At 35.9% G+C, this 72,089-nt stretch overlaps 1 protein-coding gene and 1 pseudogene across 1 annotated transcript; one reads left to right on the top strand and one right to left on the bottom strand.

Moving 5' to 3' along the window:
- Positions 1-10,524: 10,524 nt before the first annotated feature.
- On the bottom strand, positions 10,525-11,241 carry LOC124896685. The gene is made up of 2 exons (XM_047408361.1): positions 11,062-11,241; positions 10,525-10,818 (listed from the first exon to the last, which is right to left on the bottom strand). The coding sequence occupies exons 1-2, from the start codon at positions 11,239-11,241 to the stop codon at positions 10,525-10,527; spliced, it is 474 nt and encodes a 157-aa protein (XP_047264317.1).
- Positions 11,242-48,214: 36,973 nt separating this feature from the next.
- Positions 48,215-66,793, top strand: LOC107865318 (annotated as a pseudogene).
- Positions 66,794-72,089: the final 5,296 nt, after the last annotated feature.

The following is a 72,089-nucleotide window of genomic DNA, read 5'->3' as shown; positions in this document are numbered from 1 at the left end:
TCGTATGTTCATAAGTTTGTGCTATCCTTGCAACATCCAATCTTACGAGTCACCAAACTAACTCATACCATCACCATACGAGTCGTATGGTTGACTCGTGATGACTGGCGATCAATTTCTATAAAGTTTAGTTAAAGGGCCTTTTGGTTTTTTCTCCTCTTATAACTCCCAACCCACGACCTATACCTAAGACAGGCATTATTTTTCTCATACTTCCAGTCAATTAACAATATCTTTTCTCCTTCTTCTTTATGAACAATAAGATTAGGGTTTTCTTACCCAGTCATCACTCAAGTCTCAAAGTTTAAGTCATCTTCACAAGTCAAGCAATTCCTGGTATGTGGGGTTTTCAAAAAAAGGTTAATCTTCCATCCTTGTGCCTAAAAAGTATGATTCTAACATTGAATTTACTTGTTTTATATTTGGGTTCATCCCTTAAATTCTCATTATAAAAGCATACCATTATCTTGTGATTTTAAGGCTAAAGAGGCACACATGTTACATCTATTCATATTTTAAACTTTAAGTGCTATTGTATTTGAATTTCATTACTTTGATTTGGATTCTGATGAAAGATTTCAATATGGGTATTGATCCTGATATTTTGTCATACGTATTATTAAAGAAAGTAAGAGTTTCAAGATTCAAGAAGAAGCATTAAGTTTATAAGAAAGTTTAAGCCTTTTAAAGTTCCATTCATATGCAATATAGCATAATTCAATAAAGCTTGATCCTTTGATCTAAACATAAGACATGAAATCCATAAGTTTTCATCTTGATTATGATTTAAAATAAAGAAAAGCATTACTACTTTTCACCTGAGTTTCATGGGTCAAAGGTGGATGAGGATTCTTAAATCTTTATTGATGAGGTGATAAAAATTACTCAGATCATGCATGTTGTTAAAGAAGAGAGTGTAGAGATGGTATCCTATAGGCAGAAGGATGTTGCTTATGATTGGGTCACTATATGAAAGGATGTTAGGTGTAAGAATGCAACTCCTATGAGTTGGCAGGTATTTCAGAGTGCTTTTCTTAAAAGGTTCTTTCCTCATGAGATAAGGGAGGCTAAAGTTGAGGAGTTCATGAACCTAAGGCAAGGCTCTATGATAATAAAAGAGTACTTCCTTAAGTTCACTCAGTTGACCAAATATGCCCCAGAGTTGTTATCTGACTCTAGATCTCATATAAGTAAGTTTATTACTGGGTGTCTGATTTGGTTATGAAGGAGTATACAACTACCATGATTATTAGGGATATGGATATTTCTCGGTTAATGACTCATGCTCAACTGATCAAGGCTAAAAATTTTAAGGAAAGAGGAAAGAGAAACAAGAGATCTAGGAACGTATAGTTTGAGTATAGTCAGCCAAGGTCTGGAGGGGAAAACTATTCGTAGTTTTAGAGTCATTCATCAATGCCTGTGCCATCTTAATCTAGGTCCCCTGAACCAAAGGCTAGGTAGGAATAGTAGGGCAGGACTCTGAATTCTAGGTCTCAAAATAGTGTAGTTAGGAGGCCCAGTTACCCAGCATGTGCAAAGTGTGGCAGGACCCATCCTGGTAAGTGTTTAATGGGAAAAGGGGGTTGCTAAGATTGTGCCAAGTTGGGCCACAACATACAGGAATGTCTATATTCTAAGAAATAAAGTAGAGATGCTCATCCTCAGAATCAGGCTACAAATCCAACAGCCAGCTAGTTCGCCCAGTTCCTCCATAGGGTGCATCATTCAATGCCGATGGCGAACAACACCATAATTATTTTTGTACTTTACCATCCCATCAGGAGTAGAAGAGTTCATAAAATGTTGTCACTGGTATTCTTCATTCATTTCACCTTGATGTATATATGTTGTTAGACCTGAGAACAAATCTCTCTTATGTAACTCTATTAGATGCTATAAATTTTGGGGTTGGTACTAAAAATATCCCTAAACCCTTCTTAGATTCTACCTCAGTAGGTGAGTCAATTATTTTTAGGAAGTCTATAGTGAGTTTCCTATTACCGTCCTCTATAAAATCACACTAGAGAACCTAATAAAGTCAGAGAGATTAGCTTTTGATAATATTCTAGGCATGGATTAGCTCTATTCATGCTATGCACCAATAGATTGTCGCTCCCTTATGGTGAAGTTTCAGTTTCCTGGTAAGGCAGTTTTCGAATGGACGGGTAGTTTTGTGTCTCCCAAAGGTCATTTTATATTTCATCTTAAGGCCAAAAAGTTAATATCAAAAGAGTGTATCTACCTTTAGTTTAAATCAAAGATAATCAGTCAGAAGTCTCAACAGTTCAATCAGACTGGGTAGTAAATGACTTTCAAAAGTTTTCCCCATAGATATGCCAGGGGTACCTCTAGATAAAGAAATAGAATTTGATATTGATCTTCTTTCTGATACTCAGACCATCCCCATCCCTCTATATTACATTTCTCCAACTGAACTTAAAGAGTAAAAGAGAAGCTTAAGAAGCTCTTAGATAAAGGTTTCATCAGACCCAGTGCTTCTCTGTGGGATGCTCCAATCCTTTTCAGATGTAAAAAAGATGGAACTCTCAGAATATGTATAGCTTATAAATAGTTGAACAATGTTACCATCAAGAACAAGTATCCTATTCCTAGAATTGACAATATGTTCGATCAGTTTTAGGGTGCCCGATGGTTTTTAAATATTGACATTAGGTTGAGACACCCTCAGTTGAAAGTCAAGGAGAAAGACATTCCAAGAACTACTTTATGAATAAGGTACGACTATTTTGAGTTTGTGGTTATGTCATTTGGACTAATAAATGCTCCTACAACCCTTATGGATTTGATGAACAGGGTCTTCAAGAAAAACTTGGACATGTTTTTCATTGTCTTTATAGATGACATATTAGTGTATTCTAGGAGTGAGGAGTAATATGCAGACCATTTGAGAATAGTACTATAGACCCTCAAGGAACGTCAATTATATACGAAGATTGGTAAATGTAAATTTTGGTTAGAATCTGTTACCTTCTTGAGGCATGTCATTTCAGGGGTTGCAATTCACATAGATCCTTTGAAGACTAATACAGTAAAACACTGGCCTAAACCCATCACACTATTTGATATTAGGAGTTTTTTGGGTTTGGCTGGGTATTATAGAAGATTTGTTGAAAGGTTCTCCTCTATATCTGTGTTGTTGACTAAAATGACCTAAAAGAAAGTGAAGTTTATATAGTCGGATAAGTGTGAGAAGAGTTTCCAAGAGTTCAAGGATAGACTGACTTCGACTCTAGTATTAGATTTACTGGAGGGGTTAGACAAATTTGTGGTGTATTATGATTCTTCTAGAGTTGGGTTAGGTTGTGTATTAAAGCAAAATAGGAGAGTGATAGCTTATGCCTCCAGGAAACTTAAGGATAACGAAATGAACTACCCAACCCATGACTTGGAGTTAGCTATTGTGGTATTTTCCTTGAAAATTTGGAGACACTACCTTTATCGTGTGCATGTTGATGTTTTTACTAACCACAAGAGTCTTCAGTATGTATTTTCTCAACGGGAGCTGAATCTTTATCAGAGGAGGTGGTAGAAGTTATTGAAAGATTATGACATGACTGTTCTATATTATTCCACTAAGGCCAACGTGGTGGCTGATGCACTAAGTAGGTTATCCATGGGTAATGTGGCTCATGTGAATGAGGAAGAACATGAATTGTTCAAGGAGGTGCATAGATTATCCCATTTGGAGTATGTTTGCTTGACACTAATAATGGGGGATTAGTAGTTAAGAACAGTTAAAAATCATCTTTGGTAGTGTAAGTGAACGAGAAATAGCGAAATGATACCATACTTAGCCAAATATTGGAAGAAGTCCAACAACAAAAGGTTGAGGTTTTCTCCCACAGGGGAGATGGTGTACTTCTCTATCAAGGTAGGCGTTATGCTCCTAATATAGATGGGTTGAAAGAAAGGATACAATACTCGGATCATGGGTTTGAGGTCTTCCATTTATTTGGGTGCTTTTAATATGTACCATGACTTATGAAAAATATATTGGTGGAATAGTTAAGAGAGACATAGCAGAGTTTAAGGTTAAACACCAGAGATTGGGTGGTACGCTATAGGAGATCAGATCCCAACTTGGAAGTAGGAAATGGTGAATAAGGATTTCATCATAGGGTTGCCTCATTTAAGATGTCAGCATGATTTAATTTGGTTTATAGTAGATTGAATGACCAAATCAACCCATTTCATACCTATCAAGACTTTAGATACAACGAAAGATTATGCCAAAATGTAAATTTGCGAGTTAGTAAGACTTCATAGGATACCTTTATCCATCATCTCAGATAGAGGAACACAGTTAACTTTATAGTTTTGGCTGTCTTTTTAGAAAGGCCTTGGCATAAAAGTTAAGCTTAGCACTGCTTTTTATCTACAAACTGATGGTCAAGATGAACGGACCATTCAGACATTAGATGACATGCTGAGGACGTGTGCTTTAAACTTTATAGGAATTTGGGATGATCGTACACCTTTTATTGAGTTTGATTATAATAATAGTTATCAAGCTAGCATTCAGATGCCTTCATTCGAAGCATTGTATGGGCGTAGGTGTAGATCACTGATAGGATGGTTTGAGGTTGGTAAAAAGGTATTGATTGGCCTGAATTCTATTCTTGAAGCTATGGAAAATTTTTAGTTGATTTGTAAAAGATTGAAGACCGCTCAAAGTCGTCAGAAGTCATATGTAGATGCAAGGAGGAGAGAGTTCAAGTTTGAAGTGGGGGATTAGGTATTCTTAAAAATGTTGCCAATAAAAGGACTATTAAGATTTAGAACGAAAGGGAAGATGAATCCCCGATTTATTGGTCTATATGAGATGGTAAAGTGTATAGGAGAGGTTGCTTATGAATTGGACCTTCCATCAAAGTTAGCTATGGCTCACCAACTATTCCATATTTCGATTCTTAAGAAATGCATTAGTGATCCGTTCTTATTAGTTCCCCTAAAGAGTATTGGGGTCAAAGATAACTTTTCGTATGAGGAGATCCCTATGGAGATACTTGATAGACAGGTCTGAAGGCTAAGGAATAAAGATGCAATGTCAGTAAAGGTTCTTTGGAGAAAGCAATTAGTTGAAGGGGCCACCTAGGAAGCTAAAGCAGACATGATGACCAAGTATCCTTATCTTCTTTCTTCCCACTCAGTTCCTACCGAATGTAAATAGTTATTTTCAACTAAAATCCTTTCTCTTTAAGTCTGTTTAAGTATTCTTAAGTCATATCTTTTGTTATGAGTAATCAAATCTTTGTGATAGATATAAGCTAGGTTATAAGTTTGGTGTAGGTATGTTAATTCTTTTCTAAATCCTAAATGAATCACATTTGAGGACAAATGTTTCCAAGGAGGAGATATTATAATACCCCATGTCTGAAAGCCTCTGTGCAATATGTGACTCATTTTCTTGAGTCGTACATACAATAGATGAGTCATATATAGTAAGTCATACCTACGGTACTGTGGAATAGTTTAAGTCTATTGTAGATATGATTTGACTCTAGAAATTGTCAAGGAATAGTAGGAGTCATATATAGTGAAGTCATGAGTTCAACAATATAGGTTCCCTAAGATTCTGTCCAAAATACGAGTGGTTTTCGAAAGTCTTATAGATAAGTAACAATTCATAGGTTACTACTCTTATGTTGACAAGTGTGTATTATTCTTGCTACTACTAAGCTTACGAGTCACTAGACCAACTCGTATCATCACCATACGAGTCTTATGATTGACTTGTGATGACTGACAATCAATTTCTGTAAAGTTTAGTTAAAGGGACTTTTGGTCTTTTCCCCTCTTATATCTCCCAAACTATGACCTATACCCAAGAGAGGTGCTATTTTTGTCACACTTCTAGTAAATTAACAATATATTTTCTCCTCCTATATTCAAGAACAACAAGATTAGTGTTTTCTCACTAAGTCATCTCTCATGTCTCAAAGTTCAAGTCCTCTTCATAAGTCAAGCAATACCAGGGATGTGAGGTTTTTGAACAAGGATAATCTTCTATATTTGTGCCAAAAAAACATGATTTTAAGATTGAATTTACTAGTTTTATATTAGAGTTCATCCCTTGAATTCTCATATATAAAAGCATACCATTATCTTGTGATTTTAAGGATAAAGATGCATAAAGGTTATATCTATTCATGTTTTGAACTTTAAGATTGCTATTATGCTTTGAATTTCTTGATTAGGATTCTGATGAAAGATTTATATATGGGTATTGAGCCTGATATTTTGCCATAAATGTTAATAATAAAGTAAGAGTTTCAATATTCAAGAAGAAACATTAAGTTCATAAGGAAGTTTAAACCTTTTAAACTAGCAATGTAGCTTGATCCTTTGATCTAAAGATAAGACATGATATCCAGAAGTGTTCATCTTGATTATGATTTAAAGTAAAGAGAAGTAAACTGGTTTTTAATCTATAAACCCTTATGCCATTTTAAGGTGGATTTGTTAAGTATGAGCATATATTTATTATGGGAGTAGTATTTAGCATTGAGAAGGGAATAAAGATGAGCGTATCCTAAATTTCATGAAACTACGAGCCACCAAAGGTTAACATTTTTCCCAATATGGATGAAGCATAGTGATCAATTAAGTTAAGGTTCTATACCAATGGCAAGGGTAGAATGGCTCTCCCAAATATGGGTAAGACGTTGGACTCCGTGGTAGCTTACATAGTTTTTGTTGGTTAGCAGAATCTCCCATAAGAAAGAATAAAAGTAATGATTTTAGAAACCTAGTGTTGTGGCTCACTAAGATTATTCATATGCTTTATTAGCTATGTTTTATGCTCTTGTAGTCTTTATTTTTACCTAAGTTCAAGGTGAGTCACTTACGCTTAGCATGCATCATTTGAAAATGTACATATATACTCATTTATTGTTTTACATACGCATTCACCCTCACATGCTCAGTACATTGCAAAAGTACTGACCTATATATACGTCTATGTGCTTCATTGTTTTATAATGTAGGTTTTGGTGCTTATTTCCAGTAGCACGATTGACTTCAGGAATGATCACCTATATCCTGACTATTGGTGAGTCCTCATATTCCGAGGACTAAGGTTATTAGACTCTTGTTCATTTATGAAAGTACTTTAATTATTTGATTTTCGTTTAAGTTCGGGCCAGCTGAGATCTGTCCAAGTGGCTCTCTGGTTAGTAGTAGAGGCTTGTCATACTGTGTATGTTTGAATTCCAAGGAGTTTGTTTAAGGTTTCCAAAGTTGAAGATTATATTAAGCCATGGAATTGCTTACCTTCAAATTTCTATATATGATAGTTCACTTTTCAGGTGAGTTTTAAGCTGAATAGATATCATTTGTTGGCTTAGGGCTACTCATAGTCTTAAGCACCGTGTGATATCTATGGGGTAATTCCGGGGTGTTACATCTCCAATATTTAACATAAGAGTAAATAAATGAAAAATTTGTTAACAATAAGCCTAAATCATAACATCATATTTGATCATAGTAAGAGACAGTCAACCTAGAAAGAAATCTAATTGTCAAGCGGTTTGATAGAGGGATACATAACACAAATATTTACAATAATGTATACCCAAATGAAGACATAATTGTCTATAAACTATACAGTTATCTATGATCTATCTATCAAAATAGTTCACCAATAATGAAAGAACCTAGGGTTTACAACATGGAGGCCAATTGTCATAGATTTCACTAGTGATAAGGACATGAAAATACATCTTCTACACCTGCATAATTTTGTGTTAGTTCAAAAACAAGTAGATCATGTGAAAGACATTAGTGATGATGAAGGAGATGGACACTTGATATTATCTAGATAAATACCTATTCCTTTTTTGATCACTTAAGGATGAACCCCAACCACATGCAAATTTGATATCAACAAAGAAACTTTAAGGAAAAGGAATAAAGTTCGGAAGAATCATACCTTAGTGATGTGAAGTAGAGATTATAGAATTCACCAGTTCCAAGATGAGAATAAGAATGATGCACACCCAAAGCATCATTATCTATAGTTGGTGTTTCTTGTGGCACTAGTTAGGCAATATTCTTTGATGGTGGATGAGACAAAGAGTTAAGGGGAAGTGTATCACATAAGATTACTTTGTCCAATGCCTGATATTTGTTGTTGTTTTTATAATATTGGGATGGGTTAATACTAAATACATTTTTTGTTTTTTTCTATTTTGGAGTTATAGCCATGTTTTATAAATTGCATTTTGATTATTTAATATAATCTGGCCTCTTAGGGCCTAAAATATAACAATTTTTTTGAATTCTCTATATTTTTTAAAACAAATATAATTTATTCTAATTACATATATCTATATATATATGTGTGTGTATGTGTAGGGTTATTAAATTGGAAGTTATGACATATGGAAGACTCTATACAAGTAGCTCAAATATGTGAATACCACTAACAGTTCAACCACGAAAGGCACACTCAAAGGAACAACAACAAGAAAGTGCTCCATAAGGATTAGAAAGTTCCATTCCACCATCATTGGTGACATTTCACAAAATGAAAATCGTGGTATAAAAGTGGCTGAACCTTCAAAGACACAGACGAGCTCCTACAATGCATAACTATGAGTGAGGACAAATGTCTTTCTTACAAAGATGGAAATCCTTTGTAATATTGATTCTAAAATTCAATTGGCCAAGGCATTATTTTTACCCTATAAATAGCCATTCCTTATTTACCTGTAAAGGGATCTAGCTCATCTCTCACACCCTGAATCAATAAAATGCTAGTTACTTGGTCTCTAAGTTGTAATTTTTATTTTTACATAGTTCAATATCTTTGATATTTTACTTACGCTTTATTTGTAGGACGATCCCAACTATCGGTCACTCTAGGGGACATCCTTAGCTTATCCCGATACATTTACTTTACTTGTTATCATAGTTTTATTGATATTTACTTTCTCCTAATTGTTTATTGCACTAATTGCTAATAAATAAAACCTTGAGCAAGATCAAATCATAATGCATGCTCTTGACTCACTTAAAAATTTAACTATAAAAAATCTATGTAAATAGTTTAGCATCCATCATGGGGCTAGAGCAATTGTGTGTGCTTAATCTTCACCATTATCTATTAGCTTGTTAACTTTGTTTTCTTACAGGTTTGTAGCGAGATAATTGCCAATGATGGAGAGCAAACTGATGGGTTATTTGTACCTCAAGCTACTATAAAAACTCACCCCTGACTAGATTGACTCTAATGGACAAATGACCCTTCATGATAAGGACAACCCGCTCATCAAAGTGGATATCAAGAATGTGAACACTCGAACAAAGGGGATACAACATCCTTGATGAAGAAGCAGAAACTAACGGAGGAGCGGTTAATGCAGATAGCCTCCAATAAATCTTAAAGAGTTTTGATAAAGGACAAAGAATGTTAATAGAAAAGATTGTAGTCTATGATTGAAAAATGGATGAGTTGCAATGGGATACCATCCAAGAAAATCAAAACTCCTCTAGGGATAATGAAGAAGATGATGATGAAGAAGAATTTGAATACAAATCTAGAGGGACATGAAGTGAGAAAATTAGAAAAAGAGCCTGAAGCCTTAATCTAAACACTAGCATCCATGGTAAAGATGTTGAGAGAAGAGATGAAGAAAAAGCTCCACACCCGTATGAACTACATTACATTAGTACCTCCCATAACAAAAGATAAGATCTAAAAAAATATGTGAAAGTTCCGTACAAGGCTAGTGTAGTAAATAGACCCACCCCCAAGAGATTCAAGATGCCAAACATCATAAAATATGGTGGGACAATCGACCCTCAAGATCATTTATTATTATTCACAAAAATTATGAGCAAGAATGACCTAAAAATGGAGGTAGAGTCAATGATGGTCAAGAATCTTGGTGACACCCTCTTAGATAAAGCTCTATTTTAGTAATCTCTCCTACCTAAAAGCTCCATTAAATATTTTAAGATATTGAGAGATGCCTTCTTAATGGAAAATACTAGAGCTATGAAAGTATAACCCTACAAAGGAAATATCTTTAAGATAGAATAAAGTGAGACAAAGATGTATTGGGAGTTTATTGACAGGTTCCAAAAGAAGTGCAACAACTGGATGGCTATAGTTCTAGAAGAATAAGTTATGGAAGCCTTCAAGAAGGGATTAAATCAAAAGAGCTTGGTTGCATCATTCAAACTGTTATGAACTGAAGTAGTCAGATCATTGTAATTGAAAGAGCTATTTTATTTAGCTTCAAGCAATCAGAATAAATAGAGTAGTAGTACAACTAAAATAGAAAAATAACTGCTGAAAAAACTGCATAATGCCTAGAAAATAGGAACAACTAAACTAGGATAATGACTAAAAACAAACTGCTATCCTAAAAGTCTATTGAGGTCTTTTGACCCATTCCTAACAGCTACTGAAACACAGTAACATCTTCTCCTAGATCAGGAGCTATAAATTCCCAGCTTTTCTCTAAGAAACTCGAACCTGCTAACCTGAAATGACTAGGTAAAAATGTCCGCTACTTGATTATCTGATTTGCAATAGAGTGAAACCACTTCATCGTTCTTCTGTACTTCCCTCAAAAAATAAAACTTGATGTTGAAGTTCTTGGTCCTTCCATGAAACATGGGGTCTTTGGATATGGCTACGACATCTTGATTATCCACAAACATCGCAGTGCTTTCTTCTTGCTCCAGCTGCAAATCAATCAAAATTTTCCTGAGCCGTATTGCTTGATTAACAGTAGCTGTTGCTGCTATGAATTCTGCTTCAACTGTTGACTGTGCTACTATTTCCTATTTATTTGAGCACCATGAGAAACACCCTGATCCAAAAGTAAAGCAATAATCGGAAGTACTTTTCATATCACCAGTTGAGCCGCCCCAATCACTATCAAAATATCCACAGAGTTTGAAGTTCTGACTTTTGCCAAATTTTATACCATAGGCTAGAGTTCCTTTAAGATACCTAACCACTCTTTTGGCAGCTATCATGTGCAACTCACTTGCATAATTTAAAAATTTGGATAAAACACTCACAGGAAACAAAATGTCAGGCCTTGTTGTCGTAAGATACATCAAACATCCAATTAAGATTTGATATGATCCTTCATCAACTAGCTCAGCTCCATCATCCTTTTTTAGCTTTTCTTTTTGATTCATCAGAGTACTCACACTCTTGTATTCTTCTATCCTAAATCCTTTAAGAATCTCCTTCATGTATTTCTTTTGGCAAATAAAGACTTTATTTTAAGTTTGCTTGATCTCCATTCCCAGAAAATAAGTTATCTCGCCAAGATCAGTCATCTCAAAGACTTTCATCATCTCCTCCTTGAATTTTTCAATCAAAGTTATATTATTTCCTGTAACAAGTAAATCAAATGATGTTAGAGCCAACTTTATTGACATAAAGAGTTGATTCACTTAAGCTTTTTTCAAAGCCTAGGTCTAGAAAATGGTTATCCATTCGGCTATACCAAGCTCTAGGAGCTTACTTTAGCCCGTATAAAGCTTTCTTTAATAGATAAACCATATCTTCATGTCCTAGTACACTAAACCCTTCTGGCTGCTCAACATAAATTTTTTCCTGTAGCACGCCATTCAAAAAGGCAGACTTCACATCCATTTGAAAAATCTTCTAACTTTTTTATGTTGCTATATCCAAAAGTATTCAAATTGTATCCAATCTAGCTACTGGAGCAAACGTATCAGAAAAATCTACTCCCCAAACTTGTGCGTAGCCTTCCAATCTATCTTTGTGCTTGTTTATCGAGCTATCAGGATTGAACTTGGTTTGGAAAATCCATTCAACTCCAATCACTTTTCTATCTTGCAGTCTTTCCACTAGCTTCTAAGTTTGGTTCTTTTCTATCACGGCCAACTCCTTCTTCATTGCATCTATCCATTTTTGATCAATTTTTGCTTCCTCATATCCTATAGGTTCAAAAATAGCAACATTACATCTTTGATAAATATCAGAGAGTGACTTTGTTCCCCTAATAGGTTGATCATTAACCAATTCATCATAATCAAGCTTTGAATCATCATGTTTAACTTGAAACTCCTCATTTCAGTACCATTGCTCATATTTAAGGAATTGAACGTCTCTACTTAGCACAATCTTTCTTGATTGAGGTTGAAAGATCCTATAAGCTTTAGAAATCGAACTGTAGCCGATGAAAACCCCCGGTTCATTCTTCTCATCAAGCTTATCTATTTTGACCTATGGAACATAAGAAAAACACATACATCTAAATATTTGAAGATTTTTTATAGTAGGTTTAACACCATACCAAGCCTCGAAAGAAGTCTTCTTTTCTACTGCCCTTGTCGGTAGTCTATTCAGCAAGAAAATAATTGTGTTCGCTGCTTCTGCCCAGAATTTCTTTGGTAGGTTCTTTTCATGCAATAAGCACCTGGTCATCTCCATTATTGTTCTATTCTTTCTCTTACTCACTCCATTTTGCTATGGAGAATATGGGACAGTGAGATGGTGCTCTATTCCAGCTTCTTCACAAAAAAAATTGAACATATCTGATGTATATTCAATTCCATTATCTGATCTAATGACCTGAATGTTGTAGCCGCTCTGATTTTCTATCCAAGCTTTGAACTTTATGAAAATTCCAGTAACTTCATACTTGAACTTCATAAAATAAATCCAACACATTTTTGTTAGATCATCAATGAAAATAATATAATACCTGCTGCCATTGAGCGATGGAGTTCTTTGTGTACCACAGAGATCGGTATGAATGAGTTGCAACTTCTCTATATATCTCCATGTGGAACTTTTAAATGGAAGCCTAATCTTCTTGCCAAGCAAACAATCTTTATAGCTTGAGAGATGCTCCTCCATGTTTGGTAAACCACTTACCATTTTGCTTCTTTGCATAAAAAACAAAGCTTTGTGATGAAAATGCCCCAACTTTTTGTGCCACATTTCCGCAATGGAGGACTGACTTGTAAAAGCTATTTGTTCCTCCACTAATGGATTCAAGGAAAAACTTTTTCCTTGCATTTTGATTCTAAACATTTCCTGACCACTAGGATCGCTGATTTGACACGCCTTGTTTTCAAATAATAATTTGAATCCATTTTGCAGCAGTTGTCCAACACTTAATAAATTTTGATCAAGTTCAGGAACAAATAAAACTTCATAATTAAGTTTTGTACCTTTATAACTCTCAATTTCTACTGTCCCCTTTCCTACCGCTGGGAGGTATTATCCATTTCCAATCCTGACTCTTGATTTAACTAATTTGTCAAGTTCTCTAAAAAGTTTTTCATCACTAGTCATGTGGTTTGTAAAACTACTATTAATAAGCCATCTTTCACTTGAACTTTTGCTTGCGTAATAGGTAGCCACAAATAATTGCTCTTCTCGCTCTTGATCTGCAATTTGTGCTTCATTTTGTTGTTGTAAATGCTTCTCTTTGCAGATAATCTCGGCATGACCAAGTTTTTGACACTTTAGGTATTTCATATCAGGCTTTCTCCAACACTTGAAGTGTGGATAATTTCTCCTCCCACAATGTTGACAAGGAGGATATTTGCCTTCTTTGTTCTTAGTGGTGGCAGTAGCATCTTTGCCAGATGTAGCTTCATAGTTCACATAATTTACTTTCTTTACTTTTCCTTTAATACCCTTAATAGCATCTGAACTAAGCTAAAACTTTGCTTGCAGGGCTCCCTCGATGGATCCCTCTTGCCTCATCATTCTTCGTTGTTCTTGTTCCTGTAGAGCACTCAATAACTCTGCCAAGCTAAACCTTGACAGATCTTTAGTATCTTCTAATGAAGCAATAGTTGCCTCATATCTTTCAGGTAGGGTTACAAAAATCTTTTGAACTATTCTATTGTCATTAAGTTCAGTTTTAAGTATCCTTACCTTATTTGCAATTAGAAGCAACTTGTTAGAATAATCCTTAATGGTTTCAAATTTGTTCATTCTCTGCATCTCGAATTCTTTGACCAAGGTCAGTACTTTAATTCTTCTGATTCTTTCATCTCCCTCGTACTCTTTCTTGAGGAAATCCCAAATTTCTTTGGCTGATTTACATATCATTACTCTACTGAAAATGGTGGTAGAAACTGCAGCAAAGAGACATGATTTAGCTTTGGAGTTTGTTGTTCTCCTCTTTTTGTAAGGTCTAATATAAGCCATGGTTGGATTCTCTAGCAAAGAAAGCACTTCATAGTCTTCCTTGACAGCTACCCACAAATCGCAGGACTCCAAATAAGCCTGCATTTTTACTGCCCATGCTTAATAATTTTCTCTGTCGAAAACTGGCAGAGCCATAGCAGAAAAAGACCCTGCATTCTATATTGTATGAATGGTGTTTAGCAGCCACAAATTTGGATAAACACTCAAAAAGAAAACACTCACAAGTCTCTCACAAGTCCCTTAAGAAGTAAGGCTCTGATACCAATGTTATGAGCTGAAGCAGTCAGATGATTATAATTGAAAGAGCTATTTTATTTAGCTTTAAGCAATCATAATAAATAGAGTAGCAGTACAACTAAAACAGAAAAATGACTGCTGAAAAAACTGCATAATGCCTAGAAAATAAGAACAACTAAACTAGGATAATGACTGAAAATAAAATGCTATCCTAAAAATCTGTTGAGGTCTTTTGACCCATTCCTAATAGTTACTGAAACACAGTAACACAAACAGAAGAAAAGCCTATAAGAGTTTGAGTACATGACATAGGTGAAACTGTATAGCCACTACATATTTATGATTCAAATTGAGGGTAACTATAGATGAATCAAAAGAAATACCCCTCAAGCGTGGAATAAGACAAAGGATGAAAGAAGCCCTTGGCATCAAATGGATAAATCATCTTGAAATACCATGTATTGGGGTAATCTAAAGTGCCTATCCCACAGGAGATATGCACTCTACAAGATGGATTCAAAAGTGTATTAAAGACAATACACTAGTCCTTAATCCACAACCTCACCTTATTTTGAGCAAAGGACTTTTAGCAAAGAGGCCTCCATGATTGGAACGTTCATAAGCCCGTAGTGCACGCCATCGATAATGCTCCTCCTCTTTTAGAGTACTGTTTCACCAACAGTTCGAGAGTGCTAGTATAACCCATATGAGAGATCAAGATCTCTAAACCTATCTGTACTAGCCTAGACCATCATACATATAGTGCATGGGTAAATTTCATGGGACGTATGGGCACAACACTGGGATTGCCTCAATATGAAGGAAGTTTTGGATGAGTTACTCAAGATGGATACCTTATGGAATTCCTGAGCAATTGTGCCATGATAAACCATGAGAAAGAGACTTAAGAAAATAAGCAGCCACTCAATTTGAGTGTCATCACAAGTTATTAATTTAAATAACCTTATGCAAAATAATAGATATGATTTTTTCCTTCTCATTTGCTTTTAACTATTATTTTTCCTCTTTCATGGTTTGATAGGCTTTTGAAAACAACTCTCACTCTTGAATAGAGAGCAATCCCCTAAAGAAAGTCTAATCTTAATGCTAACAAACCCTATAAAGGCATAAAAAAGAAATCCCATAAATTATGGAATTTAGAACAAAGACCCAGAAAGACGAGCAACACAAAATAAGGAAAGATAGTACTAGGGACTGTTCCAATGGTAATAGTTTATAAATTATCAGACTCAAGGTGCATTTGGTCAGAGACGAAGTAGTATTTTGCCCACTAAAAAGTCTTCATTAATTTTTAATGTGCTAACTGATCATACAAAATTGATAATTTAAAGATACATACAACATGACTTCGAGGAATATTCAAACATGATCAACCCTCAAATTATTTATAAAAATACAAATCATCCCCATGAATGAGTCCTAATCAATAGTGACTAAATAAGAGAACTACTCTCTTAATGCTACTCTATACAACTCTCGAAGTACTCTAAAGTTAGCAGCACAACCAAATAAGTAAAAATAGATACTTCATTCACCATGATGTCTTAAATAAGTAGACTTAAAATAGTCTTATGTTAGATAAGAGCTAGCCATGCCCCGACCTCAAAGATGATTTTACAAGAGACGTAAAACCAATTAACATATGTATTATATCATTGACTATAAATGATTTGAAACTTACTTGCTCAACCTCAAAATTCTTTTTTAAAAGACCTGGCAATAGAACATGCTAAGGGTGTGACCCTTTAGGACACTCACAAAAAAAACAATTGATGCCACAATGATTGGAAGCTGTCTCTCAAAAAGTACTAACATAGGCCATAGAGTTAACAAGTTCTTATTGATCATAAAATAAATACAATACAATGCTTTGTAAAAAAATATAAGGTAGCCATATCTACCTAAATAAAAACATATATATAAAAGGTGACAAGTTCGTACAATAAAGAATTACACATACTTTTTTTATAGATGTCACGCTAAAGATAATACAAAGGTGGACACTTACCAACACATCATCAGGATAATTATGAGGGTAAGAGTCAGCCTCTAACAAGCACTCTAGCAAGAACTAGAGTTGCAAATAGGGGTGTCTTAGAAACCCTTAAAAAATAAGCTATAGGATGACCATTGGGTTCTATGGATGCCTCCTTCTACTTGATTCAATATTCATACCTCTTGAATTAGGAAAACCTCCTCAACCAATTTAGATCACTAATTACACATTATGAGAGTCAGCTTACTCTAGGAATTTGCACCTAAGGTGATCACCGTGCTCAATAATGGGATGCAAAGGTCTTAAGGGACCAAGTCTCCCCCTCAAAGAGGTTAAGAAAGGGAGAGGTATGGAGAATCCTTTAGACCTATCCTGTCCTCAGTGTCGTATATTATTTTTACCTTACACTTATTAAAGACATCAATAGAATGAACCAAAGTTGAACACAAGGATTAGTTAGAAGGATAAGAAAAAAACTATAGAATAAACTTAGTTCAAAGTCCAAACCTTGTAATAAACTAGGGACAAGTACCATAAGAAAGATTTTCTCCCTTTCTCTCAAAAACCTAAGGAAATACTCTAAATGGTGTAAAAGGATACTACATATAGTACATAGCCTAATTAATGCAAAAAATATAAAGGGTCTCAAATGACCACTCTGTGGATAGTTCAGATTAACCTTAACATATGTTAAAGATGTTATAAACAAAAATCAATGTGTCAAAGTTGATCCAACTACTAACATATTAGATAATTCTAGCCTTAAATTGAGAAATTTATTGGACTTTCTACGATAATTTGAAAAATAAAATTAGGAAACAAAGAGTTAAGAGATTTTATTATTGTGTTGAACATATAGTACAAAGTCTCACCCTTGAAGACTCAAATAAGTAATCCGAGATAAGAAAATAATTCATATAATGATATACCTGAAAGAATAATCCTATACTCTACTTGACCCCAATCCTTAGGTCTCAGGATAGACTATCCTCCTATACCTCACCTTTGAAAGAAGAAGAGAATGTGACTTTGTCATTTATGGCTAGTTGGTTTGCACAGTCAACCATGGCCTGAGACTAAACAATCTTTTTGTCTAAGTTAAAATACTTTAGCTTGGATTTCTTCAAAGATCCAAAGATGGGTGATTTGAGAAGCTCAAACCTTTATCACATCATAATGTTCATATTGGATCTTGGTTTTCTCAGATAAAACTCTTATTTTCTCTTACAAATGCTATTACTTAACCTTGAAATAACTCCTGAGAGGATATGGATGGAGGTAACTATAACACCCCTAATTTTTGGTCCTTGAAAATTTCTTGACCTTTGAGTTCACTACTCAGACTTTGACTCTACCTATGAGTCGTAGGGTGTCATCACGGTTAGTATAGTCCCTAATCGTAGCCTGACCAGTATTTTTAGCATAGTATTTGTGTTGGTCATGACTATACTCAAAGAATTATAAGGACTCTATACGAGTCATAAGGTACCAATTGTAGGGTGACCAATGTGTTACCCAAAGAATTTTATCTTGACATTGATAAGACCCTATGAGTCATATGGTCACTTGATGAGGCATTTAACTCAGTCATAACAGGACTAGTATGGGTAAACATGTGTATTTTCCATCCTATGACCATGCGTTATAAGTCGTAGGGTGACCCTATAACTTGTAAGTTACCCATAGCAACTGGGCAACAATTTTAAGTTTTTTAAGGGCCATTTGGTCATTTATCTTATTTCTCCCTTAGACCCCACATCCATAAAACACTAAGAAAGGGTTATTTCAATACTTTAACATATCAAGTACTCTCTCAAATCCCCTATTCAAGTCAAGGCAAGGGTTTCAAGAAAAGTGGTCATCTAGAGTTCTAAGGGTGGTTTCTTCCTTAATTTTCTTGGTGATTAAGACATGTATCTCTCTCCTTACACTTGTATTTTCTTAATGACATGAAATTGGTTTATTATTCATATGGCTTCGAAGTTGGGTTTTGAATTATGAGTTGAGGGGTTTTTTATATAAATTATTTGAATGTTTTTACCATGATTACTATTGATTTCTTATACATTGAATTATTGGATTGTACACTTATTGGGTGCATAAGAATCGTGAATGAATTTAGGTATACGGGGATTCCCCAAACTTGTGAAAAATGTAACTAGGGGTACAAGGATTTCCTAAATTATTAGATGTTAGTGTTGAAATTGGTAAGAACCTCAACCCATTTGCATAATTGGTTTTAAAATATGATATATCAATTGGCTTGATTTAGTTCCTTAAAACTAATGCATTGTATAAATGAAAAAATGGTTAAGGATGGTTTTATAAACCTTGTGAGGTACAAGGATTCCCCCAAGTGGATAGTAATTGTCTTAAAAATCTTTTAGGGTACCAGGAATCCCCCAAGTTGATTTTAATAAAGGAGTCTGGGGTACAAAGATTTCTTAAAGTTTTTACTTAATGAAATTTCTTGTAAGATATAGTCGGTATGATGATACCACTAATGATTCCTTAATGATTAACCCCTTACTATAATGGTTGGGTTATGTGCTAAATATTTTTAATTGGGTTTAATGAGAGTTGTGTTAGCTGGCCGTGATGGTGTGAGTCCCAAAGTCTAATACTAAAAACTTATGTTTGCCAGCATGAAGGTTGTCTTTGAAACATATTGGTTTATTGACCTTAGAAAATTTCCAAGAATTCTGGTCTTTGGACCTAATATGACTCGAGGGTATGAGGCATATATTAGGGTACAGATGGTATGTCAGTCGTATGCTAACCAGTGTTGGTTGGAGGGATGGACTGTGGTTACTAGATGGATACGACTTGGGGGGTACGAGTCATATTGGTGAGTACAGATCATTTGGTTCCTTAACTTAATCTTATACTTGGTTACATAGGTTGGATCTAAGTATCAGTGGCTCACCATGAGCCGTAAGCCAAGGTAGGAGTCATACCTAAGACTCGTATGGTGGATATTATCTAAATCTTCCTTAGATTTAAATCTACCGGGGGTACGGGTAAAAGGTATGAATTATATGCTTTGGATACCACTTGGTTGGATGAGTTTTCTGGATAGTATTGGATCCAAAGCTTGAGGATAGGATACGAGTAGAGGGTATGATTTGTGTGAGTCAATCGTACCCCTGTGATAGGATTTTGGTATAACTTAAGTGGGGGTATTCTGGATATTTCCTCATATATCCTAATAAGTTCCTACAACTTCTAAAGAATTTGTAAGGTTATTTAACTTATTATTCCATTCATTAATACTTAGAAACTCTTCTAAACACTCTATAATTCTGTCAAAAGCTATTTGGCAAGGGAAAGCTAGGGTTTCAACTAGAGGTTTTATTTGGGGCTTGTCTTGGTGATTTTTTCCCATTATTATCTTGTTTTAAGGCATGTTCTCTTCCCTCATTGTTAATTCTATCTAAAGGTATGGTTTTTATAAATGTTTTCTTAACTTTATTGGTTGAATAATTTGGTTTTCTAATTTGAATTGGGGGTTTTAATGTTAAATGGTTGGTTATGGTTTTGCATGGTTTTAATTATGCTTTTTGTGCATTAATGGTGGCTTTGGATTATTAGATTACATAGGAATGGTTTAATTATAATTTTAATTGGTTTTGGTCATATTATGCCCCTCATGTGTTTGACAAAATTCCTATAAAGATATGTTCATTGAATTGACTACTTTTAATGGGACTCTTGCTTAATTTAAAACTTGGTTAAGGAATTATGCATGGTTTAAATAGCTTGGAATGGTAAATTACTAATGGTTATTCTTGTGGGGTACATGGAATTCCTCAAGTGGTTTAACATGGTAAATGGAAGGGCACTTGAAAGTCCCTTAAACCTATACATAGTTGGCTATGGATAATACTTGCAAGTAAGGATTGTTATGGCGATACTAATATTAATAGCCTTGGTTAATAACTGGATAATGGGTTTGTTATTTGGAAAATGGTTTTTATTTGGGCATTACTGGCGAGATGTGTAGCATAGTTGTGGAAGTGGAGGTCCTGGGGGGCCAAAATTGGAAACTCATATTTGTTGTTGTAAGGTTGGTCTTTGTAATCGTGTGCATGATGTCATACTATATTTTGGGGGATGCACTAGTCATCTCTGATTTTCTTCCCAGGTCATGCGGCTTCATACACTGAGGCCTTTTACCAAGGGTGGTGAACCCATATAGCTCGTAGGTTGTTTAGGAAGGCAAAGCTATATACAACCTAGGTAAAGGTTTTAAAGACATGCTATACCCGATCCCTTTTTCCAGTATGGTTATATATATATGTATGGTGGTTTGTATATGGATGGTTTTACTTAGTTTTATAAATGACATTATTTTATCCTTATCTTAATATTATGCTAGCGTTCACCCGCTAACCCGTCTACAGGTAGCTGTATACCCATGCTATGCAGGAATTAGCCGTTCTACTCCTCCTACATAGTGATTGACTCGGGGATCAACATTTGGAATTAAGTAGTGAGATTTCATCCTTCTGGAAGGATCCATTTCATGTTATGGACACTTTTTAACATTTTGGTTTATTTCTAGATATTGGTTTTGGCTATAGTTAGGGGCATGTCCCAACTGGATTTTATTACTCTTTTGGTTAGTATATTTGTGGTACTTCTGTGAGTTAGAATTGGTGGGATCAATATTGGTGTTAGCCTTGACATTGGAATAAGCTGGAAGGATGGCACCACTGGACATAATTTCTCATTGTTCTATCATATTTCATTTTGGGATTAATTATATCATTTTTTGGAACATCTTTGGTTATGGCCTAGTTTATGGCCCTTTTTTGGTATGGTTTGATATGGTTTGATTATTCGTAGGGAATGGTTAGAGTCAGTTAGGTCGGTCATGAATTATGATGCTATCCTAGCATCTTCAAATGAGTTGTAACATTATCTTGTTACATGCTCAAAATTCAGCCAACTCAAGGCAGGCGGCTAAAGGTTGGGTTGGGTAATGGGGATGGTCTTCGGTCCCAGTCGAACTTAGGACGCCCATTCCGACAAGTCTCCCGATGGAGTTGTATCAAGTGGGTATCAGAGCCTAGGTTCATGGTCAATTAGTAGTTCACAAAGCTGTGTCGAGTATAGTCCCTTTTAGGGGTGTGTATCATGCCACACTCATAAGGAAGAGGCTATAAGGCATTTTGGAATAGTTTACTTTCTTGGTTTTCTATTCTCAAGCTTGGAGTATAAGTCTTGGTATCTTATTTAATCCTTATTTGTTTGTCTTTCAGATCAAGCCTCATAGATCTGGAACATAAGGAAATTCTTCTATCCTATCTGGGTGTAATTCTAAAGGGGTGTATCCTACTTACAGGGTTCATCTTTGATCTCACCGTCCTATCCCTGATAGTTATAGAGTTCTATCAATTGCTACTAGCCTTCCTCAAGGCGAGGTGACTAATGTGGAATTTCCTTAGTCTATTCATGTTATTACTCAAATAGTCGCTGCTCAGGGCAAGTGGGGTAGACTGGTGTTTTGTCTGTTGAGGCAACAAAGGTTAGCTAATTTATAAAGATGAGTCTTCCCACATTTTATAAAGTGAAAGCAGCGGAGGATGCACAAGGTTTCTTGGATGAAATGGTAAAAATTTTTAGGTGATGCAGGCTACTAATGTAGAATAGGTAAACTTTTGCTGCTTATTAGCTCAATGAGGTTGCATATCAGTGGTAGGAAGAGTGGGATAGGGATGGAGGAGATGTGGAGGAGTCATCCTTATGGGATGTCTTCTCTAGTGCTTTTTGGATTGTTTCTTTCCTTAAGAGGTAAGGGAAGCAAAGATGGAGGAGTTTGTGAACCTTAAGCAAAGGAGGATGTCTTTCAAGGAATATGCCTTAAAGTTTCACTAATTGTCAAGGTATGCTCTTAATTTAGTGGCTAATATGCGAGCAAGAATAAGTAAGTTCACATCTGGGTTGAATTAGGATTTGAATTTAGAGAGAAAAACTGCCTTACTGATTAAGGATATGGACAATCTAGGTTGACCATTCATATGCATCAAGTGGAGGATAAAAAGAGAAAATAGATGAAGTTTGGGGATAGACAGGGTAAGAGGAGTAGATTTTTTAATAGGGAAGGTGCTCAATCTTAGGGTAATCAGGATGGTTCAAAATGGAAGAAAAAAATGAGGGATTTCTGGTTCCTACTCTTCTGCTTGTGCTCCTTGTTAATCAGGCGACAGGAGTCATCATAGTGGTGACAATTTTTAGGCCCAGGGTGCCCAATCTCAAGTAGGCGGGGGTAGGTTGTTTTCCTAATTATCAGTTCTGTGGTGGTCCTCATCAAGGTTATTTCAATGAAGAAAGGGACAAATGCTTCAACTGTGGCCATGCAAGCCATCGACTTATAGATTTTTTGATTAATAAGGTTGCTACGGGGGTAAATAAGATTTTTGTGGCTTCATCTTCTACTCGTACACTTGGTTGTATTGCATCTATTTCTATTACTGCTCCTAGTTCTAGTGTTGGTTGGAACAAGTTTTATGCTATGGTGTCCTGATAGAAATCTGAGGCATCAACTGATATCGTTGCTGGTACATTATAACTTTTCTCTCATGACATATATTATTTTCCTGACCTGAGGTCCACACTCTTCTATATGACTCCTTATGTGGATATATATTTTAGTCTCGATCTGGATATTATTTCAGACCCTTTTTCATTTTCTACCCTAGTAGGTGACTCAGTTATTGTTAAGAGAGTATAGAGGGGGTGTGTGGTTTTTATTGGTGGAAAGCATACCTTAGTGGATCTTTTTGAGTTAGGTATGGTGGATTTTGATATTATTCTAGGGATGGATTGGTTATGTTCTTGTAACGCCCTGATTTGCTGAACCGAAATGCTACATGGTCCCCATGACCCCAAGGGACCATAAACTAACCCATGGCTGATATCTGTACCTGTAAACTGCATAATATAGAACATAAATACAGAATACGTAATATTGTAAGGCCATAAGGTTCAAAACAGAATAATCATAACATGAGAGTGGGGTATAGAATACCCAAAATGACTATAATACTATCTGAAGTTTGAACATACTAGTATGAAAAGCCTCTAACATGACTGTCTCAATAGAGAGTTGATGGGACATCTCCCCAACTAACTCCGACTAGCAAAACTGAACTAAAATAAATCATAACATAAGTAATGATCATGCCCTCAAGAGATAAGGACTCACTGCTGGAACTCTAACAGCTAAGATGCTACTGCTACTGCTGGTCTGTAAATCATGTATCTGAACCTCATAAAAGAAATCACCATAGCGCGAATGCATCAGTACAACTGAGAGTACTGAGTATACGAGTGAGGTAGGCTAAATACAAAGGGTTTGTATGCATGGATAATACTGACTGATATGAATGTGAGAACACATACATACATAAGTAATTGCTACTGAATTCGTGACAATACTGACTACTGAGTTTGAACACTAACGACATGAGTTTATCGATTTTGAGATACTAAATGATTGCATTTACTAATATTGATATATGAATCACTAATTAGTAAGGAACTGATACTGTATTACTGAATACTAGGAGACTGATACTTTATTACTGATAAAGGAATAATTGTTTCTAGTAGTCCTGATTATGAAGGACTAGTCTAATTGACTGTATCTGATAGTCCTAAAACTGAATACTGATAGCATGAGTTTACTGAAATCTAATATGACTGGCAAATGATTTTTGATACCTGATATAGCTGATAACATGAGTGACTATATCTGATAGTCTTGATACTGGATATTGATAACATGGGTGACTGTAGCTGATAACCCTAAATCTGATAGAACTATCTGAGTTGACTGTATCTGATAGTCCTGATATTTTGAAGAACTATCAGAGTTCTTTTACTGAGACTGAATGACTGAAACTGTGGGAGGTAATAGTTTAACCGACATTCCCCATGTATGCTAATGTAGCTGAACTGGGGTCCAATCTTTGCCTTGATTGGAAGGGTATCAATATTGTGCCACGGGTAGAGATAAGCTGTGAGTGACCCTCAAATCTGGCAGTTTCCCTAAAGGGAACGGTGGATGTCCGCCTCATCAACCCTCAAGCTGGTAGTGTTGATGTCTCAACATATGCTGGCTACATAGTTCTGGAACACAAGGATGACTACTAAGAATTACACCCTCATCTGACAGTGTGTGTTCCCATCCTTGGGTTCACTCGGTGCTAACTTCTACTCCCATCTGAATAGACACTGAGCATGACTGACTGGACTGATTAACTTGACTGATAGTGTTTCTTAGCTGAGCTAAGCTAAATTTAATTTGTTTCATTGACTGATGGAATACTACTGAGATCTGAGGACTGACTCAGAGAACTGAAGTTACTGAGTACTGAGTAGATCTAGAATGGTACTGAGTTTACTGAATTTCCATTGACTGACGGTATTACTACTGATGTTTGGTAACAGACTGAGTTCATGAGATTACTGAGATTTTCTGAGTCACATGACTGACTGAATTCTACTGAGCATGGCTTCATTGAGGATATCATGACAACATGACATGGCTCTAGGCACACATTTTATTCAAGTACAAGTACCTGCTAGACTCGATGGAAGGAAACTGGCACACATGACTGACTTGATCATAAGAATAGAGTCTACAATTCACAATATAATAAGTAGGGGATTTCATACTATACATGGCTATCATATTCTTGATCATGAAAAGGGAATGCATAGAACATGTAAATACTTGCCTAAATTCAATTTCATGAGCATTCCATATTACAACAACAATACGTAACAATTTGCATGGAAATCATGTTGAACATAAGCATAGAACATGGACTAGTCATTTAGGACCTATTATGTCATAAAAGCATGATTTCTAGTCTCCTAGGTATTTTCACAAACACCTTACATGTAAATCTTTAACATAGGTGGATTCATTAAGATTACAAGTATTCAACCACCAATTTCACATGTTTATACATCATATACCACCATAGTTTCATAAAAACATACTAAGATCCCATATTGGGCATCATCAAATTTCAACAACATGATCATCAACCATCAACATCATAATATCATAATACCTAATTTAGAATATGATTTTTTTAAGCTTTATGGATAAAAGGAATCCATAAATCAACACACGTATACCTTAGTTCGTGATTCTTGGAAGATTGATGAAAAGATTCTTGAAATTAAATCCCCAATTAAAAACCATCTTCTTGTTCTTGAGAGAAAATAGAAGAAAAAAGTGTATTTTGGTTGAAAATGGGGTTGATTTTGTGTTTATGGGAATATGTGGGGTAGGATATGACCAAATGCCCTTAAGAAAAGAGAAAAAGATCCAGCCGTCCCCCTATTGACTGTCTGACAGGCTAAAGTAAATTGATCATAACTTTTTATTCAGATGCCCAAATTGTATGAAACCAATTGCATTGGAAATAATACTCTCATAGCTTTCATTTGATATATAGAAGCTCTCACAGTTCATTATATACAGGGAGTTATGATCATTTAAAGTTGACCCTAAAATGCTAAAAAAAAATTGGGCAGGCACTGGAGTTAGCAGGCAGCGCAGGCTAATCGCTTAGGGCTTTTATTTTAGGCACCCAAACATGCCCTTATGCTACTATAAAAATTTTGAAACTCACCCGAGATATACTACGAGCTTTCCTGGTCGTAACATAACTTGAAAATTGAAAAATAAATGTTGGGAAGGTCGTCAAATAAATTACCAAAGTTTGGAGGTCTAAAATAAGACTAAGTGTTGAATCTTCAACACTTAGCAATTTTTTTCTAAGTCTTGGGATCTTGTATAGAGCTTTACGAGTTGAATTTGACACGCAATTTTGTGGGGTATTATAGTTCTTTTCACGCGTCCTTGACTTTTTGAACTTGTAGAGTTATGTTTAGGTGCCCTGGTAAGCTGATTACAGAATGAGAGGCTGGTTCTTTATCTCTAAGGGGGAGATTTATTTCTTATCTCAGCGATCAAAGGTTAATCTCCAAAGTCTATCTTTATAACTTGGTCTGGGTTAAAGATTCTAACTTGGAAGGTCCTTCTTTCTATTCAGTTCTAGTGGCTTATAAGTTTCTAGAGGTTTTTTTGGATGATTTTCCTAGCGTTCCTCCGGATAGGGAAATCAAGTTTGGTATTGATCTAGCATGGGACACTCATCCAATTTTTATTCCTCCATATAGAATAGCTTCGGCAGAATTGAGAGAACTCAAGGAAAAACTTAAGTATCTTCTGGATAAGGGGTTTATTCATCCTAGTGTATCCCTATGGGATGCACTGATGTTTTTTGTGCGCTAGAAGGATGGTTCCCTTAGGATATGCGTTGACTATAGGCAGCTGAACAAGGTGACAATCAAGAACAAATATCCTCTTCCAAGGATAGATGAACTATTTAACCAGTTGCAAGGTGCCAAGTTCTTTTCTAAGATAGACCTTTAGTTTGGGTACCATCAACTAAAGATTAGGGAGGTGGATATCCCTAAGATGAATTTTTGTACTCAGTGTGAGGACTTTGAGTTTATGGTAATGTCATTTAGGTTAAATAATGCTTTAGCGACATTTATGGATCTGGTAAATAGAGTATTTTGTTAGTTTTAAGATCTTATCATTGTTGTGTTTGTTGATGAAATTATGGTTTATTCGAAGAGTGAGGTGGATCATGCTAGTTACCTCTATGTGGTGTTGCAAACCTTAAAGGAACAATAGTTGTATACCAAGTTCTCCAAGTGTAAGTTTAGGTTGAACGCTCTAACTTTCTTGGGTCATATTATTTCTAGTGAAGGGATCATGGTGGATCCTTAAAAGGTTGTTATGGTGAAGAGGTAGCCTAGACCTACGATCCCATTCGATATTCGAAGCTTCTTAGGTTTAGTCGGGTATTATAGATGATTTGTGGAAATATTTTCATTGATAGTTGTTCCTTTGACTAAGTTAACTTATAAAAGGGTCAAGTTTTCTTAGTCAGATGCTTGTGAAGGGAGTTTTGAAAAGTTAAAGGATAAGTTAACTTTGGCTCCAATTCTGACTTTACCGAAAGACGATGATGGGTTCGTGGTTTATTGTGATACATCTCGGGTAGGGCTTGGTTATATTTTGATGCAGCATGGGAAGACAACTTCCTATGCTTCCAAGTAGTTAAAAGTGCATAAGGGGAATTATCCTACTCTTAATTTAGAGATGTTGGCAATTGTCTTTGCTTTGAAAATATGGCAACATTATTTGTATGGTGTTCACATGGATATCTTTTCTGATCATAAGAGTAAAAAATATGTATTCACTCAGAGGGGGCTTAATCTCAGGCAGAGGAGATAGCTTGAGCTTCTCAAGGCTACGATATGAGTCTTTATTACCACCTAGGTAAGGCTAATATGGTTGCAGATACTCATAGTAGGTTATCCATGGGGAGTTTGATTCATATGTAAGAAGGAAAGCATAAATTGGTGAAGGATATTAACTGCTTGGATAATCTTAGAGTTTACCTCTTAGACTTTAAGGATGGTGGTGTAGTGGTGAAAGAAGTGGGTTGATCATTTCTTGATGTGGAGATTAAGGAGAAGCAAGTGCTAGACCCTATCTTGATGAAAATCAAGATTGATGTTGGTAGGCAAAAAGTAGTGGTGTTTGAGATTGGTGGTGATGGTACTTTACGATACGAAGTGAGGCTGTTTGATCCTAATGTCGATGGTTTATGACAAAGGAGTTTGGCTGAAGTATATGTGTCGCACTATGTTGTTTATCCAGGCTAAACTTAGATGTATCATGATCTTAAAGAGATCTATTGAGGGAATGGCATGAAGAGGGATGTAGTTAATTTTGTGGTCAAGTACATGATGTGTCAATAGGTTAAGGTTGAGCACATGAGGCCAGAAGGATTGTATTGAGAAATTAATTTTCTCGAGTAGAAATGGGAAGTGATCAACATGGACTTTGTTACCAATCATTCTTCGTATCGAATTCAATATGATTTTATTTGGTTCATCATGGAGAATATGACTAAGTCTGCACACTTTTTGCCAGTGCAGACTACCTTCTCGATGAAGGATTATGCAAAGCTATATCTTTAGGAGATTGTGAAGCTGTATGGGGTGCCTGTTGTGATTATTTCTGATCATGGCATGCATTTTACATCTCACTTCTGGCGATCTCTCTTGAAAGGGTTAGGGACTAGTATTAGTTTGAGTACAGTTTTTCACCTGCAGACGGATGGGCAAACGGAGAGAATTATTCAAACATTAAAGGATATGCTTCAGGCTTGTATGATTGATTATGGTGGCAATTGGGTTGAGCATCTACCTTTGGTGGAGTTTGCTTACAACAATAGCTATCATTGTAGTATTGGTATGACCCCTTTTAAGGCATTGTATGGTAGGATGTGTAGGTACCTTATTAGTTGGTTTGAGCTTAGTAAGGTGGATATGTTTGGTCCCGACTAGGTTTATCAGGCTATGGATAAGGTGAAGGTGATTCGGGAAAGGCTTAGGGCTTCCCAAACTTATCAAAAGTCCTATGTGAATGTTAGGTGTAAAGACTTAGAGTTTGAGGTTGGGGATAAGGTTTTTCTCAAGGTATCTCCCATGAAGGAAGTAGTGCGGTTTGGTAAGAAGGGGAAGCTCAGTCCCCATTATGTTGGTCCTTATGAGGTTTTGCAGAGAATTAGTAATGTTGCTTATGAGTTTGAGTTTCCTTATAGCTTGAGCTTGGTTCAATTGGTCTTTCATGTTTCTCTGTTGAGGAAGTGCATTGGTGATCCTTCTTCATTTGTTTTTTTGGAATGATTGGGTATCTCAAATTCTTTTTCTTATGTAGAAGTACCAGTTGAGATCTTGGATAGGTAGGTTCGCTGGTTGTGGAACAAGGATGTGGCCTCGGTTAAGGTTCTTTGGCAGGACCATAAGGTGGAAGAAGCTACATAGGAAACAGAGGAGGACATGAAATCCAATTATTAACATTTGTTTTCTTCTTCTCGAATTCAAGCAGAAAGTATGTGTCTTGAACACATATTTATTTTGCGAGTTTGTTAAAGGAATGATTAATATCATTGCCTCTTTGCTTTAAAACTTTGTTAAAAACTGAAAATCTATTTTATCATGCAAATGACTCATGCGTGTGGTTACCCATACCTTGTCGACGAATGTTCCTAGTGGAGAAGACTGAAATACCTTGGCTTCTGGACCTTAGAAAATTTCCTAGAATTTTGGTCTTTTAATCCAATACAACTCGAGGGTATGAATCGTATGTTGGGGTATAGATGGTAAGGCCCAGTCATATGCTGGCCAGTATTGGTTGGTGGGATGGATTTGGGTTACTAGAATGGATACAACTTAGGGCTACAAGTTGTATTAGTGGATATGAATAGTTTGGTTCCTTAACTTAATCTTAGACTTGGTTACTTAGGTTGGATCTAAGTGCGAGTGGCTCACCATGAGCCGTAAGCTCAGGTACGAGTCATACCCAGGATTCATAGGGTAGACAACGTCTAAATCTGCCAAGGGTACGGGTGAAAGGTATGGAACGTATGCTTTGGATACAACTTGATTGGATGAGTCCTATGCTGGACACTGTTTGATCTAACGGTTGACGCTAGGAAATGAGTAGAGGGTACCACTTCTATTAGAGGGTACAACTGGTATGGGTCAGTCATACCCTTGTTATGGGATTTTGGTGCAACTTAAGTGGGGGTATTTGGATATTTCCCACTTATCCTAATAAGGTCCCACAACTTCTAACCTACTTGAAAGGTTATTTACCCTATTATTCCATTCATTAACACTTAGAAACTACTCTTAACACTATAATTCTCTCAAAAGTTTTTGGGCAAGGAGAAGCTAGGGTTTCTACTAGAGGATTGATTTGGTGCTTGACTTGGTGATTTCTTTCCATCATCATCTTGGTTTAAAGCATGTTATCTTCCCTCATTGTTAATTTTATCAAAAGGCATGGTTTTTTATGAATGTTTTCATAACTTCATTGATTGTACTATTTTGGTTTTCAAATATGAATTGGGGGTTCTAATGTTAAATGATTGGTTATGGTTTCCCATGGTTTTAGTAATGCTTTGTATGCATTAATGGTGGTTTTGGATAATTGGATTGCATAGGAATGGTTTAATGGTAATTGGAATTGGTTTTGGTCATATTATGCCCCCAATGTGTTTGACAAAATAGTTATAAAGATATGTTTATTGCATTGATTACTTTTAATGGAACTCTTGCTTGATTTAATGGAATTATGTATGGTTTAAATGGCTTGGAATAATAAATGGCTAATGGTTATGCTTATGGGGAAAATAGAATCCCCTAAGTGGTTTAATATGGTAAATGGAAGAGCACTTGAAAGTCCCCTTAAACCTATACATGATTGGCTAGGGATAGTACTTGCAAGTAAGGATTGGTATGACGATACCAATATTAATGGACTTGGTTTATAACTGGATAATGGGTTGGTTATTTGGAAAATGGTTTTTAATTGGGCAATAATGGTGGGATATGTAGCAAAGCCGTAGAAGGTTGAGGTCTCAGGGGGACCAAATTGGGAACTCATATTTACTGATATGAGGTTGGTCTTGGTGATTGTGTGCATGAGGTCATACTACATTTTGGGTGATGTACTAGTCATCCCAGGTTTCCTTCCCTGGTCGTGCGATTTCACGCACTGGGGCCTTTTCAGCAGGGAGAGCTGAACCCATATAGCCTGTGGGTGGTTTAGGACAGTAAAGCTACATAGCCCAGGTAAAGGTTTTAAAGTCATGCTAAACCAGTCCCTTTTCCGGGCATGGTGTTATATATATATATATATATAAATATATATGCATGTATGGTGGTATGTATATGGATGGTTTTACTTTGTTTTATAAACAACATTATTTTATCCTTATCTTGAGATCATGCTAGCATTCACCCACTAACCCTTTTATTGGTGGTTGTATGCCCATACTACGCATGAACCAATCGTTCTACTCCTCCTACATAGTGATTGATTCGGGTATCAGTATTTTGACAATATTGGTGAGCTTCTATCCTTTTGTAAGGATTCATTTCATGTTATGGACACTTTTATACATTTGGTTTTATTTCTATATATTAGATTTGGCTACGGTTGGGGGAATTTCCCAACTTGATTTTATTACTCATTTGGTTAGAGGCTTTGTGGTATTTCTAAGGGTTGGAATAGGGGGATCGGTATTGGTGTTAGCCTTGGCATTGGAATAAGATGGAAGGCTGGCGCCATTAGACATAATTGCTCACTATTCCATCAATTTTATTTTGTGATTAATTATATCATGTTTTGGAACATCTTTGGCTATGGCCTGGTTTATGGCCCTTGTTTGGGTATAGTTTAGTATGGTTGGATTGTTGGTATTTGATGTTTAGTCTCAGTTGGGTCGGTCATAGATTGTGATCTTATCCCAAAGTCTTTAGATGAGCTGTGACATCATCTTGTTACATGCTCAAAATTCAGCCAACTCATTGCAGGCGGATGAAGGTTAGGTTGGGTAACGGGGGTGGTCTTCAGTCCCGTTCAAACTTGTGATGGCCATTATGACAAGGCCCCCAGTTGGGTCGCATCAATCTTGATGATCGTGTGCTTTATGTCACACACACACACTATATATATATATATATTGGTATCATGGATGGCGAATGGTATGAGGATTCCACGACCTCTATAATATCCTTGGTTCGTGTGGCTAACCACCACAAAGGGGAGATACTGGACCCATATAGCCCATGGATACTTTTATGACGGTCATTCTACATAATCTAGGCAAAGATTTTAAAATTTCATGCTAAGCCTTGCTCCTTACACCGGTACATTTATATGTATATGCATATGCTTGTGTGCGTTTGGGGTTTTGGACTGATTTTGGATTATTGATCTTAGCATTACTTTTCCTTATCCATGAGTTATATGCTAGCGCACAACTTGTTAACCCTCTCCAGATAGTGTATCCCTAGCCCTACACGATGCAAGCATAAAAAATACTTCTACTTTTCCTGTGTAGTGATTAGGTAATCGTGAGATAACTCATGAGTCAGACTAAAGTGGTGAGCTTTCATACTTTGGAAGACCTCATTTTATGTTTTGGTTTCATATTGTCATAGACTATACTTTTGGCTTTTTTGGGCTATCATCATGGGTATTCCCGACTAATATTATCACTAATATTATCTTTTATTTTGATAGAGGCTTTATGGATATTACTGTGTACTTGGGTATTGTTTATTGGTTATTTTGACATCTCATAGATGTCTTTGAATTTACCTTTTCTATTTTGTTATATGTTCAAAATTCAGTCCACAGTGAACTTGATATACCCGTCATAGCCAGGCCTTAGTTTGGGTCATGACAAAGTTGGTATCAAATCCTAGATTCATGGTCAATTGGGTGTTCATAGAGCTGTGTCAATTAGAATCTCTTTTATGGGTGTATAGCGCACCGCATTTATAAGAAGGAGGCTACGAGACATTTAGGAATGTTTTCCTTTTTTGTTGTTCTATTTTCAGGCTATAAAGTTTAAGGTATTTAATCTTCTCTAATTTTCATTTGTTCGCCTTTAATATCATGCCCCCAGATAATCTAAAGCTCGTGGAAACTCTTCTATCCTGCTTAAGGATAATGTGGATGAAACTCATCCTAACTTTGGGGTATAGACCCGAGTAGAGTCACTGCTTATGATTGCCCCCATGGAGTTCCATCGATCTCTACTGATCATTCTCTGAAGGGTAATACCTATGCTCAATAACCCTAAGAAAATATTGCTAATGTAAAATTCCATCGATCTATTCATTTGTTAACCCATTTGGTGACCTCTCAGTCACATCAATCGAGTCCTGTTGGCATTGCTGTAATTTCTTCTGAGGCCACTTGAGTTGGCTAGTTTATGTGGTTGAATCCTCCTTTTTCCATTGGTACAAAGGTTGAGAAGTATCCTCAATGTTTCATAGATGAGATAGAGAAGATTTTTCGAGTCATGCATGCCACTGATATAGAGGGTGTGGATTTTGTTTCTTATCAGTTGAAGGATGTAGTATATCATTGGTATAAAGAGTAAAAGCAGCTTAGGGATGATGATATTGAGTCCACTTTATAGGATAACTTTTTGGGAGCTTTTATGGATTGCTTGTTTCCTCAAGAGTTGAAGAAGAAAGAAATTGAGGAGTTTGTGAATTGGAAGCGGGGCAAAATGATTGTGAAGGAATACGCCCTGAAGTTCCATTAGTTTTCACATTATGCTCCTAAGTTAGTGTCTAGCATGAGAGCTAGAATAAGGAAATTTTTTTCTAGGTTGTCTCATGATTTAATTTTGAAGAGGAAGGCTACTTTATTGAACAAAGACATAGACATCTCTAGACTTGTGGTGTATATGTAACTAGTTGAAGAGGAAAAGAAAAAGAAAGCCAAAATACTGGTGAGGTAGAGTAAGAAGTTTTGATACTCAGATCAGGATGGAGGTCAACATCAAAGTGGTAGAGATGATGGAAATTGGTGTAAGAAGAAGTGGGGCAATTATGATCCCTATTAGATGTCTAGTGCTCCTTATCCAAAGTAAACCGATGATCGTCATTTTTAGAGTGGTGATGGTCCTAGGGCATAAGGATCCTAATCTCAGGATAATAGGGCCTAGTCAGCTTCATTCTATCCTCTATGTTTGTTTTGTAGTCAATTGTATCGTGGTTTCTATGATGAAGTGACCGATGTTTCAATTCTGGTCAACCTGGACATATGCAGAGAAATAATCCTATGGTTAAGGTTACTTTGGGAGCTAATAAGGTTCCTATTATTACTTCTTCAGCTCCAGTACCAAAGGATGCAACTTCTAGTGGCTGCCTTAGCCGAAATCGTCCGCATACTTTTGTCACCCGTCAGGATTTTGAGGTATTTCCTGATGTTATTTCTCGTACATTAAAACTCTTTTCCCATGATGTGTATTACCTACTTGATCTAAGGTCGACTATTTTTATGTGACCCCATTAATGGGCATTTATTTTGGTTCGGGTCCTGAGTATATTTTGGACCCCTTTTTTATTTCCACCCTAGTGGGTGATTTTGTGGTTGTTAGAAGATTTTATAGGGGATATGTGGTATCTATCTATGGTAGGGAGACCTTGGTAGGCTTGATAGAGTTGGATATGGCTGATTTTGATGTCATCTTGGGGATGGATTGGCCCCATTTGTGTTATGCCTCTTTAGACTGTCGGACCCATAAGGTCATTTTCAAATTCCCTAATGAGCCAGTTATTGAGTGGGAAGAGAGTTTTCTAGTGCCTAAGGAAAGGTTCATATCTTATCTTAGAGCCCGAAAGTTAATTTCCAAGAGGTGTCTTTATCATTTGGTTTGGGTTAAAGATTTTAACTCAGAGGGTCCTTCCTTATATTCTATTCCTGTGATTAATGAATTTCCTGAGGTTTTCCCCAGTGATCTTCTTGGTGTCCCTTCCGATAGAGAAATTTATTTTTGAATCGATCTTTACCGGGACTCTTATCCTATCTCTATCCTCCTTATAAAATCACTCCAACTGAGTTGAAGAAACTTAAGGAGAAATTAAAAGATCTTCTAGATAAGGGTTTTATTGGTCGTAGTGTTCTCCGTGGGGTGCTTCTGTTCTCTTCGACCATAAGAAGGATGGTTCCCTTTGGATGTTTATAGAGTACCGCCAATTGAATAAGGTGATAGTGAAGAACAAGTATCCTTTCCATAGGATTGATGACCTATTTGACCAGCTTTATGGTACTAGGAACTTCTCAAAGATTGATCTTCGACTGGGTACTATCAATTGATGATTAGGATGGTGGATATCCCTAAGATTACTTTCTGAACTCAGTACGGTTATTTTGAGTTTTTGGTGATGTCCTTTGGTTTGAATAATGCCCCAGCGGTATTTATGGATTTTACGAACTAGGTATTCTATCAGTTCATAGATTAATTTGTGATAGTTTTTATTGATGATATTCTGGTGTATTCGAAATGTAAGGCAGATCATGCTAATTACTTCTGTATAGTGTTGCAGAACCTTAAGGATCAATATTTGTATACTAAATTTTCTAAGTGTGAGTTTTGGACTAATGTTGTTACTTTTCTAGGTCATATTTTTGCTAGTGAAGGGATCATGGTGGATCCACAGAAAGTTGTAGTGGTAAAAAAGTGGTGTAGACCCGCGACTCCAACTGATATTCAAAGCTTTGGGTTTGTTCTTGTATTATAGAAGGTTTATCGAGATCGTCTCTTCTATTGTTGCTCCGTTGATGAAGTTGACTTTGAAAAAGGTAAAGTTTTAGTTGTCTGATGCCTATAAGGGAAGTTTAGAGAAGTTGAAGGATAAGCTAACTTTTGCTCCTATTTTGAACCTACTTGAGGGTATTGATGGTTTTATTGTTTATTGTGATGTGTCCCGTGTGGGTTTGGGTTGTGTGTTGATGCAGCATGGAAGGGTTGTGGCCTGTGCTTCTAGGCAGTTAAAAGTCCATGAAAAGAATTATCAATGCATGACTTGGAGTTGTTGGTTGTGGTGTTTGCATTAAAGATTTAGCGACACTATTTGTTTGGAGTTCATGTTGATATCTTTTTTTATCATAAGAGCCTACAGTACGTGTTCACCCAGAAGGAGTTAAATCTCAGGGAGAGGAGATAGCTTGAGTTGCAAAGGACTATGACGTAAGACTTTCTTATTAGCCAGGTAAAGCTAATGTGGTTATTGATGCTCTTAGCAGGCTGTCCATAGGGAGCTTGCCTCATGTGGATGAGAAGAAATGAGAATTAGTAAAGGATATTCACAATTTGGCTAACCTTGGAGTTCATCTTTTGGATCCGAAGATAGTGGTGTGGTTTCTCATGAGGTGGTGAGGTTATCTGTTGGTGCTGAGGTCAAAGAGAAGTAGGTTTGGATTCTATTTTGATGCGGATTAAGGATGATATAGGCCAGCATAAAGTTATGGCTTTTGAGATTGGGGGTGATGGTATCTTGAGGTACTAAGGAAGATTGTGCTTCCCCGATGTTGATGGGTTGCGAGAAATAATTTTGGTCAAAGTCTATGAGTTGCGGTATGCGGTTCATCCTAGATCGATGAATATGTACCATGATTTAAAGGAAATTTATTGATGGAATAGCATGAAGCGGGATGTAGCCTATTTTGTGGCTAAGTTCTTGGTGTGTCAACAAGTGAAGGTGGAGAATTTGAGGCCCAGTGGGTAGTGTCAAGAGATCGAGTTTCCCATTTGGAAATAGGAAGTGATTAATATGGATTTTGCTATCTTTCTTCTATGGTCTCGCCATTATTTTGATTTAATTTGGGTCCTCGTGGAGAGAATAACTAAGTTTGCTCATTTCTTGCCAATGAGGAATACTTATTCTGCCGAGGACTATGCGAGGTAGTTTATCTAAGAGATCGTGAAGTTTCATGGTGCACCTTCTTCTATTATTTCTGATCATGGTACTTAGTTCTTATCTTACTTTTGGCATTCTTTTCATAGAGGTTTGGAGACTAAGGTGAACCTTAGTACCGCTTTCCTATAGATAGATGGACAAGTAGAAAGGACTATTCTAACATAGGAAGAAATGTTTTGGGCTTGTGTGATTGACTTTAGTAGTAGTTGGGTAGATCACTTGCCTCTCATAGAGTTCGCTTACAATAATATCCATCATTCCAGTACTCAGATGGATCTGTTTGAGGCATTTTATGGTAGGAGATATCATTCTCCTATTGGGTGGTTTAGAGTTAAAAAGATGAGGTTGTTTGGTCATGACTTGGTTTATCAAGCCATGGAAAAGGTGAAGGTACTTTGGGATAGGCTTCAGACCACCTAAAGTTGCCAAAAGTCCTATTCAGACATGAGGCGAACGAAGTTGGAATTTGATGTTGGAAATTGGGTGCCTTTAAAGGTGTCTCCCATGAATAGAGTGATGTGGTTTGGGAAGAAGGGGAAGCTTAGTACCCATTATATGGATTTGTACTTGGTTTTGAAGAGAGTGGGTAATATTGCTTATGAATTGGATTTGCCTCCTAGTTTAGGTTCCATTCACCTGGTCTTCCATGTTTCGATGCTAAATAAATGTTTATGTGATCTATCCTTGATTGTTCCTCTTGTGAATGCGAGTGGTTTAGATTCTTTGTCTTAAGAGGAACTCCCAATTGAGATTTTGGATCATCAAGTCCGTCGGTTGCGGACTAAAGATATGGCTTCATTGAAGGTTTTATGGAGGAACTATAAAGCTGAAAAGCTACTTAGAAGTCGAAGAGAACATGAAGTCCAAATATCCATTCTTGTTTCCAGCTTTGGATAATTGTGCTTGAGGTATGTGTATTCCCTAACCTCATTATTTTCTTTGTTAAAGGTAAGTGTGGATGTGATTCTGTGTTCAGTCATGCCAAAGGATGCCTTGACACATCATTTGAGGACGAATGATCCTAAGAGGGGAAAATGTAACACCCCAAATTTCTGGTACTTGAACCCTACAAGTCGTAGGGTGTCATCACTGGTAGTATAGCCCATAATCGTAGATTGACTAGTGTGTTTGACTAAGTCTTTGTGTTGGTCACAAATAGACTCAATGAATTGTATGGACTTTTTACGAGTCTTAAGGTACCAACTATAGGGTGACTAGTGTGTTACCCAAAGGATTCTGTCTTGAATACGACTAGAACCCTATGAGTCGTAGGGTCACTTGACGAATCATTTGGCTCAGTCATAACTGGACTAGTGTGAGTGACCATGGGTATTATCAAGCCTATGCCTATGCATCATGAGTCGTAGTGTGACCCTATGAGTCATAAGGTTAGCCGTAGCGACTGGATGATGTTTTTAATTTTTATTTAAAGGGCACTTTAGTCATTTTCCTCCTTACCTCCTTAGACCCCACGTGCATAAAACACCAAGGAGGGGTTATTTTCAACACTTTAATATATCAAATACTTACTTTACTCTCTTAAATTCCCCATTAAAGTTAAGGCTAGGGTTTCAAGGAAACTGGTCATCTAGGATTCTAAGGGTGGTTTCTTCCTTAATTTTCTTGGTGATTAAGGCACGTATCTCTCTCCTTACTCTTGTATTTTCTTAATGGCATGAAATTGGTTTATTATTCACATCGCTTCAATGTTGGGTTTTGAATTATAGGTTGAGGGTTTGTGATATAAATTGTTTGAATGTTTTTCCCATGATTACTATTGATTTATTATGCATTGAATTGTTGGTTTGTACACTCCTTGGGGTGCATAGGAATGGTGATAAATTTAGGGGTACGAGGATTACCCAAACATGTGAACAATGTAATTGGGGGCATAAGGATTCCCCCAATAATTGGATTTTGATGTTGAAATTGGTAAGAATCCTAAACTACTTGCATAATTGGTTTTGGAATGTGATTTACCAATTGTCTTGATTTATTTCTTTAAATCTAATGCATTGCATAAGTAACAAAATGGTTAAGGATGTCTTTGAAAACTTTGTGGTGTACAAGGATTCGTCCAAGTGGATAATAATGGTCTTGAAAACCTTGTCAGGTACATGGAATCCCTCAAGTTTATTTTAATAATGGAGTCTGGGGTACAAGGATTCCCCAAAGTGTTAGCGTAATGACATTTCTTGAAAGCAAAAGTTGGTATAACGATACCACTTAATAATACCTTGATGATTGACTCCTTACTGTAATGGTTGGGTTATGTGTTCAATATTTTAATTGGGCTTAATGGGGGTTGTGTTAGCTGGACGTGATCGTGTGAATCCCAAAGGACTAATACTGGAAACATATGTTTGCCGACATGATGGGTGGTCTTGATGGCTGTGTGCTTATGTTACACTATATATATGTTTGTATCATGGATGGCGAAGGTTATGAGGATTCCTTGGCCTTCTATGATATCCCTGGTTTGTGTGGCTAACTCGCATTGGGGCCCAACCAGGGGGATACACTGGACCCATATTGCCCATAGGTAGTTTTATGATGGTTAAACTACACAATCTAGGCGATGATTTTCAAATTTCATGCTAAGCCTTGTTCCCTACCCGACATGTTATATACATGCATATGCATATGCTTGTGTGCATATGGGATTTTGGACTAATTTTAGATTATTATTCTTGGCATTACTTTATCCTTTATCCCTAAGTTACATACAAGCGTTCAACCCGCTAACCGTCTCCAGACGCTGTATCCCCATGAGATGCAGGCACCGAAAATACTTCTACTTTTCCTGTACGGTGATTATGTGAATGTGGGATAGCTCATGAGTCAGATTGAAGTGGTGGCTTCCATATTTTGGAAGACCTCCTTTCATGTTTTGGTCTCATATTGTCATAGACTATACTTTTAGCTCTTTTTGTCGCTATCACTGGGGGCATGTCCCAACTTAGATTGCCTTTGGTTTTGATAGAGGCTTTGTGGATATTACTGTGAACTTGGGTATTGGTAATTGGTTCTTTTGGCATATCATAGATGTCTTTGAATTTACCTTTTCTATCTTGTTATATATTTGGAATTCAATCTTTGTTAGAATGTATGCTCTGTTGATTAGGTTAAGGGGGTGGTCTCTTATCCACAACGGACTTGAGATACCCGTCATGGCCAAGCCCTGGTTCAGGTTGTGAGAGTAATGAATCGACTTCATCTAGTAACCTCTCAATGTCCCTGCCCTGCTTATCTAGTAACCTCTCGATGTCCCCACCCTGCTTAATATTCTTATGCTATAGGTCTTAAATCCTCACCCCATAAGAAAATATCTTCTTTAGCTTTTAAGGCTTGCCAAAGACCTTTTGCTACCAAAGCACTAGCCTAAAGAAAAAAATGACAAAATCTCCATTAAAAACGGAAATAATGCCCGTAAATACATTGAGAGAGGTCAAATTACTTTCCACAGTAGAAACATGAATGTAATCATTAATCAGGAAATATATCTAGGTAATATCTCTTTTCTGATGATCTCTCACAAAGACCATAACATTAAAACTATAAATAACTCCCACGCGTATTTATATTAAGCCAACCTCCTTAATAATTTGCAATAGAGCTATTCGAAACTACATCAAACCTTGAGATAATTCAGGCGATATAGCATGGGGAGTGTCCAAAGCCATTGTCACGCCCGAGACTACCCCCTAGTCATTACACGGTGCTTAGAACCACAAGTGATCCCAAGCTAAATTATGAACTGACTTAATACTTGATCAACTGATTCAAAATAAATAAAATAGCTAAATTTGTTGTGCGGAAACATAATCGTGACATAATCTAGATAAATAAAATACTGATAAGGTTTACAACCTAATAAAACTGAGAGATCTGGAATTTACATTTCATGACTCTGACTGACTATCTATGAAGCCTATACTATACAAACTATAGATAGCTGGGACATGCCTCCAACTACCACTAATCAATACACATGAATAATCAAAATAAATTACAGGAACTACAACTGACTGGAGTCCTTAAAATAGGAGAACTCATCAGCAGCCGACTGGAAGCTGGAAATGCCTGATTTTGATGTGTAGGCTCCAATTGAAATCTACATTATGAGACAATGTAGAACATAGGCATATATGTGGATTAGTACATTGGAATGTACTGAGTAAGTGGGGGTGAATGCAATACGTAAAAATGAATAGGTATATAATCTTAAATACATGCATGCTAAGTGTTAATAGACTCACCAAGAGACTGAGATAAACTGAAATTTGAAGTATCTTAAAACATGCATTACAAATATAACCTGATAGGCTGTTGAATCATATAAAGTTAGTTTTTTAAAACTTTACTTTTTGTAGAATGAATGGAACTAAAGTTCGGAAGAGATAATTCATGATGCTATATATAAATCTCATGTAAATTTGAACATATTATAGAACTATACTACGGATCATGTATGAATTTTGGGTCTAAAATTATGGGATGGAAACTGATATAACTTGAGCATTTAAATATACCAACATACTGAGTATGAATGCATAAATATACAAAACCAACATAACATGTACTGAGTTAATTTTGATTGACTGAATACCTAAGGTATGTGTGACTGAATGTTTAAAATCTAAGTAAAGGGATAACTAATGTCTGTATACTGAGTAGCTGATATATGAATATGGAATAACTGATATCCAAACACTAAATAGCTAATGACTGAATGCTGAATAACTGGCATCTAAATACTAATTAGCAAGTATCTGTATACTGATTAATCTGTATACTGATTAACTGATATCTGAATACTGATTATGTAATACTGAATTGTACTTAGCCTGAGTAACTGGACTAAAACTGTGGGAGGTATCTTGTAACTGACATGCCTCAATTTGAGTTGGAAGGGTGTCAGTACCGTGCCATGGCTTTTAACACTTGCTGTGTGGATCCACTAAACTAGTGTCCCGAAGGAATAAGAAGTCACCTTCTACTGGAAGGTGCTGTTATGACATATATGTTAACCCTCTACTGGCAGGTAGAAATATCAAACCTATCCTGGCTACGTAGTTCTGTAACTCAGGGATTGCTACTAAAGGTCAGATCCTATATTGGCAGGTGAGCCACCATCCTTGGGTTTGCTCAGTGCTAATTCCTACTCCCAACTGAACTGACACTGGCACTGGACTGAACTAAACTCAACTGAACATTATTACATAACTAATATTCTTATCTCGATCATAAATATCTAAGTGAATAATAAGACTCAAAGTTTCACTGAATTAAAATTCTAAAGATCTGAAGCGTAAGTAAACACATAGGTATCGGGTGTTCATAACCCGCTAGCACTGAATGACCATAAATTACAATAACAAATCTTAAAACTATAGTGTGGGATCATGTTTAAAACCTAAAAGCATAGACATTTCATCAAACATGTGAAAATCATGAACTTGAACATGGGAATGTCTTAAACATAAGGAAAACAATAAGATACATGGCTAAATTCATAAATTAGGAGTTTAACATGAAATTTACTTGAACATGACATGTAAATTGCAACACTCAAAGCATGATATGACTCCTTCCACTTGGAGACACTTGAAAACATAACTTTCAATTGAATTGACAAGGGATTCATGGATTTATTTCTCCTTGACATGTATAAACTCTTGAATTAAACCAAAGAAGGGTTTTGGGCTCTATGGGTGAAAGAGACCTATGGATGAACATCCCACCTACCTTAATTGAATAAATTCTTGAAGAAACTTGAATATTCTTGAACTAGGAAGCTTGAAATTCTTAGATTTCTTGAGAGAAGATGCTTGGATTATTTTTCTTGGTCAAAGGGATGATATTTACATGAGTTGATTTGAAGAAGATGGGGAAATACTGCCCTTTTAGGTATTATAATTCGTGCCTTGGACATTTGGGGTTGAGGGAAAGGGACCAAAGTACCCCTTAGCCATTAAAAAGCTGAAATTGTGGGGGAATAAGCTCTGTATCACATCAAGTCCCTTATCCTAGTGGAGAGAGATCAACGTTGCGCCCCTTATTTCTTGGGAGAGACCGGTGCATCGTGGCCAAATCGCGGACCCTTACTGTCTCTCATGAAAAAGGCCATAACTTTTTGCTCGGGTATTAGATTAAGAAAAAATTTGTATCGCTGGAAAGATAACTCACTTATATATAATTTGGTGGGTCTTAAGCTGAAAATTCTGCATTTATAAAATGTTATACGCCTTTAAAGTATACCCTTGTAGAATCAAATACAAAGATTTGGTTGAATCAAAAGCTCTTAGCTCAACTTTGTTCTAAGTGATTCCTATTAACATTTTCACCTCAAAATCTCTTCAAACACTAAGATAATGATCATGACATATGTATTCACACACAAATCATAGGATTAAATTTTACACAGTAGGAATGACATCTAGCCCAAAAATGTAGAATGACACAACCATCAACAAGAAAACTCCTCACATTAGTAAATAATGAGATTTTGTAACACAAAAAATACATAGGGACTCTAAAGAAAGATAGGTAAGAAGTGACCTGCTTTACTTTTAGGGCCATAAAAAATCTCTTAGCTTAAGATGCCCCGAGGCCATAAGATCCATTACCTACTTCCATTATGAAATTGATCTCTTAAAATATGTGACTTGCCTTAGAGTGAAGTGTAATAGTAGTGAATGATCCTTCAGCCGATGACAAACCCTTCATCCCATTAGCATCACTACATAGAGTGGCATCCCGAAAGTTAGAACCATCACAAATGGCCTTAACCTTTTGATCTTTATTCTTCTAGTAAGATTGGGTATGACCTTAAATAAAAGGTCTCTAGTGGTGCCTATGAGAGTGTAGAATCCCTCTCAAGGTTCCCTATGTTCCAAATTAAGGGAAATTAATGACCCAATATGGCTATATCATAAGGTCATGGGATAGATCTACAGAGAGAAGACATAAGAAACCAAGTGTGGACAAAAATTAATAACAACCAAAGGATAGAAAGATAACAATTGTTCCTAGTTTTCCAGCTAAAATAATTGGTAAAATCAATCCACAAGAATTCATCGATAGTGGATGTTCTCAAGAGTTTCTCAACCCACAAATGGAAATTCTTGACTAAGTGGATGAAAGACATTCCTAAGGGTGGAGTCAACTAAGAAGTTGCGCAAAGTAGGGAATGAATAGCAACTAACATCAAATAAAGATACTGGGAGTAGAAGGGTGATAGTATATATCACTTATGGTTGAATTCCAGGTTGTTAGAATGATATTCTTAGACAAATAAAAATGTTACCATGTAAAAAATAAATTTTCCTTGCCTTGATCTCTTAGGACATCAAAATTACCCAAGAGAGATTTTCTCCCATGGCCAAATAATGGAATCATCTCACCTAAAACCAAAAAAAGGGAATATAGAAGAAGATGACGAGTCAGAGAAAACTCCTCACCTATTGAAGTAGCTAACACTCGAAGGCATGAGAAGATCCTCCAAAACATTAGGATAAGATGACTAATGAAAATATTAAAGGTAATGCAAAATAAAGTAATCACTTAATCTATAAAGTAACCTAAACCCATGATGAATAGATAGGTGTACGCAAAGATCTTATCATGTAAAGGTAGTTTAACACTCTCTCAATGATGGGGCAGTTTAACTTTGAATCTATTATCAGGACAACCGCAACCTCTCCTGGTGGTATCTAGATCACTTTTCTTCACAAATGAACCCAATTTGAATCTTGGTCTTTCCTCCCCTTTTATACTTTAATAGTTTAAGGATTTGAAGTCCTTATTGAAGGAACCAATTAGGATCTTGTTAATGTTTTTCTAAGAGAAAGTTGTATTTCTATTATTACTTTTAGATATAATAATAGACATGGTGAATTAAGGAAAAATATAAATAGAGCGGGCTCGGTGCAAGTCACACAAATTAAGAAAGAAAGATATTGTACTAAACTATGAAGCTCATTGAGTTTCTAAAGGAAAAGAGCGAGAACCCAACATTAAAAGGAACCTTAGAAAGAGTATGTGTTTTCAACTATCTAGATATCTAAATATCGATTTGTGATCTATTATGGCGGTCAAGAAATGAAATAATAAAATAATCTCCAGTTCACTTTTCATCTCTTGATAACTACATAATATATTGTCCTTAATAAGGGAGGGAATATTTGTTTGGGGTTAAACTGGAAGCAATAACATGTGACACACTCTAGATAGGTAGCTTTAGTGTGTAAATACTACTGCAAATACTTCAACTCTGAAAATACGCACTCATAAGTACTACGATAAGAGAGTCCCACTAAAAGAATAAAAAAGTTTTCTTTCACCGTCATTGGTGACATGTCATAAAATGACAATTAGAGGAAAAAGAGGTAAGATGCGAACAATCTCCTACAAAGAAGAGCTAGGTAAATACTAAGATACTAACGAATTAGGATAGATATCTTTCTTACAAAGTAGGAATTCTTTTGTAATATCTCTTCTAAAGTTCAATTGGACAAGGCCTTCGTTGTATCCTATAAATAGCTGTCCTTACTCACTTGTAAAGGAATCTGGCTTATCTCCATCTTCCACACATTTTGAATCAATACAATTCTACTTACTTTTTCTATAAGTTTTATTCTTTACTTCTGCATAGTTCAATATCTTTGATAGTTTACTTACACCTTGCTAAAAGGATTATTCCTAGCTATCAGCCACTCTCGTGGACATCCTCAACTCATCTAGATAATTTTTCCTTACTTTTTTTTAATCATAGTTTACTTTCACTTAATTATTTACTACATTAATCACTAACAAATCAAACCCCGTGAAAGATCAAACCATAGCGGGAGCTCTTGACACATTTATAAATTTAACTGTATGTAATATATATATATATATATATATATATATATATATATATATATATATATTATACTAAAAGTGGAAAACTCAAAAGTGCAAAATTAAATTACAATTTCCCCCTACTTTAATTAATCATAATTTTAAAACCATCTCAATAATTATTAATTTAAAGCACAAAGTTCTAATTACCATCTATAGCCGATGGTAATGGAGTCTTGGGGGCCTGAACCAGTTGACATGGTTGTATGACAAGCCTGCATTTGGGTACTTTCTAGACAAATGTCCAAACTTACAAACTTAGAGCAATCACTGCTAATCATACCCTCGTGAGAAGTCCCTGCTAAATCAGAATGGTCATCAAAGCCTAACCCACAATGTGATCGTAAAATAATTCATAAATACAAGGTATCAGGTGTTGATAAATATTCAACAAGACAAGGCTATTGGAGTTCCACATCGGTTGGTCAAGGGGTCTTGGTCTCCTTATATGGTCTTGGACAATCCTTCCCTTATGAGCTAGTTTTTGAGGTTGAGTTAGGCCCAAGGTCAATTTCTTTATCATGGTATCAGAGCCAGGCCCACTCAGTTCATTGTTTCCGATGTTGGGTCCCCCATCTTATATTGTTCACGCTCCAGATATCTAGCCCTGGGTATGCGGGGGGTGTTGGAGTCCCATTGGTGGGTTAAAGGGTCCTTGGTTTCCTTATACGGTCTTGGGCAAACCTTCACTCATGAGGTAGCTTTTGAGGTTGAGTTAGACCCATGGTCCATTTCTTTATCATGGTATCAGAGCCTAGTCTCCTTATATGGTCTTGGGCAATTCTCCCGCCATGAGCTAGCTTTTGAGGTTGAGTTAGGTCCAAGGTCCATTTCTTTATCATGGCGGACTATCTTTTTTTAAACAAAGTAATTAAATACTAAACTAATGATTGATAACAATATTTAAGTCATCTGGATACAAGGAGGATTCACCATAGGTTCAGTGCACAAGGCTAATGAAATTTCTGACTGCAAGCTTGAGTCTAAAAGTTGGATCAACACCATGAAATAATATAGCGCAAACGGAGTGTCAATATAATTGATTGTATTGGCATGTAATTTAAGGGTTGGTTATAGTAAATACAAGCTAAAGACAATTAATCTTAGCATGGTCAATATTTGTAAGCAGTAACTCGATGAAGAGAAATCAAAGCTGGTATCATAACATAAGATATTAACTGAAAAGTTAGGACATGTACAAAAAATGATTAGCTAAAATATGCTAGCTGAGTAACAAAGATTGAAAAATACGTAAAGCGATATACAAATCATTATAAAGCACTGTAAGAAAAATTATGGCCTACAACCACGAATTATACTTTGAAATCTCTATTTAAAACTGATAACTAAGTAGATAGATAGCTAAATAAAAGTATCATAAGTTGAACCGAATACTAAGTCTGAATTTGAAAGTAAAAAGACTGTAAATAAAACACATCTTAAAACTGAATACTTTATGCCAAAATAATATTTCTTGAGATAACTATGTTTTTCTAATTCAGGGAGTTTTTTACAATTGACAAACAACAAGTGCACCACCTACCATACAACACCTCAAAAGGAGTCATATAAATATTCGAACGGTAACTATTTTAAAACATGCGATCTATTGTATAGTGAGTAGATTATCATAAAGTTTTCATTATATAGTGTTCACCTAAAAGACAGAGGTTATAGAAAAGATTGAAAGTTCCAAAAAAAAAAATTATGATATGAAATGAGTAGTTATTAATAAAAATAAGGTAAATATAGACACTTGATACAATTTTTACTCCAAATAACATATTTTAATAAAATTACCTTCAAAATTAATATGGTAGCTTTTGGTGAGAGCCTTCAATCTTCTTTATTTTTCTTTTGACCAAAAATATAAATACTTTTTGTCTCCCGTTCTTTACTTATATTTGCAGAAGTAGACTACTGTGACCCAGTCTTATGATTCAAAAATGTAATGGATTCTTAAACAGGTTGCACATCTTCAGTTAAAATTTTCTAATGGTAATTAAATACATAATAATTAGTCAAAATAGAAAAAGAATGATTTATTTTGACTAGCCACAGGTTTAAGAAAATAAAGAAGACTTTTGAATCTTGTAGTCTTAAATTAAAGTCATATCAAGCGTATCAAAATACCCTATAATCTTGTGATTTAAACATGCCATATGAAAAATTGAAATTAAAGTGTTACCAAAAATAGAGAAAGATGACATTTTCTTCAAACTGATTAAAATAGAAAGAATGTGATTCTTTTTTAAATAGAGGGAGTATAATAAATGAAACATAGGGAGAGAGAGTGTATGTTGTAGGCCTGTTAGAATTGTGTGTTTCAGGTTGTACTTGTGTTCTATATGGTTTAACATTTAAAAACATAGGTAAGGATCGTGCGTGGCTTCATGATTGGACGGGTACGAAATCCTTTGCATCCTCATTGCGTCCGTATTCATGCCACTTGTGTTCCTAATTCCAAATAATTTAATACTCATTATTTTAGTATAAACAGCTAGTCTTCCCAATTAAGGCGATAACTAGCAACTCACCCAAACATGTCAATCACTAGTCGCAGTAATGGTGATCGTGGTTGTGGCGATAATTTTAGGATGGAGTTGTTGTATCTCGCTGCTCAGTCGGTTGTCGATCACCCCATGTCGTTGGGCTAGACATGGGAACTCAGCACAAGTAACTTCCATCTTCCCCAACACTGCTCTTATGATCATCAATCTCTCACTTTCCTTAGTCTACTTCGCTCTTTGAGTATTTAATACATCTTACCTTCCCTTTTCAAATACATGTATTCTAATATATTTTTTCACACCATCAGTCTGGCTCTTTGTTTGATTGAATTTGTTGTATAAGAAATTAAAGATTTTGACATATACCAAAAGTACACTTATAAATTTGTCAATTATGTTGTGATATGTAATAATATTTTTATGACTATAAGAGCATGATATTAAGATAAATTTTAAAAACTAAATACACCTTATTTATAAAAAAATAGAAAAGGGAAGAATATTATTCCATTTGTCTCAGTTTATGTGATGATGCAGTTTCTACTAAGAGGGTCAAACTAACTTTTGTTTGACCATTAATTTTTTCATGTCTTTTATAATTTTATGTTATTAGTTAATGTGACTTATAATGCTTTATACATATTTTTACATATACAAATTTTATTTCAATTTCTCGTTTTGAGATTTTATATGTGAATTCATAATGAAAATTAGATAGTTTGACTTTTGTCTTCAAATCATCTCATATAAAATGGTAGGAAGGGAAGAGCGTTGACTTGCTCTTTGTGTTGTTAATTACATTAATTTATTGTTAGTTGCCTTTCCAGGAACCATGTTAATAATTTTTGGTTCTTTATTTTCTCAAAGTAGACATCAGAGTTGAGCATGTGTGCTCACTAGAAATAACCAAAAGTAAGTTTTGAATTTTGGATTCTGTAAATATGATTCCATGGAACTAATCCTAGTCAAACAGCAATGTGTTGCAGATATTCAAAAGTCTTAGGTGTACTATTTTCTTAGATACTCTTATTAGCAGCTTCAAATTTTGAGTTTCATTCGTGTCTACTCTCTTAAATGTTAAAATACGGTCGAAATGACCTAGGAGGTTAAGAATTATTTGTGAAGACATTTAGATTCTGTTAAATGAACAATAGTTCACTTGATCGTCTCTAACTCATTTGGTACCATGGATAAGGGACAACACTAATCCCGAGATTAATTTTAGGATGAGTATATCTCATGTTTGGTTGGAATAAAATGCATGACATAACTTGTACTCCCCGAATACTTGGTCTTCAAAAATTTGAAATCTTATCCTCACTGTCCTGGCTACGACTTACCCTACGAGTCATAGGGGATCTTGATGATTTGTTGGACCCAAATCATAGCCTGACCAGTGTGTATGGCTAAGAATTCTACTCTGAGTACGAGTGGCTCACTACGAGTTGTGAGAACTCATTATGAGTTGTTGGGTGTAAATCACAGAATGTCCCGTGTACACCCATATGGTTACGGTGTTGACCACGACTGGAACCTATGAGTCATTTGGTCATGTGATGAGTCATATTAGGTGAGTCATGGGGTCAACAGTGTATGTGTTCCCTAGAAACTATCTTGGCTATGACTCATGGTGACGAGTTATAACGAATCCATATGAGTCGTATAGTGGCCCATAGTCACTGACAACTAAATTTCAACTTTTAATTTGAGGGCACTTTAGACAATTTCCTTCTTACCTAAATAAAATCACATGTTCATAAAGCACTCAAGGGGGATTATTTCTCATTCATAACAAAAGTAAACACTCTCAAGTTCTCTAAAGCAAGAAACTTAGGATTTTCAAGAAGTAGGTCGTCCAAGGGCTCAAGGGTTGATTTCTCTCCATAAACTTGGATAATTCAAGCATGTTACTCTTCCCTAATTATTGTTTTGTGAAAGGCATGTATTAAATTGATTTTATTATATGGTTTTGAACGTTGGTTTCCAACATGGATGAGGGTTTGGACATGGTTTCTCTTTGAATTGCTTTTCAATAATTTATTATGCATTGTTGATGCTTTAATAATGGTTTTGAACATGTGGAGTGCATGGGTATGGAGAATTTAATAAGGGGTCATTGTTTTCCCTAAATTGATGCTTTGAAATTGGATTAGTTTTAAATAATGATGTTCCCTCAACCTACTTATGTAAATGACTTTAAATTATCAAATTGTCACTTGGTTTGACTTACTCACCTATGTTATTGCATTGCATAATTGGTAAACCAATGAACTTGGAATTTAAAAGCCATGTTGGCTAATGTATTAAAGAAAAAAGGAGGCAAGGCGTTCCCCCAAGATTTTGATATTAATGAACAAAGGGGCGATATGCTCTCCCAAGTTTAATGTGATTGTTATTACATAGAGATAAACTTGCAAGTGCTTGGGTATGATGATACCCATAGTATGCCTTAACGATAAGTTCATTTATTGATAAATGGGTTATGTGAAACTTGCTTTAAAATTGACTTAATGGGGGTTATGTAGCAAAGCCGTAAAGGTGTGGGTCTTGAATGACTTGTACTAGAAACTCATTTTAGTTGACATGAGGTTTGGTCTGGATGACCTGTGTGCATATGTCACACATGATATATATTTTGGGATGGCTAGTTTCCTTGATGGCTTTAGATTTTCCTTAGATTTTCTCCAGTTCGTACGACTAACACTCACTGAGGCCCTTTCAGCAGGGGGACCTGAACTTATCTAGCCCGTGGGTGCCTATTATGACGGTTGAGCTACATAGTCCAGGATAACATTTTACTTTATGCTAAACCTTGTTCCTTAACCTGACATATTATTTATATATATATTATGAGGTGGTTCATATTGTATTTGAAATGGTATAACTTGAAATTATTTTGTCCCCTATCCCTGAGTGGCATGCTTATGTCACCCCACTAACTATCTTCAAATGTTGTATCCCCATGCTATGCAGGTACCGAAGATACTGTCACTTTTTCTGCATTGAGTTAGGTGGATAGGTTCGGTTCATTGGTTTATTATGGTGAAGTGGTGAGCTTTTATTCACCAAAATACTTAGACATGTATTCAGTTCCTTTCATAGCCTAGAATCATGAGTTTATATTTGTATTTTCATTGTCATTGTCATCTATCAAGAGTCAGAGGCATGTCCCAACCAAGACTGGATTAGGTTTTCTTTGTAGAGAGGCTCTGTTGTATTACTGTGGACTTGGGTGGTTATAACACCCTAGGTTTTGACCCCTAGAAAATTTCTTAGAACTCTGATCTCTAGATTAATATGACTCATGAGTATGAGCCATATGCTGGGGTATAGATGGTATGGTCCTATCTTATACTGACCAGTATTGATTAGTGGGGTAGATTTTGGTTACAGGAATAGTTACGACTTAGAGGTACGAGTGGTATTGGTGGGTAAAGGTCATTTGGTTCCTTAAATTAATCTTAGAATTTGTTACTTAGGTTGAATGAGTATGAGTGGCTTACTCTGAGTCGAAAGTCAGGGTATAAGTCATACCATGGACTTGTATGGTGGATAGTGTCAAAAATCTTTCTTGGATTTAAATCTGCTAGGGATACAGATGAAGGGTATGGATCGTATACTTTAGATACGACTTGGTTTAATGATTTGTATACTGGACAATATTGGATCCAAAGGTTGAGACTAGGATACGAGTAGAGGGTACCAATCGTATTGGTGGGTACGACTCATGAGAGTCAGTCGTACCCCTGGGACGGGATTTTGTACAACTTATGTAGGGTTATTCTAGATATTTTTCCACTTACCCTAATAAGGTCCCATGACTTCTAACCTACTTGGGAGGTTATTTACCCTATTATTATGATCATTAAAACTTTGAAACTATTCTAAAACACTCTATAATTCTCTCAAAAACTTTTGGGCAAGGGAAGATAGATTTTGAACAAGAGGATTGATTTGGGGCTTGTCTTGGTGATTTCTTTCCATCATCATCTTGGTTTAAGGCATGTTCTCTTCCCTCATTGTTAATTTTGACTATAAGCATAGTTTTTATGAATGTTTTCACGACTTACATTGATTGGATGAATTTTATTTTTAAATATAAATTGAGGGTTTTGATATTAAATGGTTTGTTATGGTTTCCCATGGTTTTAATTATGCTTTATGTGCATTAATGGCGGTTTTGGATAATTGGATTGGATGAGAATGATTTAATGGAAATTGGAGTTAGCTTTGGTCATATTATGACCCCAATATGTTTGATAAAATGCCTATAATAATGTTTTCATTGCATTCAGTACTTTTAATGGAACTCTTGCTTGTTTTAGAACTTGGTAAAGGAATTATACATGGTTTAAATGGCTTGAAAAGGTAAATGGATAAATGGGTATGCTTGTGGGGTACATGGAATCCCCCAAGTAGTTTACTATAGTAAACAGAAGGGCACTTGGAAGTCCCCTTAAACCTATATATGGTTGGCAATGGATCGTACTTGCAAGTATGATTGGTATAATAATACCACCACTAAATGGCCTTAGTTAATAAATGGTAAATGGATTGCTTGGTTTCTTGGTAAATGGTTTTAATTGGGCAATAATGGTAGGATGTGTAGCAAAGTCGTGCAAGTGGAGGTCTCGGGGGGAACAAAAACTAGAAGTTCATATTTACTGATATGAGGTTAGTCTTAGTGACCGTGTGCATGATGCCACACTATATTTTACGGAATGTACTAGTCATCCTAGGTTTTCTTTCCTAGTCATGCGGCTTCGGACATGAGGCCCTTTCGTAGGTGGAGCTGAACCCAATAGCCTATGGGTGGTGTAGTACGGCAAAGCTACACAACCCAGGTAAAGGTTTTTAAAGGCATGCTAAACCTGGTCCCCTTTCCTATCATAGTTATATATATATGTATGGTTGTGTGTATATAGATGGTCTTACTTTGTTTTATAAATGGAATTATTCTATCCTTTTCCTGAGATCATACTAGCATTCACCTGCTAACCTATTTACTAGCGGTTATATACCTATGATATGCAGAAAACCACTATTCTACTCTTCTTATAAAGTGATTGACTCAGGGGTTAATATTCGAACTGAAGGGGTGAGCTTTCATCCTTTTAGAAGGCTCTATTTCATGTTATGGACACTTCTAGACATTTTGGTTTTTTTTCTGGATGTTGATTTTGGCCATGGTTTAGGGAATATCCCAACTGGATTTTTATTAAACTTTTGGTTAGAGGCTTTGTGGTATTGCTACGGTTTGGAATAGGCGAGATTAGTATTGGTGTTGGCCTTGGCATTAGAATAAGATGGTGGGCTTACACCATTAGATGATATTGTTGGTTGTTCCATTATATTTCATTTTAGGATTAAGTATATTATATTTTGGAATATCTTTGGTTATGGGTTGGTTTATAGCCCTTGTCTTGGTATTGGTTTGGTATGGTTGGATTATTGGTATGGGATAGTTGGACTCGGTTGGGTCGATCACGATTGTGATCCCATCCCAGAGTCTTCATGTGAGCTATAATACTATCTTGTTACATGTTTGAAATTTAGCCAACTGAGGGCAGGTGACAAAAGGTTGGGTTCGGTAAAAGGAGTGGTCTCTGGTCCTAGTTAGACTTGGGATGCCCATTACAACAAGGCCCCAGTCGGGTCATGTCAGTGGTGTTAGTTGGTTGTTTCAAATTCGATTGGTGGTTATTAGTTATAGACATATTTTATAATCTTTGAGCTTATCTTATACTATCTTGTTATATATTTATAATTCGGTCCTTGTTGGGCAAGGTGTGGGGTTTAGTTTAGGTTCAAGGGGTGGTGTCCGATCCACAGTGGGACTTAAGTTACCCATCATAGCCAGGCCCTGGTTTGGGTAGTGACAGAGTTGTTATCAGAGCCTAGGTTTAGTGTCATTAAGTGTCCACAAAGTTGTATCAAGTAGAGTCTCTTTTATGGATATGTAGTGCACAATACTTAAAGGGGGAGGCTATGAGGCATTTTTTACTATTTTCCTTTCTTGTGATCTATTTTTGGGCTATAAAGTCTAAGGTCTTAAATCTCCTCTAATATCCGTTTATTTGTATTTAATATCATGCCTCCCTAAAGATCTGATGCTTAAAAAAACTCCTCCGCCCCATTCAAGTATGATATTAATGGAACCCATCTTACTTATAGGGTTCAGACCTGGTCGAGGGCTCCTACTGCTGATGGATACTGTAGGGTTCCTTCGAATTCCACTATTCCTCCTTTGGCTCCTCATGGTGATGTGACTAATGTTGAGTTTCGTCATTTCATCCATTTGCTTACTAAGTTGGTGGCCTCTCAATCTCGTAAATTTGAGTGTGAGAGTAATATTACTCCTTCTACTGAATTCACTAGATTTGGCAAGTTTATGTGGCTCAAACCTTAGATTTTTACTTGTTCTAAGGTTGTGGAAGATCCTCAAGGTTTCATTAATGAGATGGAAAAGCTTTTCCATATGATGCATGCCTTTAGCTCAGAGGGTATGGAATTTATTACATACCGGATAAAAGATGTGGCAGATCAATGGTATGCGGAGTGGGATCAGTCGATAAATAAGAAAGTGGAGTTGGCATCTTGGGATAACTATTCTAGTACTTTCCTTGATCACTTCTTTCCTAAGGAGTTTGCACTCCAAAGTTGGTGTCCTCTATGAGAGCTCAGATGAGGAAATTTTCTTTGGGGTTGTCCCATGATTTGGTATTGGAGTGCAAAGCTGCTCTGTTGAACAAAGACATGGACATCTCCAGGTTGTTAGTGCACATGCAGTAGGATGAGGAGGAAAATAAGAAGAAGGTTGACATAAGTAAAAGACAGAATAAGAAGTTTTCATATTTGGATCAGAGTGGAGGTCAGCAGTAGAGTAGTAGAGATGGTAGAAAATAGTATAATAAGAAGTGGCAAAATTTTGGTTCCTAAGCTACAGCTAGTGATCTTTATCCAAAGCTGTTGGGTCATTGTCTTCAGAACAGTGTTGGTACAAAGGCACAAGGTGACCAATCTCAGGACAGTGGTGCCCAATTAGCTCCATCCCATCTTCTTTATAGATTTTATGGAGAGTTGCACCATGGTTTCTGTGAGGAGGGGAGAAATAAGTGTTTCAGATGAGGCCAGCCTAGCAACTTTCATAAGAACTGTCCTTCAGGTGATGTCGCTACGGGGGAAAACAAGGCCCCTATTGTTGTTTCTCCTACTGCCGCAACAAAGGGTACTGCTTTTATCTCCGACGTGGGTTGGAATCGTCTGTATTCTCTTTCTACTATCAGGATTCTGAGGTATCTCCCAATGTTGTTACAGGTATGCTACAACTTTTCTCTTGTGACATGTATTGTCTGCTAGATCCTAGGTCTACTTTTTACTATATGACCCCTTATATGACTATTTATTTTTGTATTGGTACTGAGTTTATTCCAGATCCTTTTTAGTGTCCACCCTAGTTGGTGATTCTATTATGCCCAAAAGAGTCTATAGGGATTGCATAGTATCTATCTATGGTAGAGAGACATTAGTGGATTTGATAGAGTTGGACATGCTAGACTTTGATGTGATTTTAGGGATGGACTAGATGCACTTGTGCTATGCTTTCCTTGATTATCAGACCCGAAGGGTTAGTTTTCATTTCCTAAATGAGCCGGTTATTGAATGGGAAGGTAGTTACCTAGTACCCATGGGAAGGATTATATCTTATCTTAGAGCCTAGAAATTGCATTCCAAGGGGTGCCTTTACCATCTAATGCATGTTAAGGATTCTAGATTCAAAGGACCTTCATTTCAATCTATCCTTGTGGTCTGTGAGTTTTCTGAGGTGTTTCCTAATGATCTTTCTGTGTTCCTCTCGATAGGAAAATTGATTTTAGGATTGATCTTCTTCTGGATACTCATCCTATCTCTATCTCTCCTTATAAAATGGATCCAGCTAAGTTGAAGGAACTCAAGGAGCAGTTGAAAGATCTTCTTGATAAGGGTTTTATCTCCTTTAGTGTCTCTCCTTAGAGTGCTCCTATGCTCTTCATGCATAAGAAAGGTGGGACTCTTTGAATGTTTATAGACTACCGCCAATTAAACAAGGTGACCGTAAATAATAAGTATCCCCTTCTGAGGATTGACGATCTGTTCGATCAACTTTAGGGAGCTAAGTTCTCTTCTAAGATTAACCTTCGATCGGGTTATTATCAATTGAACATTAGGGAGGTTGATATCCCTAAGACTGTCTTCCGAACTCATTATGATCACTTTGAGTTTTGAGTGATGTAATTTGGTTTGACTAATGATTCTGCAACATTCATGGATTTTATGAACTTGGTTTCCCATCAATTTTTTGTCATTGTGTTCATCGATGATATTTTGGTATATTCAAAGAGCAAGGTGGATCATGCTGATAACCTTCATTTAGTGTTGTAGCCTCTTAAGGAATAACAATTGTATGCTAAGTTATCAAGGTGTGAGTTCTGGTTGAATGTTTTGACCTATCTGGGTTATGTTATTTCTAGAAAAGAGACCATGGTGGATCCACAAAAGATTGTGGTGGTTAAGTAATGGCCTAGACCCATGACTCCAATAGATATTTGGAGCTTCTTGGGTTTACCCGATTATTATAAAAGGTTTGTGGAGAGTTTCTATACTATTGATAACCCATTGACTAAGTTGACTCAGAGAAAGTTGAAGTTCTTATGGTCGAAAGCTTGTGAGGGTAGTTTTGAAATATTGAAGAATAAGTTGACTTCGGCTCCAATCTTGATTCTACCTGAGGGTACTGATGGTTTTGTTGTCTATTGTGATCCATCCCAGGTGGGACTGGGTTATGTGTTGATGTAACAAGGCAAGGTGGTTGAATATGCTTCTAGACAGTTGAAGGTTTATGCAAAGAACTATCTAACTCACGATTTGGAATATTAGTTGTTGTGTTTGTATTAAAGATATGACAATATTACTTGTATGGGATTCATGTTGATACATTCTAAGACTATAAGAGTTTGCAATATATGTTCACCCAAAAAATGTTAAATCTTAGGCAAAGGAGATGGCTTGAGTTGCTAAAAAATTATGACATAAGTCTCCATTATCATCCAGGTAAATCTAACATAGTTGTTGATTCTCTTAGCAGGTTGTCCATAGGGAGCTTATCTTATGTCGACAAAGAGAAGTGGGATTTGGTGAAGGACATTTATCGTTTGGCTAATATTGGAGTTCATCTCTTAGATTTCGAGGATGGTGGTGTGATTGTTCAAGAAATGGAAAAGTCATCTATAGGTATTGAGGTGAAGGAGAAGCATATTTTGGATCCCGTTTTGATACAAATCAAGGATGATGTAGGTCACCATACAGTTATGGCTTTTACGATTGATGGTGATGGCATCTTGAGCTACCAAGGTAGGTTATATGTTCCTATCATTGATGGACTACGAAAGAGGATCTTGGCTGAAGCTCATGAGTCAAGGAATACTGTTCATCCTAGTTCTACAAAGATGTATCAAGACTTGAAGGATATTTATTGGTGGAAAAATATGAAGAGAGATGTAGCCAATTTTATGGCCAAGTGTATGGTGTGTCAAGTAAAGGTTGAGCATTTGAGGCCTGTGGTTTATCTCAAGAGATTTAGCTTCCCTTATGGAAATGGGAAGTGGTTAATATGGATTTTGTTACCGTTCAACTGTGATCTCTTGGTTGGTTGGATTTTATTTGGGTTAATATGCATAGGATGACTAAATCGTCTCACTTCTTCTTAGTGAGGACTAATTTCTTTTTAGAGGATTATGCCAAGTTGTTCATTGAGGAGACAGTTAAGCTGCATGGTGCTCTAATTTCCATCATTTCTAATTGAGGTACTCAGTTCTCATCTTATTTTTGGCATTTACTTTAGAGAGGTTTGGAGACTATGGTGAACTTCAGCACCACTTTCCACCCTCAAATGGATGGACAAGTAGAGAGGACCATTCAGACTTTGGAGGATATGCTAAAGTCATGTTCGATCAATTTTGGTGGTAGTTGGATTGACCATTTTCCTCTTATAGAGTTTGCATACAATAATAACTATCATTCAAGTATTGGGATAACTCCTTTCGAAGCATTGTATGGTAGGAGGTATAGGTATCCTATTGAGTGGTTTAAGGTTTGCAAAAATAAGTTATTTGGCCTTAATTTGGTTCATCAAGCCATGGAGAAGGTGAAGGTGATTAGAGATAGGCTTAAGACCACCCAAAGTCGCCAAAAGACCTACATGGATGTGAGACAGAGGGAGTAAGAGTTTAATGTTGGTGACTAAGTGTTCTTAAAGGTGTCTCTTATGAAGGGTGTGATGCGGTTTAGGAAAAAAAGAAAGCTCAGTCCCAGTTATGTTGGTCCGTATTTGTTTTTGAAGAGGGTTGGTAGTGTTGCTTATGAATTAGAGTTTCCTTCTATCTTGAGTTCAATTCATCTGGTCTTTCATTTTTCGATGTTGAGAAAGTACGTGGGTAATCCTTCCTTGGTCGTTCCTTCGGAGAGTGTTAGTGTTTTGGATTCCTTGTCATATGAGAAAGTCTCAATGGGGATTTTGGATCGGCAAGTCCATCGGATATGGACTAAGAAAGTTGCTTCGGTAAAGGTTCTATGGAGAAACCAAAACCGTGGAGAAGCTACATGGGAAGTCGAAAAGGACATAAAGTGTGAATAGCCATTACTATTTCTTGCTTCGGATAATCGTGCTTGGGGTATGTAAATTCCTTAATCTTTTTGTTTTCTTTCTTTGTTAAAGGTAAGTTTGGTTGTATTAGGAGTCAAATCGTGCAAATTAATGACTTAACTTGTCATTCGAGGACGAATGATCCTAAGGGAGGAAAAATGTAACACCCAGATTCTTAGTCCTTGAAATTTGTAAAATTTTATCCTTACTGTTCTTACTACGACTTACCCTATGAGTCGTAAGGTGGCCTTGATGAGTCGTTGGACCCAAATCGTAACCTGACCAATGTGTGTGGCTAAGTCTTCTACTCTGAGTATGAGTGGCTCACTATGAGTCATGAGTACTCATTACAGGTTATTGTGTGTAAATTATAGGATGTCCAGTGTACAGCCACATAGTTTTTGTGTTGACTAGAACTTGACTCTATAAGTCTTTGGGTCATGTGACGAGCAACTCCTCGTATTAGGAAAGTCATAGGGTCAATAGTATGTGTTAGCTCTAGAAACTATCTTAGCTATGACTCAGGGTGATGAGCCATAACGAATCCCTACGAGTCGTACAGTGGTCCATAGCCGCTGACTACTAAATTTCAACCTTTAATTTGAGGGCACTTTGGACAATTCCCTTCTTACCAAATTAAAACACCACATTCATAAATCACTCAAGTGGGGTTATTTCTTATTCATAACATAATTAAACACTCTCAAATTCTCTCAAGCAAGATATTTATAGTTTTCAAGAAGTAGGCCTTCCAAGGGCTCAAGGTTGATTTCTCTCCATAAACTTGGATAATTCATGAATGTTACTCTTCCCTAATTATTATTTTGTAAAAGGCATGTATTAAATTAGTTTTATTGGATAGTTTTGAACCTGGGTTTCCAACATGGTTGGGGGTTTGGACATGGTTGCTCTTTAAATTTCTTTCCCATGATTTATTATGCATTGTTGATACTTTATTAATGGTTTTGAACTTTTGGGTTCATGGGTATGGAGAATTTACTATGGGGCCATAGTTTTCCCTAAATTGATGCTTTGAAATTGGAATTGGTTTTGAATAATGGTGTTCCCTCAACCTACATATTTAAATGGCTTTAAATTGTGAAATTGTCACTTGATTTGACTTACTCACCTATGTTATTGCATTGTATAATTGGTTAACCAATGAACTTGGATTTTAAAAGCCCTATTGGCTATCGTATTAATGTATAAAAGGGGGAGAGACATTCCCCTAAGATTTTGGAATTAATGAACAAAGAGGGCGAGGTGTTCTCCCAAGTTTTAATGTGATTGTTATGGTATAGAGATAAGCTTGCAAGTGTTTTAGTATGGCAATACCTATGGTGTACCTTAGCGGTTGGTTCATTAATCGATAAATAGGTTATGTGAAAATTGCTTTAAAATTAGGTTTAATGGGGGTTATGTAGCAAAGTCGCGAAGGTGTGGGTCTTGGATGACTTGTACTGGTAACTCGTGTTTGTCAATATGAGGTTTGATCTTGATGACCTGTTGTAATGCCCCGAGATCCCATCCCGAGATGTAACACGGTGCTTATGGACCCGAAGGACCACAAGCTAACTCTTTACTGATATCTGTACCTGTACACTGCATAATATCTAAAATAAATATGGAAACTTGCCATAAGGTTCAACACATCTATACATACTCAAAACTGAATACTAATACATTTGTTTGAAAAGCCTCTAAACTCCATCAACGAAAAATAAATAAAATTTGATGCAATAATAGTAAACTAAGATTTGTCCTCAAAAGAAGAGGACTCACTACTATGGCTACTGTTGCTGACTGGGTCTGAACTGCTGAGGAAACTCTGGATCCTGTGCCTCTAAACCTATGGTGCCAAATAAAACACCATAGCGCAAATGTGTCAGTACAGGAATGTACTGAGTATATAGATGAGGTAGGCTAATGCAAGGGCTTCTACATGCACAATATCTAAACTGAATAATCATGAAGATGCCCCACGAGAACACATACATGAATGCACAGACCATGAACACAATCATCGCGACTCTAGATGCTGAAACTCGGATACCACTTTACTGTAGACTGAACTCACTACTGACACTGAGATACTGAATCAATGACTCAACTGATACTGTTGACTGAGGATCTGGATGTATTTACAACAAGGACTGAATTTCGAGCTTACTTCTTTCGACTGACAGGATTAGAGATCAACTTTTCTAACGGATGATTCCGGAAGCTATTATCGATGATAAGAAATATGATTATATCTGAATCTAACAACAAGAATAGTCAATAGAAATCTGATACTGTGATCAATCCTGTCTGATAGCATACCTCTAAATATGATATCAAATAACTCTATGTGAGACCAAGCCTATCTGACGGGATGATCCATGAATCAATGGAACTATCTGAGTTCTTCATAGAGATAGATGACTGTATCTGATAGTCCTGATTTATGAAGATTTATATTGAAACTAAGACTAAAGCTGCAACTGTGGGGAGTAGTTACTTAGCCGACATGCCCTAACCTACCACAGGTGGCGTCCAAGCTGTAACCCCAACTGGAAGGATGTCAATACCGTGCCACGGGTAAAGACCTTTCTTTGGTCAATCCTCTTTAACGGATGACCCTTACCAAGAAGTCAACCTAAGCCAATATAATAGTCAAATACTCTCCCTCTGGAGGTAACAACCTGTACTAACGGTGACTCCTGTATCCTGCGCTAGCTATGCAGTTCTGGAGTTAAGGGATTGCTACTAATGACTCTGGTCTCTCTCGCTGATGGGGAGAGCCACCATACCTTCCCCCGCTCAGTGCTAGTTTCTACTCCCAACTTAAAGACTCTAAACTAAATTATTAACTGAACAAAACTGAAATAAATCCGATACTAATCATGTTTCTCAAAAGATTTGACTGAGTTACACCTAGTTTCGTATCTGACGGAAATGGTATTGAATCATGGTATCTAACCAACGATACAGAGCTTGAATAGATTTCTCGAATAATTTTTGAGATTAGAATTGAATCATTTGAATACTATTAGATCTGAGCTAATTTGTAGGACTGGGGATAGATTACTAGCGATACAGAGGTTACGAAAATAACTGAGATTTCTGAGCTTTCTTAAGTTCTGCAATTGTATGAGGATACAGAGTTCAGCAATATGGAGATTACGGAAATAACTGAGATTACTGAGCTTTCTTAAGTTCTACAATTGTATGAGGATACAGAGTTCTATAGTTCAATGAGTTCTGAGAATTATGGCTCGACTGGAATTATCGAGGAACTGACACGGGCTCTAGACAACAGCTCTATTGTCGGGTATAAATACCCCCAGGACTCGATAACGTAAAAGTAAAACATAATCATTCTTGCATCATCACGATCATCCATTCATCATCACAATCATTAATTCATCATCAGAAGCATTCATTCATCATCATAATCATTCATTCATCATCACAATCATTCATTCATCATTATAATCATTCATGTATCATCCCAATCATTCATGTATCATCACAATCATTCATTCATTGTCACAAGCATTCATTCATCGTCATAATCATTCATGTATCATCTCAATTATTCATGTATCATCGTAATCATTCATGTCATAACTTACTTGATAACCACTTGGCATGTATTAAAAACTTAGCATATATCAAAAGCACATAATTGGAGAATTTATTACTATCACATCTTCACTTGTTCACTAAGGTCCTTCAATAAACACTAGACATGCATAGGTTCACAATTATTTGGGGATTTCCTACTATCATGGAATACTTCATTCACTTGGGCATTTTATCAAACACTAGGTATGCATAGACTAGCTCACAATTTGGGGTTTCCTATTCAACATACTATAATGGCCCATATGTTTCTCCTAAGCTTTTATCAAACCTATGGGAGACATGCTCCGCTTATTCAACCAATTCTACACCCAAAAGTCATGAACACATAATATAGAGAGAAACTTCAAGAGGGTTTATCACCAACATTACATGAATTCCACATACAAGGGTCAAAGCTCACAAATCTTGTAAACAAACATGAATCAAAACTTAACAACACATGGAACATCAATTTCAACTCATACAAATAATGGAATTTCACAAACATAAAATCTTTAAGTTTTAAATATGGGTGCTTGAGCTCCTTGGATGAAAAGGACCCAAGAATCAACATCTACATACCTTGGGGAAACTTCTTTCTTGAAGGTTCTTGGATAGATTCTTGATTTCTTGACTTCTCTTGATCTCTCTTAATTTTTCTTAAAGAAGAAATAAGGATTTTGATCTTGGAAAGAAATCTTGATTTGATGTTTTGGATGAATGACAAGTTATGTTCCTTGATTTGGGGTGATCAAGTGTTAAATAGGGTGAAAAATGACCAAAAAATCTCTTTAAAACGGTGTTTCAGCGCTGTCTTGGACAAAATTGATGGTCAGAGTGACGGACTATCACTCTGGTGACTAACCATCACTCCCAACATCACTTTTGGTCCATGAAAGGGCCTTATTGCTTCAGTTTTGACGACCAAAGTGACAGGCCGTCGCTGACTTGACGGTCTATCAATTTGTCCGTCACTCTGGACAGCTCGGAGAACTCTCAGTAAAAAGGTCATAACTTCTTACTCCGATATCAGATTTTGGTAAAATTGGTATAGTTGGAAATATAATTCAATTATCTATCTGTTGGTAGTTCATGAGATCAAATATTCTTTGTATAATGGAAGATATAATCATTTGAACTTGATTATTGCAATGTCCTTATCTAGAATTCAATCAGTAAGGGATGTTTTAATTCGTCTAATAGCTGGAACGTGTTTAAGGCCTTAATACACATCAAACTTGATCATAAAACTACCAAATTACTAAAATTTATTTCTCATGAGCTTGAATTATGGTTCTACTATCGGTTGGGATTCTCGGGGTATTACACCTGTATGCATATGTCACAGTTGATATATATTTTGGGATGACTAGCTGCCTTGATGGCATTATATTTCCCTTAGATTTTCTTTAGTTCATCCAACTAACACGCACTTGGGCCCTTTTAGCAGGGGGAGCTGACCCCATATAGCCCATGGGTGCCTATTTTGACAGTTGAGCTACCTGTCAAAATACCTGTCACGGCTAGGCCTTGGTTCGGTTCATGACATACCTCATCCTCAAATTAGTTATCCTGAGATTGTAGTGTTATTTCTATCCACTTTAAGGGTGAATGAGACATTCTTAAAGTAACTAATTCTAGGTAGCCAAACTCATTGTTTTGGACAATCAAGCTCCCACTGCTATTTTCACCTTTTTTTTACAAAAAAATCTTTCTTGACTTGTTCATGGAATCTCTTTATCATCTACAGGGAATTAGAGAAAAGTTGCTAAATAATACAAAGAGCAAGAAAGGTTGCTTGAAGGATTCAATGAGATGGACGCAATTAATGAATGTGGTTATTTACCTGGAAATGTTACTGAGGTTGGTCTGTGGATCAACTAAAGATACTATTTTTATGATTTTTTCATCATAAATATAATGTTTTCAATTTCAAATCAAACCTATATGCCGTGATTTATTTATTCTCTTCCCTTCCTCTTCAACAACAATCTTTTTCCATTTTAATTTAAGTGTATATTAGGACTTCAGGTCAACTTTTTGGGTTTCTTAAAAATTGATATCTGTATAGTACTACTTCTAATAAGAATAAACTAATTTGCAAGGAGGGGCTGATGTCGTTTTCTACCAAAAATGTTTGCTAGGATGAATTGAAGCAACTAGCTAATTAAGGGTGAAAGAATGGCAATTCATATGTCAAACATTGAAAATATGGTTCTTTTCATTCCTAAAGTCTACGTCTCTATTGACAGCAGATCACTAGATGTAATTTTGTCAACCTTGGACTCCCTATTAGACATCTTATCTGGATTTATTCGTTGGTTCACTTCTCATACAATGAAAACCCCAAACCAGTATCGGTATCCAATTAAAAAGAAGAGAATGCAAGTAGTGGTAAGTTTTTAACAATGCTGCAATATTCTGAGATTTATGTTTGATTTTCCTACCCTGGTTTAGGGAATGATCTATTGTTTTGTTATATTGTCTTGAGCAACCAGCACCTCATGATTAGCTTTTAGGGTTGAGTTAGACCTAATGTCCATTTCTTTTAACAATTTATCATGTACATTCCTTATGCTTTTCATTTCCAAAGTATTCTTTCGCTGCTTGAAAGGAACAACTCTGGTGATTATCAAAAACATAGTACAAAGTAAATTAGAATATAGATATTTGGGATCATTATATACATTAACATGATAACACAATATGTGTCTAGGAATTTTTTTATCATATGATAGTATGTTTGAACTCATCTACTGCACTATTTTTAGAGTCTAGTTGTTTTTCCAACCATAATAGTGACCCTAGGACTATAAATATTGTTTGAATCTGGTAGACAACTCATAAATAAGGTATGTAACTTGGTTTTATTTAGCCATGTCATGATATATATGGATGTGTTTGTCTGAGTTGCAAGAAAATGAGAAACTATTCTAAAATACATGTTATGAAAAATGGATTTTAGATTTCATAATATTCTAAAATACATGTTATTTTAATTATTTGTAGAGTTCCACAGTATTCATCTATCCTAGGTAATTTTTCATAAGGTTAATGGACAACTGGTATTTTAAAAAATATCTACTAGGTTCTGTGATAAATGTGATATATCTTACGTGCAACACAAATTACTTTAGGACAAGTTGTTGATTTTAGGAGAAAAGGGAAGGCCAAAAAAAGAATTAGAATCACTACTAAAAGCAATTTGCAATAACATGCTCTGTAAGCAACATATAATGATAAATTTTGCATTTGTGTCTAATTATAAATGACTAACTTAGAAACTACAGACGTAGCACCAATTAATAAAGATTGTTCCCACATAAAACATTTCATATTATAGGACTGAGTTTTTCTTTAAATCAATTTCATAAATGGATTATTATATGGATTACAATTGACATCGATTTGTTTTCTGATACTATACTTCAATTCAGTTTAATCCTGACAGGAACCCGGAGAAAGAAAAATGGATGATTGGAATTATGGTTTTTGTCACTGTGATAAAGTTTCTCCTTATGCTCTACTACCAAAGATTCAATAATGAAATTGTGAGGGCCTATTCTCATGACCATTTCTTTGATTTAATTACCAACTTAATTGGATTACCGTCTTAGCCATCCAATTATACTGGTGGATTGATCTAACTAGAGCTATCATTGTGAGTGTAGAATAACAGCATATATTGATCTTTAATTTGTATGCATTGTATATTATTGCAACTAAGATCAATGTTTTGTATTTTATATGAACGACTGATAATCCTTGTGGACTAAAAGTAGTATGTGTTGATTAATATTTTTTTTGTTTTTAGATAACACTTTACATAATGATCACGTGGGCAAGGACGGTGCTGGACAACATGTGGGGACTTATTGGAAGAACAACTCCACCTGATTTTCTTGTAACGTTAACATATCTAGTATGGAATCACCATGAAAGGATCAAACACATTGACATAGTTAGATCATATACTTTTGGGACATAATATTTTATGGAGGTTAATATAGTATTGCCTGAGGACATGTTTCTAAACCAAGCATATAATATTGGTAAAGCACTGTAGGAATAGCTTAAGAAAATTGTTGAAGTCAGGCGAGCTTTTCTCTATGTAGACTTTGACATCACTCACAAGCTAGAACATAAGACAGTGATCAAATGACATCAAACTAACACAAATATATTTGTGTGGTGGCTGCCTGGAGTAGTTTTAAAAATAACATCAGCTCAATTCCTACTTACTATAGTATTTTGATGTGTCTTTAATTCTATATTTAGAAGCCTGTTTACTCTTATGTCTCCTCTTTACGTCATTTTTTTATTGAGGCTATTTTAATTCTTACATTTTGGCTAAGTATATTCCATTCAATCTTAATTGAATCTGTTAGTGATGAATATCTTAGGATAAAATTTCTTCAAAATCAAGACTAGAAAATACTGCAACAATTATTTCTTCTTTTTAGAAGTAATTAAAATAAATTCAAAGGTCTTTGAGCTTGATTTGAATTGATATAGTTGCCACTAACGATAATCTTGAATTCAACTAGCACGAACAAATAATCTGGACTTGTACTCCTTGAATCTTGACTTATTTGTACTTTTTGAGCTTGTCTTTAATATATTAATTGGTTATATACCAGTAGCTTATAAATAAATATGGTGTTAGATCCATAACCTTATCGTGATTTTTGTTTGAATTCTAGTGACTTTTTTGAGTTATGAGTTTTATAGTAGTAAGAGAGAAGAGTTTTGCTGAAGTCAAACTCATTTTTGACAAATCAGATTGAAGTGATGTGACCATTTTTGATTGACCTTAATATGTCACTTAGATATGACCATTCTCACGAGCACTTAATTTGACTGTTCATGCTATGTCATTTCGATATGTGGTAATTCTAGTGTATTTTTTGAGTTATGGAAATCACTATTTATAGTAGTAGGGAGAGAAGAATTTTCATTAGGTTTTATATGTTATGTAATTTTGAAATAAGGAATATTGGTATGCTCCTATTGATTTTTTAACTTGACTTGACTTAACGTGCCATGTCATTTGACATATGACACCAAATTAGACTTCTAGGATAAGATAACATTTTGGGCTTAAAAAAGTCGCATTTAATACAATTATATTAGTGCACAATATTTATTTGGTCTTATGTATCTTGGTTTTACGATAATTCAAATTATTTTAAGAATCATATATACATAAATCAGACTATGTAAACTGTTGATGTGACACCTCTTGTAAGCTAGGAAAGGCAATTATCCTTTTTCTCAGAATTTTGGTAATTTCTGCCTTTTTTAACTCTTTGTGCTGAAAAAAGAAACTATTTGCCCTATTAATTAGCCATAATTTAATACGATTAAGAATTAATGATTACCAAATTTTTTCTTAAGACATACTCCTTATTTTATAGTTGTACATTTTCCTTCCACTTAATCTCATCATTAATGTAATTTATATTATTTTCTTAAATGACTTTTTTTTATTTCCTCTTATTTAGTGAAAAATTCAAAGAACCATACTAAATATAAAATGTTGAAAAAGTAAAAGGCCTTTTATTAACTATTTAAGCACAGTAAAAATTGAAAAACTCAAAAGACACTAATTTAATACTCTTAATTATCACTTTCCTCATTCGTCCTCTTTATTAAATTTATATTTCACACATGAATCTAATTTCTTTTATCAAAATTTTGATCTGTCTAAAAGTTTCATTGTTTTTTCTATTATAAATATAGTGACAATATTATGGTAGAATCTCGAGTATATACTTTGGTATGTTCTTTATATTTATATTTTTCTACATTAAAGTTGATCATCATTCTTTATCCTTATTTTATGCCCTGAAAATTTATATTTTAAATTTTATATTTTGTTTAGTTGAATTTTTCTCTCATACTATTTAGTTGTTTGATATTTGTGGATGAAATATTTGAAACTATGATTCTTTGATGTTAAAAATATTTGAAAAAAATACTTTATTACTTCATTGATTTCTGTAATGATCTTTCTCTAGAATAATCTAATTTAACAAAAAAATTTCTCTTTTTGGTAGAGATATAGTTTTTCCATTCTGTGATAAATGAATGTGGATGACTGCGGTGATACTTTTGGGTGGCTATGATATTTTACTGGTGGTGTATGTCTGGTGTATACTGAGTGTATCTCATTACATATCATGTGTATCACTACGCATGATACACTTTTGGGTGGCTATTATATTTTTCTCAGTCTTCTCCATAATACCATCCCAAATCTCTAACTCCTTATGGTTTTTCTCAAATGCGTTATTCCCAAATAGGTAGTTGGGAATTTTTCTACTTCTAAACTTAAGATACTGGCTAGGCTTTGAATGTCTACAACTTCCTTAACTTGAAACATACTGCTTTTCCTCAAATTAATAGATAGCCCTCAAACTACCTAAAAACCCACAAGAATCACACTAATAAAACATACTTGATCTGCCTTTGCATAAAAAAATATCACAGTGTCATCAGCATATAACAGTTGACAAATTTGCACCTCTTCACCTATTTGATTTCCCATTCTTAACCCATTAATACAATTATTTTGTATGGCAACCCCCGACATGTTATTGAGCCCTCCATGGCTAGAATGAATAAAAAAGGTGAGAGAGGGTCTCCCTGTCTTAATCTTTATTTTGAAGGAAAAAAACCCGAAGGTTCTCCATTTATTAAAATAGAGAACCTGACAGTTTTGATGCAAAAACCTATCCATTTCATCCATTTTCTCCAAATCCAATATGTTTTAGAGTATTAATGAGGAAATCCCTATTTACATGATCATAAGCTTTCTTAGTGTCAAGATTACACATGATCTCTGGGACTTCACCTTTGAGCCTTGGTTGAACACATTCACTAGGTATTAAAGCTGTATCCATAATTTGTCTCCTATGAATGAAGGCCATTTGGTGCTTGTTGACAGCTTGCTAACAACTCTCTTAAGTGTTTCTTCCAGAAGCTTGGGAAAAACTTTATACACTCCACCATTAGACTTATGGGTATAAATCTTAATTCAAGGGATCTAAATTTCTTAGGGATGAGGGACACATAATTGGGACTAAGACTTTTTTCAAACTTATGTCTCTCATGAAAATATCTCACAACATTCATGAAGTCAAACTTCAGCGACTCGCAAAAGTTTTGAAAAAAAGCTCATTAGAAAACCATCGGGGCCTGAGGCCTTATCACCGGTACACAACTTTATATAGTTCAACACTTTAATTTATTTGTAAGACACTAAAAAAGTTATCTCATAATCTTAGCCTTAGAGCGTGTTCAGCAAAGTGAAAATCCGGCCCTAAAAGATTGAGAAGTGACTTCTCAAGTGAGAAATATTTTAAATCATGTAGAATTTCCCTAATATTGAATTTTTTTTCATGTATATCATTGAATAATCTTTTCGTCGATACCAATTTTGTAAAAATCTGACATCGAACGAAGAAGTTATGGTCGATTTACAAAAAGTAGTTAAAACCGCCCAGGTGCGACAGCCGGATTGACGGACCGTCGAGCTTTCGATGGACTGTCTCCCAGACCATCGCAACCAAGGCAATAACTCCCTTTTTTGGCCCAAGTGTGACATCCGAGCTGGACCGTCAAGCTAGCAACGGACCGTCGCTAGGACCATCGCCGCTGAAGCAATGTGTCTTCGTCATGGTCAACATGCGATGAACGATCCGATGGACCGTCAAGTTTGTGACGGACTATCGCTGATACCATCATATTGAGGTAGTGTCTTCTTTTTTGACTGATATGCGATGGATGGTCCGACGGACCGTTAGACTAGCGACGGACCATCGCTTCGACCATAACAGCCCACGTTCAGTATTTTTAAGTCGATTTTAAAATAACTTTTTGGTCTTTTTCCACTCTTTTCAGCCCTTATTTATATCTGATCTAAGGTCACAACTTCATTGCTCACCTTCAACATCAAAAACTAGGGTTTACTACAAATCAAAACCCTTCTTTCTTCTTCAAGAAAAAAATTAAGAAATCAAGAAATCAAGAATCTCTCCATGAGCCTTTAAGAAAGAGTTTCCTAAGGTACGCAGATGTTGATTCTTGGGTCCCTTTCATCCAATAAGCTCAAGAATCCTTTTCTAAATTTCGAAGATCTTATGTTTATGAGTTTTCATGATTCATGTGAATTGAAATTGGAGTTCATGCTATTATTGAGTTTTAAATTTATATTTTGTTTATGAGGTTTCAAGATTTGAACCTAGTATGTGATATTCATGTGATGTTCATGATAAACCCTCTTCAAGTTGCTTGTTAAGTGATGTGTTCATGTCAATTAAGTGTAGAAATTGTTGAATAAGCAAAGCATGCTCCCCATATGTTTGATAAAATGCTTATGTGAAAGAATTAAAGCCATTATCGCATGTTGACTAGAATTCCCCAATTGTGTGCAAGCCCATGAATGCCAAGTTTTTGTTGAAAAGCCTTAGTGAATGAATTGTGACATGATAGCATAAAATCCCCCAATTATGTGCTCTTCGATACATGCTAAGACTTTAATACATGCTAAGTGTTTGATGCAAGACATTGTTGAATGGAGTATGATCCAATAGCATGTCTCCCTATACTATCACATGTTGATGATTTCTAAATGCTTGAAGAGATGTTTTAGATATTGTGGTCGTGAATGAATGTCCATGATCTTGATTATTCCAGAATGGCTATGTTTTACTTTTATGTTATCGAGTCCTGGGGTAAATTAGTTGTAGTCTAGAGCCTTTGTCAGTTTTCTCGATAATCTTAGTCAAGCCACGATTCTCAGAACTCATTGAGTTATAGAACTTTGTACTCTCAGACAGATATAGAACTTACGAAATCTTAGAAATCTCAGTGATCTCAGTATTGCTAGTATTCTAGCCTCAGTTCAGTACTCAGCTCCGATCTAGTAGTATTCAAGTGTTCAGTTCAGAACTCAGTATTATGCAATTAGATAATGAGATTCAGTAGTATTTTGTTAGATACGAAACCAAGTGAATTCGGCGTAACTCAGTCAGATCATTCAAGAAATACGATCAGTAACAGACTTAGCTCAGTCAAAGTTCAATTAAGAATCAGTTCAAAGTCTTTCAGTTTGGAGTAGGAGCTAGCACCGATTTAGTGCAAGGATGATGGCTCCCCGTTAAAGTGGTAGAGTCATTAGGAGAAATCCCTAAACTCAAGAACTACGTAGCCAGCGCAGGAGTAGGAGTCACCCATTAGAATGAGGCTTGACTGTTATACTTCCTTAGGATTGACTTCCTATGAGGGTCACCCATTAGAGAGGCTTGATCAGAGTAGAGGTCTTTAATTGTGGCACGGTATTGACACCCTTCCAGATGGGGTTATAGGTTGGACCCTACTAGTTTAGATTCAGGGCATGTTGGTTAAGTGAGAGCTCCCATACTTGTAGTTTCAGTATCAGTCTTCAGAGTAGAACTCAGAAATCAGGACTGTCAGATACAGTAACTTATCTCAGTAAGGAACTCAGATAGTTCCATAGATTCTATAATGACC

The sequence above is a fragment of the Capsicum annuum genome, chromosome 3, assembly GCF_002878395.1.
Source record: "Capsicum annuum cultivar UCD-10X-F1 chromosome 3, UCD10Xv1.1, whole genome shotgun sequence".
NCBI classification, from domain to species: domain Eukaryota; kingdom Viridiplantae; phylum Streptophyta; class Magnoliopsida; order Solanales; family Solanaceae; genus Capsicum; species Capsicum annuum.
This window is presented reverse-complemented; position numbering and strand designations above follow the sequence as displayed.

What these genes read in the sequence shown, in the direction of transcription:
- LOC124896685 (XM_047408361.1), bottom strand. Translation starts at nt 11,241, where the DNA reads ATGAAGGAGATTCTTAAAGGATTTAGGATAGAAGAATACAAGAGTGTG. An exon ending in GGCCTGACATTTTGTTTCCT is followed by an intron (nt 10,819 to 11,061) that starts GTGAGTGTTTTA and finishes TCAAATAAATAG; the next exon opens with GAAATAGTAGCACAGTCAAC.